Source organism: Squalius cephalus (assembly GCF_949319135.1).
Source record: "Squalius cephalus genome assembly, chromosome: 21".
In the NCBI taxonomy this organism is placed as follows: domain Eukaryota; kingdom Metazoa; phylum Chordata; class Actinopteri; order Cypriniformes; family Leuciscidae; genus Squalius; species Squalius cephalus.
In genome coordinates, this window is record NC_137142.1 from 5,541,809 (window position 1) to 5,602,756 (window position 60,948).

At 39.7% G+C, this 60,948-nt stretch overlaps 4 protein-coding genes across 11 annotated transcripts; 2 read left to right on the top strand and 2 right to left on the bottom strand.

Moving 5' to 3' along the window:
• Positions 1-10,568: 10,568 nt before the first annotated feature.
• On the bottom strand, positions 10,569-18,095 carry LOC307149507 (uncharacterized protein). Of its 2 annotated transcripts, none has more exons than XM_079855844.1 (2): positions 17,999-18,095; positions 10,569-13,560 (listed from the first exon to the last, which is right to left on the bottom strand). In XM_079855844.1, exon 2 carries the CDS (start codon positions 13,474-13,476, stop codon positions 12,067-12,069), a length of 1,410 nt encoding a protein of 469 aa, XP_079711970.1. In that variant the 5' UTR covers positions 13,477-13,560; positions 17,999-18,095; the 3' UTR covers positions 10,569-12,066. The 2 variants fall into 2 exon arrangements, with proteins under 2 accessions (XP_079711970.1, XP_079711971.1); XM_079855845.1 differs by lacking the exon at positions 17,999-18,095 and adding an exon at positions 17,074-17,191.
• A 925-nt stretch (positions 18,096-19,020) lies between these two features.
• Positions 19,021-31,435, top strand: timm23b (translocase of inner mitochondrial membrane 23 homolog b (yeast)). 5 transcript variants are annotated; one of them, XM_079856216.1, is made up of 8 exons: positions 19,021-19,071; positions 19,497-19,640; positions 19,707-19,765; positions 19,850-19,943; positions 20,217-20,301; positions 24,852-24,910; positions 26,667-26,777; positions 30,247-31,435. In XM_079856216.1, the coding sequence occupies exons 2-8, from the start codon at positions 19,526-19,528 to the stop codon at positions 30,357-30,359; spliced, it is 636 nt and encodes a 211-aa protein (XP_079712342.1). In that variant the 5' UTR covers positions 19,021-19,071; positions 19,497-19,525; the 3' UTR covers positions 30,360-31,435. The 5 variants fall into 5 exon arrangements, with proteins under 5 accessions (XP_079712342.1, XP_079712343.1, XP_079712340.1 ...); XM_079856217.1 differs by having other exon boundaries at positions 19,029-19,048; XM_079856214.1 differs by having other exon boundaries at positions 19,034-19,361.
• On the bottom strand, positions 31,199-42,063 carry ncoa4 (nuclear receptor coactivator 4). 3 transcript variants are annotated; one of them, XM_079856212.1, is made up of 10 exons: positions 41,926-42,063; positions 37,066-37,192; positions 36,276-36,416; positions 35,514-35,602; positions 35,072-35,180; positions 34,560-34,631; positions 34,344-34,475; positions 33,136-34,101; positions 32,465-32,557; positions 31,199-32,364 (listed from the first exon to the last, which is right to left on the bottom strand). In XM_079856212.1, the coding sequence occupies exons 2-10, from the start codon at positions 37,189-37,191 to the stop codon at positions 32,359-32,361; spliced, it is 1,734 nt and encodes a 577-aa protein (XP_079712338.1). In that variant the 5' UTR covers position 37,192; positions 41,926-42,063; the 3' UTR covers positions 31,199-32,358. The 3 variants fall into 3 exon arrangements, with proteins under 3 accessions (XP_079712338.1, XP_079712337.1, XP_079712339.1); XM_079856211.1 differs by lacking the exon at positions 41,926-42,063 and adding an exon at positions 40,347-40,789; XM_079856213.1 differs by lacking the exon at positions 41,926-42,063 and adding an exon at positions 40,497-40,646.
• Positions 42,064-55,251: 13,188 nt separating this feature from the next.
• On the top strand, positions 55,252-60,726 carry LOC307149512 (serine/threonine-protein kinase pim-3-like). Its single transcript, XM_079855852.1, has 13 exons — positions 55,252-55,509; positions 55,615-55,734; positions 55,848-56,183; positions 56,930-57,115; positions 57,298-57,392; positions 57,566-57,616; positions 57,837-58,218; positions 58,321-58,500; positions 59,134-59,278; positions 59,507-59,580; positions 59,688-59,742; positions 59,972-60,048; positions 60,326-60,726. Exons 1-9 carry the CDS (start codon positions 55,344-55,346, stop codon positions 59,235-59,237), a joined length of 1,620 nt encoding a protein of 539 aa, XP_079711978.1. The 5' UTR covers positions 55,252-55,343; the 3' UTR covers positions 59,238-59,278; positions 59,507-59,580; positions 59,688-59,742; positions 59,972-60,048; positions 60,326-60,726.
• The last annotated feature ends 222 nt before the right edge of the window (positions 60,727-60,948 follow it).

A 60,948-nucleotide genomic window follows, 5' to 3' on the forward strand; every position in this document is an offset into this window, starting at 1 on the left:
GAGACACGCCGTTCAAACACTTCACCGCTAAATCACTCAGTGGGTGTATTTGCAGCAGAGACCTGAAAATGAGGACATTTATTCCCTCGCTCTTTTCCCGGGAAAGAATGTTTCCGAGTATGTTTATTTCATATGCTAATTCTCCCCGTGAGAACACAGTGAATGAGTTGGGTCCTAAATGCTTATTTTGGCCATTTAGCATCCGACAAAAAAGCCCCACGGTGGCGCGGAGAGCTGGCCTGAAGTGACCCAGGCAGGTAGCCAAACCAGCCGGAGAAGAGTCTTTACAAAGCATCGTGAGAACTTCTCCCAGCTCACAATGCTTTTCACCCTCTCAAAGACTTAAGCGTGTTTCCGCTCATTGGAGATGAGTTTGCTCCAAAGAAAGACATTTTTGCAAAACGGATTCACTCTAATGGGCGAATCTCACCAAAACATGTCAGGCTCACATTTCACCGTAAAACCAAAATAAACACCTATTTTTCCTAAAACTACTTTTTCCTGCAAAAATGATTTGAAGCCTGTTTGTTTGTAAGATGTTTTTCATTATGACATTACTTACATGACCATTAAAGGGGCAATGTGTAGTTTTTTTAGGTATTTTATTATCTAAAATCAATATTTTTATTCATAAACATGTCCTCAATGGTGTACAAATACCTCTGCCAATGATCTGACTTATCCTCGTAAACGAAGAATTTATTATCTGGGACGGGTAGGTCCACGGAGGCTTCCATGTAGTTCCGCCATCTTGAAACACTATAATAGCAGAGAGGGACAAAAAGTACCAGGCCAACGCGTTTTCGTTCAGAGCCAGTGTCACGTGACTGAAGCCAGCAGAAATGGAGGAGCAGAGCAGTGAGAGGCGCTTGCCACTGCCCCGGCAAGTTTAAAAGGCTGCACTGCACGGTTATTTATAATGGAGGAGTCCATACATATGCTGAGTCACAGGATAAGGAGTCCTCGTCGTTGAAAAAAGTCCAAAATAGACCGTAAAAGGAAACGTGACCGGAGATTACAAAAAACAAGGGTTAATGTCGGGATAGCTTTTTCCAGGTGTTAAGAGTTAATGCAGGAGAAAGCTTTCAAAAGAGACGCCGAAGTTGCCTGCTTTCTTCTCGACAGGTAAGTCAATGTGACTGTGTTGAAATAACAAACCTGTTCACCCGAAGGAAAACTCGATGAAGTGCTATTAGAAGACATCCTGTCATAGCTTTTTGGTACATAACGTCTACCGTAGATGCAACACGCATTTGTAAAAGCGAGGCGCTGGAGAGCACTATTCGTTTGAATGCAAAATACAATTTCACCACTAGATGGGAGAAATTCTTACACAATGTCCCTTTAAGCACCTCCCCCTACTGACCCTTCGAACAAGCTCCGCTTCTTTACAAAACATCCCATATGAAAGAACTGTTGGCCTACATTTCTTTAAGCATGACCTTTTCTTTCTTTTTGCAGTTTCATGATTAAAAACAGCAGAATTGAACTGTGCCGCTGTTACTGTTACTAAAGGGTTAGTTCACCCAAAAATTTAAATTCTGTCAGTAATTACTCACCCTCATGTTGTTTCAACCCCGTAAGACTTTCATTCATCTTCAGAACACAAATTAACATATTTTTGATGAAATCTGAGAGCCGTCTCACTCCTCCATAGGCTGCTAGGTAATCGATATCTGCCATCCCAGAAAAGTTAGTTAAGACATTGTTAAAATAGTAAGTTTATATAAGTTCATCAAGCGACGAGAATACTTTTTGTGAGCAAAAAACAAACAAAAATAACAACTTTATTCAACTATTCATTTTCTTCAGTGTGTGCCTCTGAGTGAGTTCACGTAGTGTAACAGCGCAGCGCTTCTGGGTTGTACGTCAGAACGTAGGCTCACTATTGGCCGACGCTGGTCATGTGTGTGATGCTGGCCAATAGTGAGCCTGCGTTCTGACCTACAACCCAGAAGCGCTGCGCTGTTACACTACGTGAAGTCTTACGGGTTTGGAACAACATGAGGGAGAGTAATTACTGAGAGAATTTTCATTTTGGGGTGAACTAACCCTTTAATAACGCCTTTACTACGTGAATCAATATGAAATATGATCAATATGTTAGCAGATCTTCTGCACTGGTTGTTCTCAACAGGGGTCTGATCAAACTTACACTTTTCTCTCAAAAATGTTTAAATTTACTTTTTCAAAAGGTTTATCTTTATTTCCATGCATTTGTAAACTATTTTCTTAGATTTTGTCATTCCAAACATCTAGTGTTTTAAAGACTTGGCACAAGGACTGCTGCTACTGTTGACTCCACATGATTTATCACTTGTCTTTGAATTTTTCCTCATTTCTAAGTCACCTTGAAAAGTGTATGCTAAATAAATGAATCTCAATGTGTTCAAAACATTTTGTACTTTTACTACTTGTCAAAGGCAGCTTTTTTGTCATTTTTCACATTGTAGAGTGATGGTGAAAAGTAAATCTGATATTTAAAAATATAATCTCCTTCTCCGAGCCTTTGGGGTTGTTTTTCCTTTTTCCTTTATTCTTGATGCTTCAGGAGTGAAGTAGAATCATGTCACGCACCTCTGTTTTTAACAAAAAAATTCATGTGAATCATGTCTATCAACATTGGCCAAAAAAAGTGATATTTCTTTTTAATGACCCTATAAGTGTCATGAACTATCGGAGACGCAAGGGTTGAGGATCCAAATGCAGTAGTTTATTAAAAGGTAATCCAAAGACGTAATCCAAACAACAGCCAAAGGTAAAAGCACAGGCAAACAGTCCAAACAATAACAGAGTCCAGTGTAAAGGCAAAACAGAGACATCCAAAGGAACTGGGCAGAAAGTCAAAAACCATGAACATGAGAAACCAAAGATAGAGCGCTCGGAAATACAGTGCTGACACATACAAGACTTCGCAGAGAGAGACTGAGAGATGCATGACTTTAAAAGGCCTAATGTAATTTTACAGAATTCATTAACATTTTGAATGACCTTTATTTTTTCAGTTTTTGTTTTCATTTTGTTACGTTATTATTATGTTATGTATATTTTTTTATATTTCTGTTAGCTTTAATTTATTTTTATTTCAGTTTCAGTTGTGGTAATTTTCTAATGTTCATATCTGAAGTTGTTTTTCCATCCAATATTTATATTTTATTTCACTTTTATTTCAGTTACTGAAATTTTTTTTTAATAGTTTTAGTTTTAGCTTTAGTTACCAATAACAACACTGAGGCACAAAGGGCCAAATTAAATTAGAAAAGAGTAAGTGCTTGGCTTCACATACGTCCCTAATATACAGGTGCTGGTCATATAATTAGAATATCATCAAAAAGTTGATTTATTTCAGTAATTCCGTTAAAAAAGTGAAACTTGTATATTATATAGACTCATTACATGCAAAGTGAGATATCTCAAGTCTTTATTTGTTATAATTTTGATGATTATGGCTTACAGCTTGTGAAAACCACAAAATCAAAATCCCAGAAAATTAGAATATTACATGAAATCACACAGTAATTACACAGTGATACCATGGTCATTGAAGCAGGTTTTGGTTCTTTTGGCAGTGTGGGCAGGTGCAAATCCTGCTGGAAAATGAAGGAAGCATGAAGTGCTCTGGAAATGTCCTGGTAGACGGCTGCGTTGACTCTGGATTTAATAAAGCACAGTGGACCAAAGTCCTCTTTTCTGATGAGAGTAAATTTTGCATCTCATTTGGAAACCAAGGTCCCAGAGTCTGGAGGAAGAATGGAGAGGCACACAATCCAAGATGCTTGAAGTCCAGTGTGAAGTTTCCACAGTCTGTGTTGGTTTGGGGAGCCATGTCATCGGCTGGTGTTGGTCCACTGTGCTGTCCACTCAACACAGCCGTCTACCAGGACATTTCCAGAGCACTTCATGCTTCCTTCAGCAGACAAGCTTTATGGAGATGCTGACTTCATTCTCCAGCAGGATTTGCAACTGTCCACACTGCCAAAAGAACCAAGACCTGCTTCAATGACCATGGTATCACTGTGTAATTACTGTGTGATTTCATGTAATATTCTAATTTTCTGAGATTTTGATTTTGTGGTTTCACAAGCTGTAAGCCATAATCATCTAAATTATAACAAATAAAGGCTTGAAATATCTCACTTTGCATGTAATGAGTCTATATAATATACAAGTTTCACTTTTTGAATGGAATAACTGAAATAAATCAACTTTTTGATGATATTCTAATTATATGACCAGCACCTGTAGTAGGTGAAAAAATGTATGTGACAAAAGACGTATGTCTGAATTCACAGTCCTCATAAAAGAGTCTGCAAAAAGAACCTGGATGACCCGCTGAAGTGTGCATACAGTGGACACTTTACTATCCCATGAGGCCACGGGAGAGGATTGGCAGTGAAGCAACACAACTGACACTGGAAAGTCACATGATAATGACAACATGGCGAATGCAGTACGTCCAGATTACATTCATACTTATATAGGACATACTTTTTAGCGGTTAATAATTACTTATTCAAAGTAAGCACTTACTCAAGAGAGTATTTCAGACGCAGCCATAGTCTGTCAGAAAGCTTTGATTGGTCGGTCACTTTTTAAGGTGGGGATTAGCAAAGGGTTATTTTTGTTTTATTTAGTTTTGTTACATTTTCTTTTATGCGAAACAAATGTATTATTTTCTTTTGTTTTTGAATTGAAATACCCTACAGATTTCCCTGGGATCCATAGTGCTGAAATAAATTACTCATGAATGGCTTCTTTACTCTTTATCATTTTGACTTCATTCGGCACATGGATTATAAAGTTCAGTAGATACAGGACACTGTGAGATCACAAAACTCAATTGAACGTTCAGACTCTTTGTCTGGGTGAGCGGCTGGACCATGAAGAATTGGAGATTTGTTTCTGAGGTGTAATTCTTGTGGGTCTCTCTCTCTCTCTCTCTCTCTCTCTCTCTCTCTCTCTCTCTCTCTCTCTCTCTCTCTCTCTCTCTCTCTCTCTCTCACTGACCGATTTCAAAGAGGAACACCCCCTCCCCTCCCATTCGCTGTTCTGTTTCCACGTTTCCATAGCAGCCGAGCTTCGCTGTGTTTTCGCCCCCTTTTTTGTTTTGCACGGAGAGGCATCTCATAATGGGGGTCTAAAGGGAACAGGAAGGGAACACTAGCGGGGAAGGGGGAGACTGCGGGCTGAAGCTGTGAAAAAGCAACAAAAACAGTAAGAAATGCATTGATAATGACATCACCAGCATTTCCCACAGTGGCCAGTGTCTTAATGGAGCTGGAGCTTCATTCATCGGCCCCGGGTTTGGCTTTCCGAGAGCCTGGGGAGGCCAGCGCTCCCTTCATCTCAATGGGCTTTTTGTTGAGGAACAGAGGAGCTGTTCTAGGCTTGGAGAAAAGCTCAGCTAATTCACTTTAGGGTTACCAGGAAGCCTGAGCCCGCAAGGTTGGCAACAATGGCAAACTTGATTGCCTCACTTCGATGGCCCAAGAACTCCCAGCTGGAGCACCAGAATTCAAATGGGAACTTGTTTTCTCTGTTCTGTATGTTTCTTTCTCTCGCAGCCCCGCCTCTCTGTGTTCACACACATTTATTTCTTCATCTCTTCCTCTGATGGGATCTCATGGCCGCCTGACCGACCCCGACATATTTCAGGGAGGGACAGTAAGAGTCTTTCTCAGATCTGTGCCTGATGTTAGAGCGCCCCCTGTCGGTTGTGGAGTGCAAGGTCAGAGAAGAAGTCATTTTTACACCTAAATCCATCCATCCATCTTCCATTAGCGTTATTCCCGCTCATTTTTACAGGATCCGCTTCACACACACATTCACTCACACACACTCCCACAACAATTTGGCATATTTAGTCCACCTAACCTGCATGTCCTTGGACTGTGGATGAAACCGGAGGAAACCCACACTGACACGGGGAGAACATGCAGACTGACTCCACACAGAAAGGATTCCTGGCTCCGCCGGGACTCGAACCGGGGACCTTCTTGCTGTGAGGCGACAGTGTTACCCAATGAGCACCCTAATTAAAAAGGGGAAGGTGAGCCACCCTTTTTAAAAGTGAATAGGGAGGTATGGTGGCTCAGTGGGTCACACTGAAGAAGGTTTGAGTCCTAAAGTGGCCCGGTTTCACATCAGGATTCGGCATTGGTTCAGTTTGGACATGGTAACACTTTACAATAAGGTTTCATTTGTTAACATTAGTTAATTACATTAGTTAACTTGAAGTAAAAATGAACTGCACTTCTACAGCATATATTAGTTTTAGTTTATGTTAGTTTCAACATTAACTAATAAATTATTAAAATCAAAAGTATTTTGTATTTGTTAACATTATTTACATAATTTACATCTTTTTCCTGATTGCTTAAACACCATAACCAGGCTTTTGAACTAAAATTTCAAAAGCATAATGCCATTTATCATAAAGCACACCCATTTCCCTAAACTATAAACACTATTCCTCTGTTTTGACACATGAGTCAGATTTGTTGAACTGTCACTGCAAAACTCTACACACAAATCCCTTCGTTTCTCATTGCCTACACCATGCTGTCATTTAGAAAGCATTAGCATTCAATATTGTTCACTCAAGTCAGCCCAGCTTCAGCTCAGTGAGACACAATTACCCAAGTGGAAACATTAAGAGTCAAAATTGATCACACACCAATCTGAAACTTCAATAGATAGATAAAAGGGCCAGACTCAGTTCAGTGGGTTTTGGAACAATGGATCCAGAAAGACATGAAGGAGGAGGTCGAGGACACTGGAGTGGAGGAGGACGAGGAGGAGGAGGACGAGAAGGAGGAGGACAAGGAGGAGGAGTTGGAGGAGGAGTTGGAGGAGGAGTTGGAGGAGGTGGAGGAGGAGGACGAGGAGGAGGACGAGGAGGAGTTGGAGGAGGAGGACGTGGAGGAGGACGAGGAGGACGAGGAGGAGAAGGAGGAGGAGTTGGAGGAGGAGGACATGGAGGAGGAGGAGGAGGAGGAGGAGGAGTTGGAGGAGGAGGACGAGGACGAGGAGGAGGAGGTGGAGGAGGAGGACGTGGAGGAGGAGGACGAGGAGGAGGAGGACGAGGAGGAAGTCGAGGAGGAGGAGGACGACGAGGAGTTGGAGGAGGTCGAGGAGGAGGTCGAGGAGTTGGAGGAGGTCGAGGAGGAGGAGGAGGAGGATGTGGAGGAAGAGGACGAGGAGGAGGAGGTGGAGGTGGAGGAGGAGGTGGAGGAGGTGGAGGAGGAGGAGGAGGTCGAGGAGGAGGATGTGGAGGAAGAGGACGAGGAGGAGGAGGTCGAGGAGGAGGTCGAGGAGGAGGACGAGGAGGAGGAGGAGGAGGAGGATGAGGAGGAGGAGGAGGAGGAGGAGGAGGTTGAGGAGGAGGAGGAGGAGGAGGTCGAGGAGGAGGAGGTCGAGGAGGAGGTCGAGGACGAGGAGGAGGAGGACGTGGGCGAGGAGGAGGATGAGGAGGACAAGGAGGAGGATGAGGACGAGGAGGAGGTGGAGGAGGACAAGGAGGACGAGGAGGAGGTGGAGGAGGACAAGGAGGAGGAGGTTGAGGAGGAAGAGGAGGAGGTTGAGGAGGAGGAGGAGGAGGAGGAGGAGGAGGTTGAGGAGGAGGAGGAGGAGGTTGAGGAGGAAGGAGGAGATGGAGGAGGACAAGGAGGAGGAGGAGGAGGAGGAGGACAAGGAGGAGGAGGAGGAGGAGGAGGAGGGTGGGCTACAAGTACAGCCAAACTTGAGTCGCTTCACCGTCGCCTCGATCATAAGAACCTTCAGGGAGAAAAACAGGTACAGTAGATGTCCTTCAGACTGCTCTCTACTGTAACTGTTGAGTTCAGTACACTGTGCTGTGACAACATGAACTGTAGCTGTTGCCCTAAACTACTGTAAAAAGAAATGCATCAAATTGCCTCACATACAGATAGAGTTTTCTGAATGCTTCCATTTTGTAAAAAGGATGTGTTTTACTTACAGTAATCAGTACTATCAGTACTTGCCAAATATTTCAGTTGATGCGTGCGAGCGGGGAACAGGCATGCTAGAAGATTTTACCCCTCTGCCTGGCTAGGGCCAACCTGTGATGTGGACGAGATTCCCCAGACCAAAGACGGGATGCTGGGGCAGAGTTTTTTTTTTTTTTATTATTATTTTTTATTGGTGTATTGCACTGTACAGTACATTAAGGAATAAAAAATGTGCCAATGTATCCATTGGTTGTCTTTTGTGTTCATCGTGTGAAAAGGTTTGTGAGTGGGGGGGACCACAAGCAACATAACTTACCAGTTTTGGAAACGTTGTTTTGAATTTATTGCACCAGTGTGTAAGACTATGTTGTAGCGTTTGTGTTTGTGAATGGCTTGTGTGTGTGTCTGAGGGCAAAGTTTGGTTTTTCAGCAAGAGTGAATGGTTTTGAGTGTAGAGCTTCATTTTGACCTGAAAATAGGATGTTTGTGGAACTGGGTGAGACGTTATGGATTTGTGTTTACTGTTTTGAGAATACGAGGCATAGTTTCAAGAAATGTGTTTAAGCAATCGAGAAAAACTGTAAATTAGTTCATTTCATCTATAAAGCAGTCCTGCAGAAAACAGTGATGTCATCGTCCAGCTCAGTTCAGTTCTCATTCAACAGCGTCAGTTCAGGCAGATCAATGACATGTTGAATATTAAGAGTCCCCAACTAAGCAAGCCAGAGGCGACAGGAACCCAAACTCCATCAGGGACAGAATGGAGAAAAACCTTTGGGAGAACCCAGGCTCAGTCAGGCCAGTTCTCCTCTGGGCATGTGTATATATATACTCATCTTCCCTTGCTGCGACATCTCTTCTGTGAGGCCGGGACAACCTGTCACTCACAAATCTATTGGTGGTAGACATGGTACAGTTTTTAATTATATGTGTCTACTTCCTCATGTAAACAATGCATTTTACATTAATAAAAGACAGAAGTATAAAATTTCAACATCATTTACTGACATCAGTATTGCCGAATTAGTAGTTTATGACTGTACTATGAACAAAGGCACACTTTAGGCATCATAGTCAGATATTCATTCATTGTAAATAGTCATTTAGTTTTATGTTTAACATTAGTGGGTTTTTTGTTTGTTTCATTGTTTTTTGGTTATTTTACAGAATGTACTTGCCTAAGACAGTATAGGGTAATGGTAACTGGTTAAGGTTAGGTTTAGGGGTAGTACCTAGTTATTACACAGTTATTGTAATTACTATAATAGATACATATGTACATGGTGAACAGGACTGTACAATAAAGTTCTACCATTTTTTTATTTTGTTTTTCAGGCTGTGCATTACAATGATCTTACCATGCTTCAAGAAAGACCCAATACAATGGTTTGTTGATTGTGATTTTCTTTCCTGGACTTCCAGGAAAACGCTTTAGAAATAGGAAGATACATTTCTATATTTCAGTGGTCCACTTTAGACCTTCTACTAACTATAAGTAACTTTGCAACTATGTCAACTAACTCTCATTAGAGTATTAGTATCTGCTAACATTTTACTTTGATACTCCTCAACAGATATGCGTACCTAACAGTCTACTAATACTCTAATGAGGGTTAGTTGACATGTAGTTAGTTGACAAGTTACTTATTGTTAGTAGAATGTCTAAAAAGTAATTTCTGTATAGCTATTAAAATTACATTTTGGTCACCACTGAATTGGGTAATACATTGACTTAGGCTGTAGACATAGTCAACATTGAAAAAAATATAGATAGGTTTAGTAATTTGTGTGTGGTTTTATATTGTCTTGTAGAAACACAATGTCATACAGTTTTTGCTGGAGTGTTTTTTGTGGGTATGCTACCTTTCCACATTAGTCTAGTCTTGTGGTGACATCTTTTGGCCGATGACAGAACTACAGGACAGAACAACATTTACACCGAGGACTTGTTTTAACCAGCACACCCAGAGGCCAGTTGCGTAAACATAGCCAGTGTGTTAAGAACTAGTCGTAATCTAGTCTTACTTTTCGGTATCAAATTAGACCATTCTAAGTTTTTATGTAACTGACTTAAAAAAGTTATTAAGTCTTATGAAGAAAAAAAAAAAAGATGACTAACTTGTAAGACTAGTCTTAGTAACGCCCCCTGCTGGTTTCAGTTACTGAGACAATGAGATGGGCACAAGTGTAGTATACATCAGTAAACTGATTCATCAAACTGGACTAGTCTCTTATGTGGACTTAATTACTGAATACAGACTGATACAGATAGACTGCTGATTCATGAACCAATTATTTATTACAAAAAATGCAAGACAGAACTCTTAAACTATAATCTAATGGCAAACACAATACAAAAACATACATCTTTTATATAAGATGTAGGTCTGCTGCATTGAGAGATGAAATAGCTACAGCAATTGAAAACAAAGAAAATGACAAACATAAATCAAACCGTGAGGAGTGTGGACAGGAGAGCGGATGAAACCTTATATTATTGGAAAGAATTGAAAACAATGGCAAGAACTAAGGAAATATATTAAAACTACCAACAACTACAGAGAGTACCAAGAGCGTTTTCTTTTTTTGATAACATCATTCCGGGTGCAAAAGTGTCATCATCGTCTGTGCTTCACACACGCATCTCAACTCTGCTCAAAGTCTCATTTTTCAACACCATAAATGGGTTAGTAATTGCTAATCAATTTCAATTCAGACAGTAAATGGTGAGTGAAAGTCCAGGCGCGTATGATCATCGAACAGGAGACCGATCAAACTTTGATGAGCTGAACCGCACGTCTTCTGTGGTGCATCGGAGAGCTTTGGTCTTACAAAGAGTAGCTGAGGGCACTTGATCGATTTTTAAAAATGCATGGAAGATATTTCCGTGCCTCGCTCATTTAAGGTCTTGACCGGGAGATCCAAAGTCGCGTTCCAATTTCCTAAATATGTAGTGCTTCTGTCTATAAATACAATAGTGCAATGCTTGTTAAAATATGAAATCCCTTGGCTATTCCATAACTTATGAAGATACAGAAAAATAAATCAGATAGAACATCTTCTTTTTTTTTTTTTGCAACTGCAACTTTTTACACATATACAGCAGAAGTAAAAAGCACACACTTTTGCGAGTATATTCATTTCTCGTATTCATCAAGTGCACACAAATCTATATGAACAACATTTTAAGTGCATCTGTACATGTCCATGTCCAATAAGCATAAAATGCACCCTCCATGGACACAATGGATTTCATATTTTGACAAATGAACATCGAACAGGAAAGAAGTACCAAAGACAACATGTTGAGGAAGCTAGTCAAATCCAGAGAGTCAAATCTAGAACAATCCAATCACCCCAAAACACTCCCGTCTGCTCTCATCCTGCAGTTTTGAATTAAACTGTATACACTTCTAATATCCCATAAAACCAAACAGCAAAACCTGTTTTTGTGTGTCCAGACTTCAAGTGAGAAAATTTGTTGGTCTAAGAAATTAGGTCTCATAAATATAATTACAGGGGACATAATTGATTCAAACCGCACACTTAGTGGAACAACGTTCAAGTAAATTGCATATAAAATTTACTTCTTGCATACAAAACTTGCCTTGCCTTTGCCTCTTCTACTCCAACCCACACCTCAATAAGTACTTTATTTTGGGTTCACAGGTTTAGTGCAAGCACGAAAAAATAAATAACACCTGCATTGCCAATGCCATCTGCTTTTCTCTGTTGTTTTTCTTGTGGACACCTAAAAAAAGGGGACATAAATTAATTACACAATTTGGCTTGCAAAGAATTACCTTCCCAGTAAACTGAACGAACAAAAGAAAAGGAAAAGGGAATGTCAATCTAAACAAACAAAATAAAAATTTAATTAACAAAGATTGCTACTATATCCCCAATAATGTGGCCGAAAAGGGCTATGATAATTACAAGACTATTAGAAAGAAGCCACACAGGCAGGGATGCCGTGAAATAAGAATGAGGGGTAAACCAAAAAAACAGCAAAAACACAACAACACTCCCCCCGCCCCTCCCATCTGTGGAGCCTCAACAGTTCCAGAACATCGCAATTAAACTATCTCAATCCTTCTCAGTCCGACTCGTATTCCAGCGGGGCCACCTCGTCGATGACCAGCTCCTCTTCGCACTTAATGTCTTCCAGTGTCGGCGACAGCTTCATTCCCGCGTGGACCTTCTTATGGCGCGAGAAGCTCGAGGAGTGAACGAAAGTCTTCCCACACTGCGGGCATTCGTAGAGCTTTCCCGACGCGTGCGTTTGCTGGTGCTGCTTGAGGTTGGACAGGCGGATGAAGGTCTTCTTGCACACGTTGCAGGTGTAGCACTTGTCGCTGGCGTGCGTGTGCTCGTGTCGGGACAGGCTGGTGGTGTGGCTGAAGCGCTTGTCGCACATGCGGCAGGGGTACGGCCGCTCTTCGTTCGGCAGACACAACCTCTTCTTGCCTCCTTTACTGTGCTTGTTCTTCTTGCACAGGGTGTAGTAGTTGGGCTTGTCGCGGGAGCACAGCTTCAGGCGGATCTTGAGGTCCGAGGACTTGTCGAGCGAGTCTTTGCCGTGCGTGTACGAGTTGAGAAGCTGGCGCACGTGAGCCACCTGGTGTTTGGAGAGGCCGGCGGAGTGGCTGAAGACCCTGTCGCACTGAGCGCACTGGTATTGCTTCTCTCGCTCGCCCGATGAGACCGGCATTCGTTTATTCGAGCCGTGGTTGGATTGGAAACTGTGCTGGGTCATGATGGGCGCCGGGGTTGGCGCTGGGTACAACGGCCTAACGGTTTTATCCAAGCCTTTTTTGTGGATTAACCGATGCCGCGACAGACTGGAGCTGTGATTGAACGTTTTGCCACAGGTGTTGCACGTGTGCAGTCTCTTGGTTTTGTGGCATTTCTTGTGAATGGCCAAAAGCCGCTTGCCGTTGCACCTTACCCCGCACAGATTGCACTGGAGAGACTTTTTGCTGTCGCCTAACTTGCTGAACCCCTTCGAGGAAGCGAGGGCCGATCTGTCCGAGTGAACGTGCAGATGGCGAGCAAGACTGGAGGAATGGCTGTAGATCTTGCCACAGAAGTGGCACTTATAGGTTCTAGTGTGAGACACCTCCTTCTCCCAGGAAATATCGGAAACGTCCTGGGCTTCGCACAGCTGGCTATTCTCCGGTTCCGTGTTGTCGTCCGAGTCGGATTCACTTCCCACCTCCTCCTCGTGCGTCGGGATCAAATTCGGATCTACTTCCTCACATTCTGGGTACACCGATTCGTAAGGGACAAAGAACGTCTCATCCGGTTCCACTTTCACTATCTGATCCGAGGTGAAGCAACCAGCCTCGTCCAAATCCTTTTTGACACAGGCTATAGTGAATTTTGAGCCCACCTCGGCCCACTTGACCACGTATTCGATGGGTTGGGTGTCGAGCTCGACCGTGATGAAGTCTGCTCCTAAAGCGTCCTGCTCGGAGCAGGTCAGCTCTGTTTCTATCTCTTCCATTAGGGCTGATTTTCACGGCCCTTCTGTCGCTTTCTCACTGGGGAGCAGTGCCTATTCCCACCTTAATTTACACCTCAGCAAACTCTAGTAGGAAACAGAAACAAAAAGCGTTTGAGTTCGATTAAACAGTACAAGCAATAATAACACACATCAACCAATATTTGGCTATTTTGAGATTATTGGCTGATAATTTGTCAGCCTGACAGATTATTATCCCCTCCCTCTTGTGTAAATTCTAACAGCTTTGTCAATATATAAATTGTTATATAAATTGTAGTCAAGTCAATTCATCTTCATTTATATAGCGCTTTTAACAATGTAGATTGTTTCGAAGCAGCTTTACAGAGATAAACGTATAATTTAAGGTAACAGAGATTGTTTTGGCTTTATAGCGGTTCTTTAATAAAGTTATTTTCCATCTAAAGTTAGTTTTGATTGATTCACTTCCGTCGCAACGATCATTTGTTATTAAATTAGGGGCCGCTAAGACGACACCATTCTCTCTACACAGACTTTAAACACTATCCTGTGAGAAACGCTGATGGCGTTCACATGCACATTAAGAAGTTCTATTTATGTGCGTTTGAATATATGTGCGCAGGTTTGTAATTCCCTACAGACCAAGCCTAAACAAAGTACTGGTGTTTCCTTTTAGTTTTGATACAGAATTTTATTTTATCACTTCGGGGTAGGTACGCGAAACGAATTTTCCTGACAACGCTTTATCTGTAGAGTGGTAAAGGGATCCTCCATAGGAAGAGACTAGTTGGCACTTCAGCACTGCGTTGTCATCGGGTCCAGGCGGAAAATACAATGTAACTATTTCTGTAGTAGTTCATTTTGAGTTGATATTGACAACCCTCTACAATGCGAGTAAATCACAAGCATATGTGACCAAATTTCACGCTGGGCGACTAAAAAATGACTTTAATTAGCCAATGGCTAGTAAATTGTACGATCTCAGTCGACTGTGATTGAGTTAGAGGAAAAAAGTTTGGCGCTGAGCTTTACGCACCGCCACTTGGCTGAAACGCCCTCTGTCGCTTTCTCTCACACACATGAGAGAAAGAGAGGCTTACACAGGCCACGTAAAGAGAATTGATGCTGTCGCGATCGGGCCAGTGCTACATCGTCATTAAAGTTTATCATTTGCATGTGTTTTTAAGCCTTGCCAATTTAAACATTGAAGTAGTGTTGTCAAAAGTAAAATTTGGTCGCATATGCAAGTGATTTACTTGCATTGTAGAGGGTAGAGTTGTCATAAAGTACCGACTTCGGTACTGAAATTTTAAAAATGTGAAGATTTGAGCTAGGGATGCCGAAAACTAAACATTTTCTTGACCGACCACCGAGCCTCATTAACCGGTTGAAACCAGTTAACCGATTAGTTAAAAATATGCTACGCTATTTGAAATAACAGCCATTTCGAGCCGGGAATTTCAATTTCGCAACTCTGTCGCATCTCTGCCGCTCTGCCTCCCGCTCACACACACACTGCAGCCAATCCCCTACAGCGCGAAACATGAGTCTCGCAAACGCGGCGGACAAATCGGAGGACAAATGGCTCCTTAGTTTCTAAATGGTTTGGGTACAAGGTGATCGCGTTGAAAATAAAGGCGTTTGTCTAGCGTTAGAAGCTCATTTTAAACATTGCCGTGGCTCATTTAAGAAAATGACAGCTCCGAAGAAACGCCGCTTTAGTTTGAGGTAGTGCTAATAATAAAGATGATGATTCCTGTCGTCTGCCCTGGCTCTAACCTCGAGTGTTTTAGCCTGTAGCCTTTACTTTTCGCACACCTTGTGAGCGCGCGAACCCAAACGCTGTGACCTCTCGCCAAATGTTTTTATTGGTTTATTAAGTACAAACAGGCGAGTTATGAAGAATTGAGTGTGAGGAATTTGTTCACTTCACACAAAAAGATCTTGGAATGAGATGGCTAACTGTAGTAGCGTTTAGTCCACTGTCTGTAATAGCCTAATTTAGAGATCACTTTTTTTTTTTTTTTACCGACTACCGACAACTTTGATCGGTTAACGTTGATACGGTCAGAGCGCTGTTGAGCGGAATCGTAAATACCTCTGATTGGCCATTGTGTTCACGCGCTCATCGGATATCTCTGTGATTGGCTACAATTCAACGCAACAGCACTCAAAGCTTCACATTTTTAAAATTTCAAATTACAAAACTTTTTGACACAACTACATTGAAGCGGAAGAAGATGTGAAAATAACTCGCACATCCGAAGCGCATGCCAAGAAAGCGTATGAAACAGTACAGTCGAGAAAGAAAACGCATGTGTAACAGTATCAGTATATTGGATCCTTGCATTCGGTCTTAAAGTGACAGCAGCCTAATATTCCTGCTGCGGTCTATTTTTAACATTAATCAAACAAAAGACTCACTGCTTTTGACTTAATAATTTTATAACTTTAATAAGGATTCATCTATATTTAATTTATACAGTAAAGACTATTCAGTGTTGTTTTACATTTGATTATTCAATTTATGTACTTAATCTGTATAACTACTGTTAGATTTACCTGAAAGGCACTGTTTATTTTATTTATATCTTTGTTCTGTTTTGATTATTTGTGCTATTGCTTGTAGTCTGATTATTTGTTATTTTATTAAGTTTACACTTGTCTTTAATAGTGTTTGAAATTTATATTTTTGTTTTATATTTACGTAGATTTTTTTAATTTGCATTGTTCATATACAAAGTCTTGCAAGTAAAATAAAAAAAATTAGTAGCCAATGGCAACTCGAGCTTCAGTGAGTCTGTAGAAGGTTGAGTAAAATACAGTAGGCAACATTTGAAGTGGATCAAAAAAGTTCATCAAAGTTGTCCTGAGACAAGAACAGGTATTGGTCAAAATCCATGTATAACTTTGATGAAAGGTTTTGATCCACTTCAAATGTTGACTACTGTAGATGTTTTTTTGTTTCGTTTTTTATGGTCATGATATAATATCAGCATTATATCACTCTTAGCCACTGAAGAACCATGCAAGTCTACTGCTAGACAAAAAAGTATAGGCTGCATGGAGACTCCTGATCTATGCAAGATATTGTACTTCCTCTTAGATGTTTTTTACAGTCTGCACCATTAACAGCAGCCAAGCAGAATATTCCTCGACTGTCATTTGAGAGATCCAGAACGATAACGTACATTTGAATAAAGTTCTACACTGACATTTTACAGCATGTTCTGAAGAATCATTCCGACATTTACAGAACACTCTAAAGAATCACTCTGACATTTAAAATAAAGTCATTCTGATATTTAAGAGAACATTCCATGGAATCATTCTGACATTTAAAGAACGTTTAGAACCATGATTTTGACAGAACGTTCTGGAGAATCATTCTGACATTTAGAGACCTTTTAGAAGAATCGATCTGATGTCCTGGAGAATCGTTCTGCAGTTCGTGCGAAACCTGTCAAATCCGTCGGAACGCGTTAACATGTCGATGATCAGTAAAATGAAAGCGGAGGTTCGCGCCAGGGTATTTCCTCATCAGCGGGATGCCGCGAAGCCGCCGCCGATCTCGCGTTTTCGCGTGTTTACGTGAGGCTTATTTATTTATAAACTCACCTTCTCTGATCAGTCGTGGTAAAAGACATGCAAAACAAAGTATTTAAACCAGCGACAAAAAAGAAAAGCTGGCAAACAAAAGCGTTACAACGGTAAACAGGAAACACAACTGTGCATCGACACGGTGCATTGTGGGAAGGGATTAAATGGGGCTGCAACCGAGTGTCCAACTATATTTTTTATTTTAAGAGCATTTAATGTCGCACGGGTCGTGTTCAAGTTGTACACGTCAAGAACGTTTTAAGGTCTCGATACTAAAATGTAGACAAGAACTGTGCCATGATTCACTCTGACCTTGTAATGGCACGGAAGAGGCGTTCGGCAAAGCCTTACTGTACATATATTATAATAATGCCAGGATTCAATCGGCCCGCCATAAAATCGCACATATATCCAGCATTACAGACAGACGATGCAAGCGTATATCTCACACCGAGGCCCAGATACACACTGAAACTGAATACGATGTGTACAAGCTGTACTTTCTGTACTACTGCCAGCTTGTGCTGAAATAACTCGCACTTACGGTTGCTCAAGAATAAATATTATAATCACTGACCATTTCGATATACACATGAGAGAAAACAGATAATCCGTGAGCCCATTCGGTGCTTAACATGCGTTTTGATCGGTTACTCGTAAGAAACGGATGATTCAATTAGATAAATAACAATACAATACGCTTCAGAAAGAGCCAAAGGTATTATAAAGACTCCGAGAATAGTGACATATGGCCGGTGTGACTGTATGATCTGTTGTATTTAGATTCCTCAATACAGTCACTAAGAACCACTGTAATATTATCACAGCGCGTCTTCCTGTCCCCATGGCTGCACTTCATTGTGATTAAATAACCAGAAGCATCCACTGTTCAAACATTTTGCAATCAGCTAAGTCAGTTAAAAATGTATTTTAAAGTAATTACCAAGCATTTAATGTGCAGTTTGGTCGATGGAAATCGGTTCGGTTCTGCCGCACCTCTGTCAGATCATCCCGATGTCGTCACGGATGTCATCTTTTTCTCTCAGCCTCGTCACCGCTGATGTATAAAACACCTGGATCGACTTCCGCATTCCACTGTGAACATGATAAACAGCATTAAATACGGTGTGTTTTATTGTGATATACTCCAAATAATTAAAAGGGACTGCCTGGAAATGACTGAAATTGTTTTTTTATTACGGAATAATATAATATTTCCCTAGTAACAGAAAAAAAACTAAATAATGTGCATTTCCTTTTTGAAATTACATGGACATGACAATAAATATAATTTGTATTCATACATGTATTTAATTGATATGTCTATTTTTTTTATTATGATTATATGCATATAAGAGAATTTCCAAATATAGCATGAACTTTTTTGCAAAGTATAACTGGTTAAATGTATATAATAATAATAATAATAATAAATAAATAAATAAATAAACAATTGCCAGAACAAATAAAAAGAGTGTTTCTTTACATATCATATTTTTTATTATTTTTTTAATAACAACATTACATGCTCTAATAGGCTGTTTCCTTTTATTTGTTTTGCATAATGTGTAAAATGAAGGTGTGTGTGGGGGGGGGGGGAGGGGGGGACATGTATATTTAATGAATCACTGTAAAATGTATATATAAGCCTACTTTTTTTTTTCCAATGACAATTGTATCATTACTACATCACTTCCCAAAGATGTAAAATTATATTTAGTTTCCTCTTTATGACTATTTAAATGCTAGGAATATTTAGCAAGCAAAATAAAAGCAAAAGGCATTTCCTTTAATTACTAACTAAGTACACGAATAATAGGCAATTTATTTTAATGATCCAATAACATGTTCATATTCACACACTGAGAGAGAGAAAGAGAGCATTGTTTTATATGAAACTTTATAATTTTAGTTATTCATATCAGCTGTTCCAAATCGCTTTAGTGTCAGTTATTGATCTGGCCAGAAATCGTTTGCTGTCGCAAAAACCGTCGTGAGTGTGCTTCGATAAGCTTTGCAAGTATCCATTTCATATCCACAGTTTATCCCCATCACCACACCAACTGTGTTTTTTTATATTGTAACATAGTAAAAATGTTTATCGTATGTGTTTAAAGGATGCGAACTGTTTGTTATGGTAGTTAAATGACCGTCCACAGTTTACTTTACGGCAAACAAGGGGAGCGTCAGGTTGAACATTCGCATGCAGTTGAGGCACGAGTTACTGAATACTGAATAATTGAACTATTTGATTGTATTCTGGGGGTAAAAATGACCGATTGCAAATGTAACTTGTCCAAATGAATGTAAGTCTAGACTGAGCCCTTCTCTGAGCTTATTACTGCCTTCTAAGTTAAAGCTCATCGAGGACCAGATTACATTGGCTAACAGTATTTGCGCAAAGCTATTCCTATAAATTAAGCATATCTTCACATGTTTAGCTGAGGTGTACGAACCTCTTAACCTAAAGATGGATAAGGATCCATCAGGATCATCTAGCACTGGCTCCAGAAGTCCAGGAGGCTTCGGTCTGTTTGGATCTGCTGGCCCGCAGTATTCAAACACAGAGCTCTCTGGAGTGCCATGTAAGTCTCGCATAACTATTAATAATCCATATTCAGCATCTTACTAAAGGTCGCTTCTCTGAACAGTGACAGGCATGAGTCCAATCTCTCCATACCTGAACGTGGACCCCAAGTATCTCTTACAGGTGAGATCTGGCCATACGCTGCCTTTGTGTTTACATGTACTATATGAGATGTAATGAATGGCTGTCCTTGTCATGTTCCCACAGGACACAGATGAGTTCATTTTACCCACTGGAGCAAACAAAACAAGAGGACGCTTCGAGCTGGCCTTTTTTACTATAGGAGGATGCTGTATCACAGGTATCTCCATCTCTCCTTCCTCACATGGCAGTTCTTCTGCATGATAATACAGTCTCTTCAATCTTATAGAGACACTTCTGAGTTCACTAGTCAAAATGCTTCCGTTTTTGTTGTCTGATATAATAAAACATGTTTCATTACAAATTAAATTGCCAGAATAAACTGAAAAATATGGCAGGATGTCTTGGTATTTGCTTTTGATAAGTATTGGTTATTATTTTCGATTCATATTTTTAAAATGATTTGCATTACGATGTGTGTATTGGCATACAGGTGCAGTATTTGGGGCTGTGAATGGTCTGAGAATGGGCTTGTCTGACACCAGAAACCTGGCTTGGTCCAAACCTCGCAATGTACAGTGAGTACTGCAGCAGCACCGTACGTACACAGGGAAATTCAGTCCGTTCGGTTTACAACAAAAAAGTATATGCGTTAAAAGACTGCATCTTATGGCACATGAGGAAAAAAAACATGCTTAAGTAAATCATAATTATGATGTAAAAAATTTATCTCCATAATTATGATGTACTGTATCAATTTCAACCTTTTGTCTCTTGATTAGTTTAGTATTTAAGTCAATTATTAGTTAATAACTTAATTATGAGATCAAAGGACAAACTTCAACTTTTTTGTCATAATTTCTTCCTATATCAATTTCGACCTTTTGATAGCTATTATAGCATTTCATAACTTTGACATTGATCTTTTAATAGTTAATAATTAATTATGAGAAAAAAGTTTAGAATTATGAGATACAAAGTCATAATTCAGAGTCTAATTTCTGTCATAATTTTAACATATCTCATAATTATGACTTTATCTAACTAATTATGATTTAGTGTGTCATAATTTAAACTTTTTATCTCATAATTACGATTTACTATTGTTTCGTCTCGACCTTGTCCATAATTTAAAATCAATTATTAGTTAAATTAAGATTCAAATTCAATAATAAAAATATTACTTTTTTTTTTTTGTTGTCATATTGACTTTGATCTCAAAATTATGATTTACCATCCATTTTGACCTTTTGTCTCATGATTAAAAGTCAATTATTAGATTATAATTATTAATTATAAGTTAAGAAATTATGAGATACAAAGTAATACGATGAATTTCTATATCAGTTTTGACATATCTCATAATTATGACTTACCCCCAGTTTCACAGACAGGGCTTAGATTAAGCCAGGATTAGGTCTTAGTTTAGGTCAAATTATGATTTACTAAAGATTAGTGTGGTGGAAAATGGCTTCCATAGCATTTTAAAGACTCTTAAGGATAGGTTAAACAGGACATCTGCAGCATTAATAGTTTGCATTGCTTGAATTCAGTCTATCAACACAGTAACCAGCAGAGGGCAGTGTTTTCCACAGCGTTCACTGGTTACAGGAACCCAAATGGCAGAAGTGTATTTCCTGGTAAAGGTTCAAACGAATTGGCTAAGATCCTTTTTAAAATGTTTCATATCCCCAGTCAAATCTTTATGAAATTAGGAGGCGTCAATCTTTTCCTTAGAGGTGATTATGACCTTAAAAAACTTCCTGTTAAGTTATCAGTGTTTCATCAACAGGTTTTACTTTACTGGAAAATTATTCATAATGAAGCATAATTTCAGTCCTCGCAACATCCGTTTCTTGAATTGTAGATATGTGGTATTTAGGAATAAATCTTTATTTTGCAAAAATTGTTGGGAGAAAGGAATATGGTCTGTGATGCATATATTAGATAATAGCGGAGTCATTATGTCTTTTGAGACTTTCTGTTCTAAATTTAACTTATTCGTCAGAAAACAATATGATAACATTATCAAAGCAATCCCACAATCTATAATTCAGATGTATTTCAACGTATCTCAAAGTAATGTTATCCCTGTCTTCCTAAACTTTTGGGGAATGGAGTTTCTCTCACTATTTACCCAACAATTCGTAAATCCTTTGTTAAGGAATTTGATCCTTTTTCTTCAGATAAAAATTCAATCTTTCAATATTTTTCCAGTGTTGAAGTTAAGATTTTAAGAACAAAATATCTTAAATTTCCAGTTGCACCAAAAGCAAAGGGAGTTAATGGTGTGTAATCCATCTAGAGAGTTTTAAAGATGTTATCAGTGTTGAAACCACAGAACTCTGTTTTATGATTGTAAATGTGCCTGTGCCTTTTGGGAGGATTTGCATTACTGGTTATTTCCTAAATGTGAAGATTTACCTGTATTAACAAAGGAAAATGAAATATTTGGTATGTTTATGAAAGATGAAACGCATAACTTTGCAGTTAACACAATTATTATTTATGCACTCTAAACAATGCTGGGTTGTTTCAACCCAAATTTGGGTCAAATATGGACAAACCCAGCCGTTGGGTTACATTTTTTAATTAAATTTTTTAACCCAACGGTTGGGTTCGTCCATATTTGACCCAAATTTGGGTTAAAACAACCCAGCATTTTTTTAGTGGAATTTCATTTTACACAAGAATAGATTTCCTAATGTTTACGTTTCTCTTAAGGAACTGTGTCATCACTTCTGACGAAAAACGAATGCCTTAATCTTATCTACTTTGATAGAGGATCTTAAACTTGCTGAACTCTTTTATTTATTTATTTAGTTATTATTTACTTGAATGTATTTATTTTATTCTTTTTTTATTTCTTTATCTTATGCTACGATGCTTGTCTGTTGTCTGATTAAGACATTACATGTTTTGTTCCAGGCCATTTATGGTTGTTTAAGTTCTTGAGAAAGGATTTCCTGGTAAAGGTGAGGTCAGGTGTTTGTGATGTTCATGAATCACACATGATCGACCACACTGAGCTCTGCATTGTCAAGTTTCCTTCGGTCTGCGGTGATGCACTGCATTCCACTATAACCACTATAACCAGAGTCACGTGCACTTTTCCTTTCGATTAAACTTGTGGTGCGGGAACTTGGGGAGATTCATAAACACGCTGGGTGTGATGTCACATAATGGAAAAGAAAACCAAACCAATAACAATACGCCCTAGAGAAATCTTCTGATTTATAAAAGCAGCTTTTCTTCTTTAGCAAATCCTAACTGAAAAATGAAGACGGCGGATTGAGACGCACGTTTAATCCTGATATTACAACAGTCGGTTCCCCTTCTGTGTATACACTACCAGTCAAACGTTTTTCATCGCTACCATTTTTTAATGTTTTTAATAGAAGTCTCTTCTGCTCACCAAGGCTGCGTTTATTTGATAAAAAAAAAAAAAACTGTTTTCTATGTGAATATATAGTAAAGTGTAATTTATTCCTGTGATCAATCTGAATTTTCAGCATCATTACTCCAGTCTTCAGTGTCACATGATCCTTCAGAAATCATTCTAATATGATGATTTGATCCTCAAGAAACATTTCTGATTATCAATATTATCAATGTTGAAAACAGTTTTTTACATTTTTATTTCAGGATTCTTTGATGAATAGAAAGCATTTATCTGAAATAGAAAGCTTTTGTAACATTAAACACTACCGTTCAAAAGTTTGGGGTCAGTACGAATTTTTATTATATTTTTTGGGGGGAAATAAATAAAATAAATCAATACTTTTATTCATCAAGGATTAATTAAAGGGATAGTTCACCCAAAAATGAAAATGCTGTCCTCATTTACTCTCCCTCATGTTGTTCCAAACCTGTATGACTTTCTTTCTTCTGCTGAACACAAAAGAAGATATTTTGAAGAAAGTCGGTAACCAAACAGTTGATGGACCCCATTGACTTCCATAGTAGGAAAAAAAAAAGACTATGGATGTCAATGGGGACCAGCAACTGTTTAATTACCAACATTCTTTAAAATATCTTCTTTTGTGTTCAGCAGAAGAAAGAAAATCATACAGGTTTGGAACAACATGAGGGAGAGTAAATGAGGACAGCATTTTCATTTTTGGGTGAACTATCCCTTTAAATTGATCGAAAGTGACAGTAAAGACATTTATAATGTTACAAAAGATTCTATTTAAAATAAATGCTTTTTATTTATCAAAAAATATCCTGAAAAGTTTTTGTACACAACTGTTTTCAACATTGATAATAATAATAAATGTTTCTTGAGAAGCAAATCCACATATTATACTGATTTCTGAAGGATCATGTGACACTGAAGACTGGAGTACTGATGCTGAAAATACAGATTGATCACAGGAATAAATTACATTTTAAAATATATTAAAATTTAAATGAACTTTTTAAAACGTTTTTTTTAAAACATTATAAATCTTACTGATCCAAAACTTTTGACTGGTAGTGTATATTTGTTATCAGGCCTGGATAAATCATTTCAATTTAAAAATATTTTTCTTTCAAAGTACTAAATGCAATCATATAGTGATGCTCTGCTAGACATTGACTTCTTTTTTAAATACGTTATCAGTAACGAAGGCTAGACAGCTGTTTTAAATCAATGTGTGTACACAGCTGTGTGTCCCAAAGCATCATGTGGTCAAACGCTGTTCACATGCAGATCTGTGCAGGGTGTTCAAGAACAGCGGCTCAAAGTCTGCCGCTCGTCCGCTGTTACGTGCGAGACTTCCCCACTGTCAGCAGATTCACCCGGACATCATGTGTTCTCTTAAAGACTCACAGGTCAAGGAAAGTTGTTAGTGAACAATTCAACCCGAATCACCAGTTACTGACTCATGTGTAAAGGACCAAAAATATGTTTATTTGTAGAGGGAAAAGCTATAGAAAGAGCAGCCTTTTTGTTAATATGATATTTTGGAGACTCTGAAGCCGTTTCCCAAGACCTACTTATTTTAATTGTATTGTGCTGTGGGCATACAACAGTTGATCTTCTGTGTATGGCATGATGTTTTAGAACCAAAGTCATTAGTGATTTGGGTCAGTTGTGACTTTTGTTTTAAACTCTTAATCTCTATCCTTCTCTCCGATCCAGAATCCTGAATATGGTGACCCGCCAAGGTGCCACATGGGCGAACACTTTGGGTTCAGTGGGTGAGTGACCCGATTTCAGCCTCCTTCACCCTCAGAACCTTTGTAGTCGACTCATTTTAAACAGAAATGACTTATATTTTCACTTAGAGGTCATATACAGTCATGGTCAAAATTGATGGCACCCCTGGTAAATATGATAAAAAATGGCTGTAAAAAATAAATCTGCATTGTTTATCCTTTTGATCTTTCCTTCAAAAAATTCGCAAAAATCTAACCTTTCATTGAAGTAAAAGAATTGAAATTGGGGGGTAAATCACATTATGAAATAAATGTTTTTCTCCAAAACACGCTGGCCATAATTGTTGGCACCCCTAGAATTTTTTAGGAGAAAAATATCTCTGAAGTATATTCCCATTAATATTTACATTTTTTAGCACACCAGGGTGACTAGGAACATGAAACTGTCCAGCCATGACTTCTTGTTTCACAGGAGTTTAAATATGAGGAAACACAAAGGCCAAATCCCCTGAATCATCAATCACAATGAGGAAAACCAAAGAATATAGTTCTGATGCGCAGCAAAAGATTGTTGAGCATTACAAAATAGAGAGTGGCTGTAAGAAAATATCTAAAGAATTGAAAATCCCCATTTTGACCATCAGGGCAATAATTAAGAAGTCATAATCAACTAAAGATGTTACGAATCTGCCAGGAAGAGGACGTGTGTCTATATTGTATTAATGGACGGTGAGGAGGAAAGTTTGAGTGGCCAAAGACTCTTCAATAATCACAGATGGAGAATTGCAGAGATTACTTGAGTCTTGGGGGTCAGAAAGCCTAAAAAAAATTATCAAACAACCCCTACATCACCACATGTTGTTTGGGAGGGTTTCAAGAAAAATCCTCCTCGCTCCTCCAAAAATAAACTCCAGCATATTCAGTGGTCAGACACGACTGGAACTTCAAAAGGGACCGGATTCTATGGTCAGATGAAACAAAAAAAAGGGCTTTTTGGCAGCAAACCCAGCAGATGTGTTTGGTGCAAACAGGGATGAAGAGTACCCCATGCCTACGGTTAAATACACTGCTGAATCTTATATGTTGTGGGCCTATTTATTTGCAGGAGGTCCTGGACATCTTGTTCAGATACATGGCATTATGGATTCTAGCAAATACCAACAGATAAAAAATCAAAACCTGACGGCCTCTGCTAGAAATCTTATAATGGGCCGTGGTTGGATCTTCCTTCAGGACAACGGTCCAAAACAAACATCAAAATCAACACAAAAATGGGTAACTGAGCACAAAATGAAGCTTCTGCCATGACCGTCCCAGTCCCCTAAACTGAACTATAGAAAATGAGTGGGCTGAACTGAAGAGGAGAAGCGCCAACATGAACTTGTGAATCTGAAGGATCTGGAGAGATTCTGTGGAGGAATGGTCTCTGATCTCTTGTCAGTTATTCTCCAAACTCATCAGGCATTATAGGAGAAGACTCAGAGCAGTTATCTTGGCAAAAGGAGGTTGCAAAAAGTATTTAATAACAGGGTGCCAACAATTATGGCCAGCGTGTTTTGGAGAAAAACATTTATTTTATAATGTGATTTACCCCCCACTTTCAATTCTTTTACTTCAATGAAAGGTTAGATTTTTGTGAATTTTTTTAAGGAAAGATCAAAAGGATAAACAATGCAGATTTATTTTTTACAGCCATTTTTTATCATATTTATCAGGGGTGCCATCAATTTTGACCACCACTGTATTAATGCTGTGTTGCTTGCATGATATATATATATGTATGTATGTATGTGTTTAGCTCTGCTGTACAGTGCATTTGGGGTGATCATAGAGAAAGCCAGAGGGGCAGAGGACGACCTCAACACCATTGTTGCGGGGACCATGACTGGTGTCCTCTATAAATCTCCAGGTAGATCATGAGTAATATGTTTATCACATTACGACTTTTCTCACTGCGCTCGGTCTTGGGGTATCGTCATTCTAAACTCCAACTTTAACCCCGGGTAAAGGAACGATTCACACTTGTGATCTAGACAAAACGTGTCTATTGGAGAGAAGAAGAGTCCATTCAGGATAAACTTCATAGTACATTTGCTGGCAATACATAATATGAGGATGTCCAATGTTAGAGCCTTTATAGGACTTCTCATACTTGAAATACATTGCCCGGCCTAAAAAAATAAGTTGCTGTTCGGATTCAAATATGCAAATTGACTGAAAGTGTTTGGGATGTGCTGGAGGAGGCTTTACAGAGTGCTGGACTCTTGCATTAAGATCTTGAGCAAACATTGATGCACCTCTTGATGGAAATAACATCACAACCTTTATTTCCATCAAAAGGTGCATCAATGTTTGCTCAAGATCTTGTATTGTCAATGCAAGAGTCCAGCACTCTGTAAAGTCTCCTCCAGCACATCCCAAACACTTTCAGTCAATTTAAGCTCTGGACTGGAGAAAATGATTCTTCTTGCTCCTCACAACCGTTCTTTCACAGTTTAAACCTGATGACCATCAGATGTCATCCTGGAATATGGCCATGATGTGTCTTCATACATGAATGTTTAAGAAATGAAAAGCTACACACTTCAATTATGGTTAGAAGAACTGTTGGCAAACATATAACATGCTAGAAACATAATAATCACTGCAATAATCATCCAATCGTAGACTCTTCAGCAATTGCACATTTAAATCCAAACAGCGACTTGGCCAGGCAATGTAGTTAACACTGGCTCATTCTTAACCCTGGGTTATCTTGCTTCACGTGTCACACTGCTCATAATTTAGCCCGGGTTAACAGTCAATCCTGGGTAATCGCACGCAGATGGTTCACACTGTACATTCCTAAACCCTGGGTTAACTTCCTTATGTGCATATTTGTGTTGTCAGTATCATTGATTGTACAAACACCGGGCGCTATAATATGATTACATAAAGTCTCTAGCATTGCACATCCTCTTGATATTATACATTGTGAAATGCAGTGTGAAAAGCCTTTATGTAAAGAACATTAACCCAGGGCTTAAGAATGTACAGTGTGAAATGGTAGCTTATGAATACTCAGGGTTCACTGTTAAATTATGAGCAGTGTGAAATGTGAACTGAGATGACCCAGGGTTTAGAATGACCCAGGGTTAGTTGAAGTGTGAAAAGCCCCCTATAGTGTTGTCTTCAAGAAGCAGAAAAGAAACCGTTTCATCAGCGGACTGAAGAGGAAGGCACCGCAAGGTTGTGTACTTCCTTTTCTGTGGAAGAGTTGTTTGAGGAGAAAAGGGGAATTTGTCTGATGACAACAAAGTCATTGTACGCTAAGATCTGTTACAGAAAACAGACATTCCCTTTTATAAAACTCATTAATAACAGTTACAGACATCACTGCATTATATAATCACAACAATCACATTATATATATAACAGATTAGCTGATGTAAACATTACAGTTTGAAGTTTTGATTCATATATTTTCACATGCACCGCCCCCAAAAGTATTTGGACACTTAAAACATTAAGGATTTTACTCAACAGTGTAGTTTCATGTTCATGAAAAGGGGGAACGGGATGGAAAAGTGCCACGAGAACAAGCGCAATGTGAACCAAACCGACCAAATCATGTATGGATCAAAAACATTGGAATCTGATTTGAAGCACAAAAAAATATATAATTCAGAAAAAAGGGCAAGTTCGTGTTCTTTAGCATCTTTGATGAATGAACTACAATACCATAGAGCATTGAGAGTTATTTATAAACACTGCAAAATATATGAATATTGCTTATATATAAATAATAATAAATTCATATAAAACATAAGACATGATTTGTAGAACTGAACTAAAAACACAATAATTGTGTTGCAAAATATTCATATAGATTCAAATACACTACTGTCACTTTTGATTCATTTTATGTATCCTTGATGAATAAAATTATTCCTTTGAAAACTAATTTAAGAAATAAAGACATTTATAATGTAAGATTTCTATTTCAAATAAATGCAAATCTAGTCATCAAATACATGAAAAACATATTAAGCAGGACAACTGTTTTCAACATAATATAATAATAATCATGTGACACTGAAGACTGGAGTAATGATGCTGAAAATTCAGCTTTGATAAATTACAGGGATAAATTACATTTTAAAACTTATTTAACTGTTTTGGAAGACTCTTATTTATGTCATTGAAGGCCATTCAGTGGTTGTAAACACAAAATGTCATTGTTTCCATGAGGAAGTACCTTGCCGAATTACGCCTCAGGTGTTTTCCTAAAGCTGTGACGGGGAATATTCTGTGTATTTAGAAGAGAAGATTTGTTGTAAAGACAATAGAGGAAAATGCTCGGCTAGAATGCCACAAAATAATTCCCCATCATGCTTTGCTGCACATTTCCTCCTCGGCTGAAAAGGCAGGGTTTAGTGTTGGCCATGAATGCAGTTTGTGTTCCGTGTGTCCCAAGCCTTTCAGACCGTCACAACTTTTGTTCTCTCACATTTCATAGTCATGTGTCACGCAGGATATATTCAAACATATTTACTTTTTAAGTGCACAGGAAGTGTTGATGGATCATAATGCTGCTGTAAAATCATTTACAGTTACAGTATTTTTTACTGCCATGTTTTGGCATTGTGTGTAGTTCTGCATATCTGTGTAATATTAACAGAAAGCAGGACTGCAGACGTGTGGCAGTTGTGGGTGGGCTCAGTTCACTCAGCGGTTATCAAGCCTGGACTCGTGGTGGGTGTGGATCCTCACACTCCTCAAAGCTTTATCGCTCTTCTCCATGTCCTCGAATGATGACGCTCAATGGCTTGATCTGGCCGTATAGTGTGTGTGCTGCTCACCAGGCAATGTAAAAAGCTTTCGTTTTGAGCCAAAAATGTTGTTATAATTTAGGTTTACTATGATGATGCCTAGAATGAAAGTCGTTACACTCATATAATTTAGTTTTGGGCCTTGTGAATTCAGACAACGGCCCTTCCTCTACTATATCCATTGTATATAGCCGTTTTCTGTGAACATGCTAAACTATTTGAGCTACAAACCAGTGTTTTTAATAATTATGACAATACATGAAATAATATGGTGAGCAGCAATACAAGCCAGCTGAAAATAACGAAGCGAATGACACTGGAAGCCAGAAGTTCAATTTACAAATGGCTGTGCCGCTCTTATGTTGAAAATGAGCCGGATAGGACTGTAATGTTTGGATGCTAGTAGGTTTAGTAGACTTTGATAGGAAGTTGCTCGAAAAAACGTTGACCGTTATTGTGCAATTTAGTGAACTTACAGAGGAGAAGTGTTCATCTAGAGATGCATTTAGATGATGCACTGCTGATTCTTGTCTTTCAGTTGTGTGTGTGTGTGTGTGTGTGTTGCAGGAGGTTTGCGGGGGGCAGCGCGGGGTGGGCTGGTTGGGCTGACGCTCTCTGGACTCTATGCTCTCTACAGTAACTGGGACCGTCTGAAGGGAAGCTCTCCTACACGCTACTGAGGCTTCTGTTAAGATACTCTACAAATCAGCCCAAAAATCAGCAATCTTTCAAAATACCAAGAATTGGTATTGCTTTCTTTGCAAATGCAATGTCCATCAACTTTCCTACTAAGATGAGGCGGTCAAGAAACCACACTTGGAGGCTTCAAATCCATGACAATCTCCTAAAGTTTCATAATTTATGATTCGAGGAATGTTTGCAACTAGTTGTTAAAAAATGATTCAGACACTATTTTATTGTGTCTATAATCAGAGTGTGTGTATAAATATATAATTGCAGAAAAACCAAAGTTAAACAAGTTGCTTGTTTTCAATGTTTGTTTGCAATACATTCAGCAGTCTAACACTGGACCAACTGTTATTAATTTTTCAAAACAGATGACAATGTTAAGAACAAAATTAAACCTTGCACTAGAACTGGATAATGAGTGTTTACTAAAAATCAGTAACATTTGGTAATTATGAATGTATGTTATTACATGAAGTGATATTTGGGCACATTGCCGAATTCCATTAGCACTGTTAACGGACACCTGAATGTATTCGTGTAACGAGGTAAATGTCGCTAAAAGACTTGACGTTTGTGTGTTTGGCACGCAGAGGAGTGTTTCGCTGAACTGTAGAGGTTTGTTTGGCCTCAGATGAGTCTCATGTACTAATATTCTTGACATTAAAGAATAGCATTCACATCTCTCTCGTGGTTGTTGTATTATCAGCAGATTCTTATGAGGGATGTGATGAAGACCATTTAAATAAACTTCGTTTCCTTTCTGTTAGCATGACCTGGAGTTTTCTGTGTCAGGAAATAGAAACATGAAATGAGTCACGTTACAACAGGAAACATTTGTCTTTTTATTTATTCAGTTGACAAGGGATCAAAGCATAAGAGATTATGCAAGCAATATTTAGATTAACCTACATATAAGTGTACATGTGTAATTCTGCAGCCCAAACACTGGCACATGCCGACAACGATTTTAGCATTGTTAAGTTTATGTACCAAGTCCTTGGTCCATTACTGAATGATGGATTGGTACATGAGGTGAAATTAAACTTTTCATTTTTGCACCAGCTTTAAATTCACTTGTAGTCTTTGCTCCGTATGTGCAAAGTATAATTCGTGCTTTACATGTGTTTCACAGCATAGACGAAGCATTATCAGTGGTTATTTTGTGATAGATTCAATTTAAAAAGAGCTATAGTTATTCTATGGTAAATATTTACCACAGGTTGAGCTTGAAGACCACAGATCAAACGCTGGCGGCTGCACAAACGGCAAACTACAATGAGATGGACAACACTGCTACACATTCGATGTCAGGCACAAGTTATCAGAGTTGTTTTGAGGTTACAATAACGGAAATCTTGCTATGTTCATCTGGCATACGAGTTTTGTATGCCACAGAGGTGTATAATATAATCATTACAAATAAAAAAGTAATATGAACAGCAACGGATGCTCATTCCATACTTGAGAAAAATAGTAAAATTCTATATAAATATATATTCAAAGAAGTGATGAAGGAAATTATTCTCTGCTTTTAGAGCATGCTTTCCTCCAAATGTGCAGAGAGTTAAAACATGAATTAAAAAAAAAGCTGTAACTAAATGATTAAAATTAATATAGATTTATTTTGTACTTCAGCTCTTCCCAAGACCCCCCCCCCCTCCCCCCTCCCTCCCCCCTCCCACTATGCCCTAATGGGGGAAAAATAAAAAATGTATTTGTTTGTATGCACCAATCTGGTCCATCACATTACTGATTTATAATAAACACATTGGTCTCAACTAGATCACTGGAATTTACCTGTACTAAGCCAATTTTAAAAAGGCAAAATACAGTAATTCCCCAGCATAAACACTCCATCAAGTGATCTTTCAGTCTCTAGAAGATATGAGAGAGAGCGAATCCCTAAAGAGCATGGAAGAAAAATATTGTGCAATAATCAGCGGTTAAATGGTGCTAGAGTAAATCTCAAAAAGCCACTGGATGTTGCCTTCATATCTGAAAAAGAGAAAAGAAAATGGTTTTACTTCCTCTGAAAAGCTTTACTAAAAAAATAAATAAATAAAAAAACTCTCATATTTACATCATTGTTTCTCACCTGTGTAGCGGTGTGCTGAAGCCACTTTTCTTTGTCCCCACTGAGCTTCATACAGGAAAACAGGTCACATACTATGGGTAGGCCAAACCGCTCCTGGACAAACACAGGAAAACATGGTAAGGAATGAATGCATGAATATCACAAAACACTTTAGAGTGACATTCTCAAAGCCTGATACCATGGATGGAAATTGTAAGATGGTTCTTTAAAGGCATTGAAAGCTTATTCCACCAAAACTTTGACTCTTCAAACAGTTCATAGACGATAATCCAATCACACTTCAAGCAACTGCGGTTGAGCTTTCATTTACCATATTTGACGTGCTCTTTTCATATGCGTTAATGCTCATGTGCGAATAAAATCCTAAATTAAATCCGTTTATCAAATAAAGTGATCGTGTCTCTTCAGAAGACTTGATTTTACAATTTGACTACTTTTACAATTTCTTTATGAACTCCTTGAAGCATTAACGTTTTGTTTGCGTAGACATTCAGAAATCTGTCAGTTTCATTAAAAATCTGTTTATTTGTGTTTTGAAGATGAACAAAAGTCTTATAGGTTTGGAATGACATGAGGGTGAGAAAATGACAGTTTTCATTTTTGCGTGAACTATCCCTTTAATACGTTTGTGTTGTAGCATCATTTTTCTGTCATCACTGTATCAGCCTCACCTGTGCACTGGCCCGCTTTCGTAGAAGCCACTTATCCTCCTCGAGGTCTTTTGTGTTCTCGCTCTCTGGCTTGTTTGGCGTCTCAGTGGTACAGCTAATGGACTTCATCGCTGGCAGAAGCCAGTTCTCCGTCTGCAAAGGCTTCTGGATGAAGCTCTCAGAGTCTGAGGATTTGATGTGCGGGGTCACCCAGGCAGAGAGGGGCGACAGGGCCGGGGACTTGGGACTGTTGCTCGGGTGTAGCCAGGCCTCTAGGATGGCCTGGACTTTCTGCTCCTGCTCCTGCTGGTGGCTGGAGGCTTTGCTTGAGGCGTTCTTGCTGACGGGAACCCCGTTCTTATCCCGACCCTCTTTCTTGAGGAGCCAAGAACTAAGAGCCTCTTTCCCACAGTTTTCATCACAGACACATTGAGCGTAGCTGGCACAGGTCTCATTGGCTTTGCAGGTGGTCTCGAGAGGGATGGTCTTGTGAAGCCACATCTCGATGGTATCCGGGTTGGTGTTGGGAGTGCTGGCAGCGGATGAAGGTGGAGTCTTTAGGCACTTGAGCTTTCCGAGGTTCTCGATTTCCACGGCCGTGGTGCGTGTGGCACAGCAAGAGCCGCAGTCAGACTTTGGTAGCCAATCGCTGTAGGAGAAGCTCTCGTAGAAGGGTTTGATGATCAGATTGAAGCGGTCAACATCTGATACTTGGCTGGTCTTCTCTTGCTTGACTGGGCTCGGACTGACAAGCCAATTGCTGAGTTCTTCCTCCTCAAAGGTGTCGTCCACTTTTTCCAGCTGGTCTTCCAATTCCACCTCGTCCAGATTTAAGTCGCTTTCCTCAATCATCTCGATCGAGAAGGTTGAGCTGCCGCTGCAGGTTCGCTCACGAATAGGCAATGTCTCCTTTATGAGCCACGACTCCAGGTCATGAAGCTGACCCCAAGCTTTTTGGAAGTCAAAGGCAGGTAGTTGTTGTTCTTCCTGCATGGTGGAAATAAAATAAGAAAATCCTCAGTGTGCAATTTCCTAAACATCAATTTGACAGAAGTAGCAGAAGTGGTTTGTCACCTGTTTTTAAAATCTAAGCCATGAAAAAATAAAGGCTTTTTATATATTTTTTATATTGTGCCTTGGATTGTTTTTATTTTGACAGAAGTAGCACTTTAGCTAAAGTCAAGTGAATAATTCAGACGCTCTTAAGTTGGTCCTAAGTCTCAGCTCACCTGAGATTCCTTGGAAACAAGCAGCCAGTCCTGGAGGTTTGAGCTAAAGTGGTCTCTTACAGGAGCGCTGCTCACGGCACGGTTCCCTAGAAGCCACTCAGCCAGAGGTGTGGCCCGTTCAGGATCTACTTTCTAAGTAAACAAGATGGGTATTTAACATTGTATGCACATACGAGCAGAAAGTTAGATTAGCCAAGTATAATATCAAAAACAAACCTGTTTCTTGCAAGAAATTGGGCAGTCCTGAAGAAGCCACGGTCTCTCAAAAGAGCGCGAGGTCTCCATTTGCTGCAGCAGAGAAGGGTTATGAATGCATGGGCTTTGTGGAAGGGTACACAAGTCTATTTATAGCAATGGTATGAGCACATAGTATTTTGACACTTTACACTGTGATCCTGTCAACGGTAAGTGGACTTTCAATCATATGTTAATAATTGGACCATATGTTCTATTAGAAAATGTTCACTTCAGTGTCACATCGCAAAAGCTTTAGGCTGTCTACACTGAACTGTATTAAAATTAAATAATGTGTAGATAAATATTTCTGCTTATCACTAAGTATTATGTTTGTGCATATGAATGAAAGTGATTAAACATCATGCTTCATGTTTTCATCTAGTGAAAAAAGTGATATTGGGGGTTCTGAATTCCTCGCCATATATAGCTATTAATCTATATCAACCACAAGCCTTGGTGTCCAAAATGTGCATATCAGCAATTCCACAAACCTGGTTGGAGATGGTCCCAAAGGACGTGATAGCCTGGCGCAAGGTGCGTGCATCTGCTTGGAAACTCATCTCTGGGGTTTCTTCAGGAGTCAGATTGAGCGAAGATAACCTGCAACCACAAAAGATGAGCCACGTTTATCATCTACTTAGGCATTCCTCAGAGATTCACATTGATTGTGGGAGATTTAATCCACTACAGTGTCTCTGTTGACTAGCTTGACATGTGGTAGTAGTAGTATTTGAGTTTATTGCCAATATCAGCATCACCGGCAATTACATGGCAGATATGCATTAAACATTTAACAACATGTAATATTATAAGTATAACATGATTAAAACAAACTTAGACAAACAAAAACAATAAATCTATAAAAGATTCTAGCTTGACATGTAAACAGCATTTTAGCACACTACAGCAGATTTACAACAATCGGTGTCTTACTTCTCCAAGCAGTTGGTGAGCTGGGTAGCAAGATTGTTACTACTGGAATACTCCAGCTGATGAACGAGGATGTCAAACTGGCCTTTGAGCTGTGAGAAACCATGAGAGAACAAATGTCATTTCAGCTTTAAAGTAACTCAACTAGAGCAGAACAGCTTCATTTCTCTTTTTTTAAATGTCAGTTTCAGTATCCAGAGTCAATATTTAGATTTAATTTCTCAGAAATGTTGCTTCGTAATAGAAATCTACCTTCACTTCAGAACCAAATAAAAGAAAACCAACAAAACTATACCAAGTCTTTCCACAATGACTCAATATGCCAGACTGACAGATGGCTGCCCACACAAATGTGACCCTAGACCACAAAACCAGTCACATGGGTCAATTTTTTAGATTTATACATCATCTAAAAGCGGAATAATTAAGCTTTTCATTGATGTGCTGTTTGTTAGGATAGAACAAAAAAAAAAAATCAAAACACTGAGAAAAAGACATTCAAAGTTGTCCATTTATGTTCGTGATTGTGCTGCATTCACTCACAAAACTAAATGTTTTATATCTTTATGGTAGGAAATTTACAAAATATCTTCATGGAACATGATCTTTACTTAATATCCTAATGATTTTTGGCATGAAAGAAAAATCGATAATTTTGACCCATACAATGTATTGTTGGCTATTGCCACAAATATACCCATGCGACATGTGACTGGTTTTGTGATCCAGGGTCACATATGATCAAACTATAGATGTAAAACTCACCAAATGAAGCTGCTGTAGCTGCTGATGTAAAGTTTCTCCTTTGAGCTGCTCCACCAGATCGATCTGCTCCAGCAGCCAGACCTCACGAGAGCGAAGGATCTCCAGATGTCTACTGATACAGCTGTGCAGCTGAGACTTCACCTGGGAAGAATTCACACTTGTGTGAACGCGAGTCTTGACGTGTCTGCCTTTGATTTGAAAGCGCTCAGACACCGAGCAGCTTTTAAAACTCCTGTTGAGGAGGATAAAACGACCCCACCTCCTAAACGCTGAAGGACAGCCTGCAATGATCTGAGGTCTACAATAATGGAAACAAGTTCAAACTAGAAACAGTATTATATTACACTGAACCATGCAGCTGTTTTGAGAGATTATGGAGAAGCCCGATGAGGTTTCTCAACAGAGCTTAGGTGAACGAGCGTAAATCCTACAAACTATTTTTGAGACAATTTCTCAACTGTTGATACTTCTGAACTTGTTTAGCTGTGGCCTAGTAAGCCCTACTCCTTTTAGACTACCTGCATCCAAGTAGTAATTATTAACTCTGTCTGAGGTGACACATTATTATGTCATATGCATGGATGTTTTCTTATGTTTACAAGAAAATAATATCTTATTGTGCACTGAGCTTAAAACGCATTATAAAGCCACAATGTCAGTGTTCACACCCACTCATGGGACACTGAGCCTTTAATAACACAAGCATGATTTAAGTATATAAATAAAAGATTCAAAATAAGCACTTCATCTCTTCTCCTACATGACACTAAAAACAGCGTGTGAGTCTCACCTCTCTGGAGTTGCTCTTGAGCTGAACTTCAGCTTTGATGACCGCAGCGATGGCCTCGTCCAGCTGGGCCCGGGCCTGAACACACTGCCTGAGGGCAGCCGTCTCTCTCTGCCCCACGGCTGACATGCTGCGCACAAGACAAACACGACACATCACATAAACCACATTCTTTTCCATTTCCAAATCACTGCTTAAAGGGACAGTTCACCCGAAAATGAAATTGCTATTTTCATGGTGAGAAAAAATAAATAAAAAATCATATCAGGTTTTTAAAATCTAAAACTACATTTGGTTTAACTATGCTAAAGTGTTAACTGGTCAAATAATAGACAAACATATTTAAAAAATATCTTTAGTCTAGTCAAACAGGTTTGGAACAACAAAATATGCATTTTTGGGTGAATTATGCCTTTTATCTGACCATAAGAAGGTAAAATATGGCATAACAGCATTTCAGTTTTTAGTCTTCAATTTGTTTACATTTTAAAATCGTATATAGTGCCAATATTTGTGAGCTTTAGCAACAAAAACAACCCCTTGAGAAAGAATTACAGATCCATATTGATTTACTTAGAAACACTGATGATCAGTCTGATAAACCTTATTTCATTCAATGTCCATTATTTTGTACACATTTCATTTGCTACAAATAAAATGTTTTATCTAGACTACAAATCAAAAGTTTTGTTTCTCATGACTAAAAACTTATGAGCCTGAGGCTTAGGCTTACATACTTCAACTGTTTTTGCAGCGACATAGCTTTACATTTTGCCTATGTATGAATTTCTTAAATTCCACAGATGAGTTAAAAAGGGATAGAAAAATATTATGCTTAGGCTATAGCATTAAAAACAAAACATCCCACAATGCACCTCATGAAGTATGACTTCACAGTTATTGTCATTTATGTGGAAAAGCTCATTAGGAATAAGTAGGATGGTGCAAACCTTTAACTAATAGTATATTAAAAACTAGGGGTGGGCGATATGACAAAATCTTATTTCATGGTATGAGACATTTTATTTCACGATAACTATATACATCTCGATAAAGCTATTTTGATTTTTATTATTAAAAATAAGAACAAAGCAACAGATTACAAACGGCAGAGACACAAATTAATTAAACCATGAAGAGTTCAGATGCAAAAGCCTCTGAAATTTTTATAAAGCTTGTATATTTAAATTCAGTAATTTCACTTACATGACAATTAATAGGTAATTTGCATGGCCATTTAGGTGAAATGACTGAATTTAAATAAACTAGCTTGATAAAAATTATCATTCTAGAAGAAAATTTCAGATGGCACTTAAGAGGCTTTTGCATCTGAACTCTTCCCATGTTTTTCAGATAGTAGGTTTATTTAACATGCAGTAAGAAACACTACAGAAATTGAATAATCAAGTGTATAACTAAAACACTGAATAGTTTTCACTGTACGAATCAAATATGATCTGACTCTTATTAAAGATAAAAAAGTGATTCAGTCAAGAGCAGTGAGAGATTTTCTCTATCTTTTGTTGTTTGATTAACATTAATGAGACAGACAGCAGTTTATTATGCTGCTGTCCCTTTAAGGCCGAATGCAAGGATTCAGTTTACTGACACACATCCAATCATTCATCTGACCATTCAAGTGCAATAAGAAGAGAAAGAGAACTGAATTCACGATCGCATGCTGTCTGAGAGGCGGCTTTCTGTACACGGGTCATTGACGAATAAGGTTTTTAAAAGTGTAAAAAAATAGAATGGAGATATAACTATATTTGAAACCATTTTTTTAGTTTACCTAGGTGTTAACAATAAGATTTTGTGGTTTGTACAATCAATTAACACTGTTTTTTGTCATTTTTTACAATATAGAAAAAATGTCACCAAAAAAAGTCATTCGGTTTAACCACTGATTTGAAGGTTAAAACTGATTTGACATTGATGTTGAGATAGTATATAGTGTGAACCACAGAAGAAATATTAAAAAATGATCACTGATCTCATAAATGTAATCATTTATTGGACTACTCTAAACACTCCAACATATTCAAGTAAAACATTGCACAGGGAAAGGAGAAAAGGGGAAATGTAAAAAAAGAGCCTTATCTGCTTTATATTTCTATTATTGTAGTTCCTTTAGTTATTAAAAACAATATTATTCCATTTAAATATTTACTATATCGGTTTTACCGAATGACCTTTTGACACTTCAAAATCTTTAAAATACCTTTATATGTAGTAAAATATAATTAAAACCTTTTGGATTCAGTAAAAGAGATCAAGTTGTACTACCTTACATACTTTGGATGTTATATATTTGTTTTTTTATTATTATTAAGGCCTTTGGACAAAAAAAATGCCCCGTCACGTCATTGACCCACACGTGCTTTCGGGTATGTTATCGCACTTATATTTATACATTTACATACCGTGAAATAAACAATAAAGTAAAACCCTAAACGATAAAACCCTCATACTGCCCAGCCCTATTAAAAACCCATATCAGTCGACTTCAGCTGTGGCCTTTTTCCTGTGAACTCAAAGCCTCTGTGACATCCTGCAAATATCTGTGTGTCAAGAGGAATGATAAGCGCCTGCCAAAGTTAGAGCAACACGTGACATGTCAAATAATATTCAGCTGACAGGGTCTGAAGGGCAAGATGCTATGATTCCTGGAGCATTCATGCAAAACTCGGAGGGCGTGGGTGGGGGGCAGTTTATACACCCATAACAATAACAGGAAGTGTAAATCTCCAGACGCATTTCTTATTTTGCAATTTTATATTATTCTGCAACAGTATAAACATTTTATGTAATAAACGCCAATAACACACATCTTTGAGTAGCATTAAAACAGCAACATCTGCACAGCATGAAGCGGCCAGAACAAAAGCCCAGTGTCCCACAGATCTAGAGCTTTCCATTCTGACAGCATGCGTGGATTAGAAACCAGAGGAAAGGGAAACAAGACCATATCTGGACATCCTAATTAAAACAACTTCATTTAACTAATGCACTTTTGCAGGATCTTACATTACACACACACTTAACACTCTCTAGTTTCAATACAACACAATAACGTGCCCTTATACGAGTACTACTGGCACAACCAAAGTGTATTCAGTGTTAGCAGTGGATGGTAATATCATGGTACTGAAATTAGCATATTCACGTACAGTACCATGGTATTTAAGAGAATACCATGGTACTACCATAACACGCCAAAACACAAAGTACTTTATTTTTGGCTAGTGTAAGTAATACTTATTATTAGTAATGCTAATACTTACTTAACCATTCGGATCCTTTATAAATTGACCTTTTGCAATTATTAATACTATTATGGTTATGAAGAGCGGCGTTCACGAGACGTCCTTTACGTTTACAATCTGAAATAGATCGTTTAAAATGTCATGTCCAAGTACCGATTCGGTTCATACCTCTTCTTGTCAATCAAGCGATATACAACGGACGTCAATTTGATCCAAATGTGTAGCTTTGTTTGCGTATTATTGTCAATTGATGAAAGTCCAATTGTTCTCACGGTTTATCTAAGAGAGCCCCTTCCTCGGCCCACACGACGTCATCGCACACGTCATGAGCGCGGCCTCCACACTAGCCGACTGATTCTGCACGTACACGCCACGGGCACGGGGCCCACTCTCGGGGGCGCGCGACTGGCGGCTCGAACAGAGACCAGAAACGACCCCAAAACACACACATCTGAAAAAGCATGGTGCAACTTCTGTCTAAAGAGGAACCAAAAAGTGCAAGGAGGAACTGATACTTCAGTTATAAAGATGCTGACATGTCTTTTCAAAATAATACTGCTGCAAAAATGCTGATATCAGAGCTTACAATATGACCTTTGCACTTCATCTAAGAGCTGACTGATAGACACACTTCACTGGTATCACAGTTCAGAGTGTGAAAATCTCAATGAAAATAATAGGTATATTTAATACACTACTTCTTATCTTACGCGTATCTGTTATTTAACTAGAGATTATGTAATCTTGAAAATGACATTAACATCTAGTGCTCTCGGTACACAAATAAAGCATGTCAGTCCAAATTAAGATAAGCAAAAACATCTGTTCGCCACCAAATAAAAACAATCAAACCAAAACTGAAGCAACTTCATATGTAGGTGAAAGTTTCCTAACCGAATCTGGTAACACTATTTTCCAGTGTTCTTCTTGCACATGTTGTATGTATTTATAATAGAAATAACAGTAAATTATGCATAATAACATGCAACTGACCCTAAATCAAATACTAATTCAATAGTAAGTACAAGTAGTCAATTTATATAATGTACCTAAATGTAAAATTACACCGTAATAAGACCTTAAAATAAAGTTTAACCCCAAATTCTTTATGCTGCTCAATTGCATGCAATTGTGATGATTCATTTATTGCACTTATACACTATTTGCAATGACGAAATCCAGGGAATATTACGCAACATTTGAGCCCGGACCAAGTGTATACTTTACCAAGACATGTGAAATCACTTAAAAGAGCAAAATAAAACAATGACTGAACATCTGAAGCGGACGCTGCAAATATACCCTACAGAGCGCCCGTCTGTAGCCCCTTAATAACTCACATTTATCCGAGGACACACTCAACTCAATCCGTAATTCGTGTAAAAACATACATTTTTTCATTAAAACGATTATCATATTACGTATACACTTGTAAAGATCTTAAACACATCACCAAAACACAAAAGAAGAAAGTGTGAATGGTTACAAAATATGGTGAGCTCGTGCACTCTCCCCCTCTTTAGCCCAGATTAACATTCCGACGCCGTATTAGCTAACAGTTAAACTATTTTTAAAACAAACACATGTTATTACATACCTGCACTACCTGGTACCCTTTTATGGAAATGAAATGTTATTAATATAACAAAGTCTTCGGGAGAAAGCAGCGTCGCGTCCTCTCATGCGTTGGCTATCCGGTATCCGCAAAGCTAATGTCATGTCAAACCAGAATCGGATAATGACGCGAGAGAGCAAGACCTCGCGATATTTGCGTTCTCGAATGTGATGCTGCCATCTAGTGGCCATAGCCCATAGCCAGAAAATTGTACATTTACTAATCATTTTTAACTTCTTTATATACGTTTAGCATTTAAAGCACGATACATCATTCAATATATATATATATTACATGCATGAATGGACGTTTAAGTAAAAAGCAAAACAAAAAATTAAAGTAAAGTGTCTCATAAGTCATTTTATTTATGTTTTTGTTTCTTTTTATATTGTCTAAATTAGTGGCATATTTCTTTTATGAATTGTTTACAATTTTGCTTATCTTAATAATCCCATCTCTTCACATTAATGTGATATGGTGAAATAAAAAAAATACTTTTGGAATCAATGGTCTCTTGTATAATAATAATAATAATAATAATAATAATATTGTTTAATTTGTTTTAATGTTCAAAGCAACCTAGAAGTGAAGTTCAGCAAAAAAAAAACTATTTTCAACTAATAACAAGTAACAACACTCTACAGGTCACACGACTTTTATTTTGACATGATGTACTGGTACCCAGTCTATGACTCGTACTGAAGTACTGTCCGATGTTGACATTAAACGGCGGAGTTTTCTGCTGTTGAACGTATGTAATTATATTTTTATGTAGTTAAATACGAGTTTTTATGGGGTTAAATACACGTTTATATGTAAATCTTTCAAGACTGGTCTTTCTGGTTAAATCCGGAAGTTTATATCTGCGATTAGAGGAAGTAGCGTCACAAATCGCGTCGTCATCACGTCACATTTTTGTCCCAGCATATCCATATAAAGGCCTTTATTATATGATATATATGGTCCCAGCCCTCTGTTCTTTCTGTTTATAGAAACCTGAAACTACTTTACATTTATTTTGGATCTGCTCTCTCACAGTGGCATTTTGGTGTGATTTTATCAAATGTTATGTGAATCCTAACTTTTAATTTACATATAGAAATGTAATTTTGGGTTTTCATTAATGTGAAAAGAAAAGTGATATTTATTTTATAAACCTTATTTTCTGTTAGCTAAATTTCACATTCACAAATGTAAATTTTCTAAATGCAATCCTTTATTTAATTTTTTAAAAAGCTATAAGAACAGTGTCTGTGTTTCAGGACTTGAAAGACTGGAGGAACTTAATATGGACTGAAGGACTCTGGAGTATTGTTGTATTATGTTATGACAATGACAATAATTGTTGTTAATGGTTTTTTTTGGGGGGGGGGTATTTCTTTTTTCTGCTACAACAGTTAATAAATAAATTTAAAAAAAGAGAAATTATTAAACATGCCTAATAATTATGAATACCTGAATACAAGGCGTTTTTCACTTCCAGCTTCTAATGAACAATATATCACTTATAAATGATTCAATACAAAATGAATAGTTATTAAGATTAATGTGGTTTGGAAAAAAAAATATGATCAGAAAATCAACGTGCCTATTTTATTCTGCTGCGTATAGAGCTGGTAAGTCCCGCCCCTTCCGCTAACCCCACTGGACCTCTAGGTTGAAAAATCGTCAATGCAAGTGAATGGGAGAAAATAATTATTTTCTGGTCCCGTTTGAATTGTGCCATGAATGTGAACATGTGTTGTCTGTGAATTTTTTATATAATTTTTCGTGTAAAGAATGCTACAATTTAGCGGGTAGAAGTTTGATACGGTTATTAATACGGACTTTGTGTGAGAGCACTTTGTGGACTACAACTCTTCGCTGCTTTCGACGCGTTTGAAACGTCACCACCACTCGCACACGAACACTAGCTCACGGATCCCGCTAAACATGGCTGTGTCTTTGGTGCACTTCACCGCCTTCTTTCAGGGAGAGGACAAAATCGTTGAGGTTGGCGAAAACCACGGGTAAGTCAACTTTATGGGGTGACGTCACATAGGCGACATGTAGTCTTTCTCGTTATGTCTTTTCCACAACTGCTAGCCGAAGAATCATACCATATACTGTCAAACTCGTAACATGAAAAATTATATTAAAAATTCACAGACAACATATGTTCACATTCATGGCACAATTTAAACGGGACTAGAAAATAATTATTTTCTCCCATTCACTTGCATTGACGATTTTTCAACCTAGAGGTCCAGCGGGGTTTTACGGATGGGCGGGACTTACCAGCTCTATTAATACATGTGACTTGAGGCTGAGCTCTAATTGGTTTGTTTCAGATTTCAGACCCGCCCACGTTTGATTTCAGCGAATCAAAGTTGTTTTTTAATATTTTGGCCGTGTGTGATTGGACCGTTCTCGACTTTCAAGGTAAAGCCAGCTGCAATAGAGTGCCGAAGTTATGACGTCACTTTGTAGGCCAAAACGGGGAAGATGAATTTAAAATCGGTTTTATCTTTACAAAATCCTTTCTCAGGGCGTTCAAACGAAGAAGAAATAAGGATGATGGAGCTTGGACGGAGTTGGCTAGCTGGATGCGATGTAAGTCACGCCTTTATTGTTTTAGCTGTTTGCTGTTTCAAAGTCCTGTCGCGTAAGCGTTGTGGGCAATGACACAGAAGGTCAATGAAACAATGCAGTTTAACTTGAGGCGATCGTCGGTGTTCAAGCACAATGGCTTGTGTTGATGATATATAGTTATACAATGGACATGTCTCTTTTCAAATAAAATATGAGTTTTTAAGTGTCTCTTTATGGAAGTATTAATATATATATGTACTATATAAAAGTAGACAGTTATTATAGTGCCTCTTCTTCAATTGGACATAAATTCTGTCATGTCTGCAACTTGACAAATATGTTGTCAATTGTCACGGTTCATAAATTCATTGTTTCCTTCTTGTCTCGTGTAACTGTTGTTCTGTGTGTGTGTGTGTGTGTGTGAGTGGGCGTGGCACTCATTCCGGATGATCAGCGATCCAGCTGATCTCATTCAACACTCCAGCTGCAGCTCATTCTAACACCTATAAAACCTCACCGCACTTTTCTCTCATTGTCAGATCGTTGGTTGATGTCTCCCGTGCGTTATCCCAGTTTTGTCGACGTTCCTGTTTCGTGTTCCAGTTCCTGTTCCTCGTTCTTCGGATTTCGTCTTCACCTGGGTTTCACGGTTTCAGCACTTCACCACGGACGTCTCGCTGACCATCCAGTCCCTGTGTCACCAGCTACTCACTCATCACCGGACTTTCACTTACATGTATAAGAATAAACTGAGTTACCTGCATTTTTGCTTCTGTCTTTTGTTCACCATGACAGAACGATCTGACCATGCTATGGAAGCAGCAGGTAAACCATCTTCATTCGAGACTTTTGTCAACACCAGTATACAACGTATGGATCATCAGGAGAGGAATATCAACGACTCAGCTCGAGCAGTTCAAGCGCTGGTGACACAGGTGTCCGAGCTCACCCAGCAATTACTACTCCTGCGAAATCCCACTGCGCCACCCACACCGTCCGTTCCCCCCACACCACCGGAGAATGCTTCCCAGTCTGAGCCACGCCTTCCCGTACCTGAGACCTATGCAGGTGAGCCTAGTTTTTGCAGAGCGTTTTTGACTCGCTGTTCGATGCATTTCTCCCTGCAGCCAAGAACATTCTCCAGCGAATCGGCCAAGGTGGCTTTCGCTCTCACGCTCTTGACTGGGAAGGCAGCACTCTGGGGAACGGCGGTGTGGGAGAATCAAGATCCATGCTGCACCTCGTTCCAGACACTCTCCGCCGAAATGAAGAGGGTCTTCGACCGCGCCAGCACCGGGAGAGAGGCGGCCCGCATCCTAGCAGAGCTCAAGCAAGGAGAGAGGTCAGTCTCTGACTATTCGATTGAGTTCAGAACCCTGGCGGTAGAGTGTCATTGGAACGAGGAGGCGCAGTGGGACATGTTCCTGCATGGGCTGGCTGACCGCATCCAGAAGGAAATCTACCCCCTGGACCTGCCCACATCCCTTAATGGACTTATTGAACTGGCACTTCGAGTAGATGCTCGTTTATCCCGTGTTGAACGACGGAGGTTGCCTGGTCGAATGGCGGAAAGAGCCGGGGTTCAACGGTCCAGCGGTGGGGATGCGGTCAGCCCCGTCTACGATCACGAGCCCATGCAGGTTGGGCGGGCTCGGCTTACTCGGGAGGAGAAGGAAAGGCGGAGATCCCAAGGACTCTGCCTGTACTGTGGGGCATCAGGACACTTCGCTTTCGGCTGTCCAGTTAAAGGGGCAGGCCCGGCAGTAATTCTGAGGCGACTGTCGGGTGGGATCTCCGCCGAGAAGACCTCAGCAACATCGACGCTCCTCCCAGTAAGACTGAGATGGTCAGCTCACGAGCACGACGGACAAGCACTGGTGGATTCCGGGGCCGAGGGTAATTTTATGGACTACACGTTTGCACACAGATTTCAAATTCCTCTCTTACCACTCACCCGCAAGATTGAAGTCCGCGCACTCAATGGCCAAGATCTACCTAACATTTCACTCACCACCGGACCCGTCACGCTCATCACATCTGGCAACCACACTGAGACCCTGTCATTTTACATACTGGACTCCCCTCTCGCACCCATAGTCCTAGGACATCCCTGGCTCATCGAACACAACCCCAAAATAGACTGGCAGCAGTGCACGGTGTTTGAATGGAGTACTAAGTGTCATGAGTCCTGTCTTGTCTCTGCCTGTCCGTCTGTTTCTGTCTCTGTGTTTCAGGAGGAGGCAGGGGATTTATCTAACGTGCCCACGGAGTACCTGGACCTGAAGGAAGTGTTCAGTAAGTCTCGGGCTGCTTCTCTTCCTCCGCACCGTCCCTATGACTGTGCAATAGATCTACTGCCAGGTAAATCTCCGCCTAAGGGCAAGTTATATTCGCTTTCTGTTCCAGAGAGGGGGGCCATGGAGAAATATATTTCTGATTCTCTAGCAACGGGGTTCATCCGTCCTTCCTCTTCTCCAGCGGGGGCGGGGTTCTTTTTTGTGGGGAAGAAGGATGGTTCTCTGCGACCTTGCATTGATTACCGAGGGCTGAACAGCATCACGGTAAAGAATACCTATCCTTTACCGTTGATGTCTTCAGCCTTCGAGAGGTTGCAGGGAGCGTCCGTCTTCACTAAATTGGATTTACGTAATGCTTATCATTTGGTCCGCATCAGGAAGGGGGATGAGTGGAAGACTGCTTTTAACACCCCCAGGGGGCACTTTGAATACTTGGTCATGCCCTTCGGGCTGTCCAACTCCCCAGCAGTCTTCCAAGCACTCGTCAATGACGTGCTGCGAGATATGGTCGACCAGTTTCTATATGTCTACCTGGATGACATATTGATTTTTTCATCTTCTCTCCAGGAACACGTGCAGCACGTCCGACGAGTGCTTCAGAGGTTGTTAGAGAATGGGCTTTTTGTCAAGGCGGAGAAATGCGATTTTCATGCACAGTCTGTTTCTTTTCTAGGGTACATTGTGTCGGCTGAGGGAATTCGGATGGATCCGGAGAAGGTTAAGGCTGTGGTGGAATGGCCAACTCCAGATTCCCGTAAGGCCCTACAGCGGTTTCTGGGGTTCGCCAATTTCTACCGGCGGTTCATTCGCAACTTCAGCCAACTAGCCTCGCCTCTGACTGCCTTGACCTCCCCCAGAACTACGTTCAGGTGGTCAGACGCAGCTAAGGCTGCGTTTGCCAAACTCAAGAGTCGCTTTGTTTCGGCTCCCATCTTGATTACCCCTGATCCATCACGTCAGTTCGTGGTGGAGGTTGATGCGTCAGAGGTGGGGGTAGGTGCAGTGATCTCTCAGCGTTCTCCCTCAGACGATAGAATGCACCCATGCGCGTTTTTGTCCCATCGTTTGTCTCCTGCCGAATGCAATTATGACATTGGTAACAGAGAATTGTTGGCGGTCAAGTTAGCATTGGAAGAATGGCGTCACTGGTTAGAAGGGTCGGGGGTACCTTTTATCGTCTGGACAGACCATAAGAATTTGGAATACATTAAGACTGCCAAAAGATTGAACTCCAGGCAGGCTCGGTGGGCACTTTTTTTCGGACGTTTTGATTTTACACTCTCGTACCGCCCGGGTTCCAAAAACATCAAACCCGATTCTTTATCGCGAATTTTTGATCGTTCCGAACGCCCGTCTACTCCCGAGTGCATTTTACCCGAGAATCTATTTGTCTCCACACTCGTATGGGAGGTCGAATCGAAGGTCAAGAGAGCCTTAGAAGGGGTAACGCCCCCGGCCGGTTGCCCACCGAACCGCTTATTTGTACCGGAGGGATTACGGTCCGACGTTATTCAGTGGGGGCATTGTTCCAATGTGGCTTGTCATCCAGGAGTTAATCGTACCAAGTTTTTGGTCAAGCAACGATTCTGGTGGCCACTCATGGCTCGTGATGTTCACAGTTTTGTTTTGGCTTGCTCAGTTTGCGCCACTGGTAAGACTTCCAATCGTTCCCCAGATGGGTTACTCCAACCGCTGCCTGTCCCTTCGAGACCCTGGTCCCATATTTCGCTAGATTTTATCACCGCCCTCCCACCCTCTCGGGGTAACACGGTAGTTTTGACCGTGGTGGACCGGTTCTCGAAGGCGGCCCATTTTATTCCCTTGCCCAAATTACCCACAGCCAAGGAGACAGCGTTGACCGTCGTTAATCACGTCTTTCGCTTACATGGCCTCCCGACAGACGTGGTTTCCGACAGAGGACCTCAATTTGTGTCCAAATTTTGGCGAGAGTTTTGTAGATTATTAGGGGCGACTGTAAGTCTGTCCTCAGGGTTTCATCCCCAGAGCAATGGGCAAACTGAGAGAGCCAACCAAGATCTGGAGAGAACGTTGCGATGTTTGGTTTCCAAGAATCCTTCCTCGTGGAGTCAGCAATTGTCTATGGTGGAGTACGCACACAATACGTTGCCAGTGTCATCTACGGGCCTATCTCCGTTTGAGTGTAGTGTAGGTTACCAGCCACCAATGTTTCCTAGTCTGGAGTCCGAAGTCGCGGTTCCCTCTGCCCACGCATTTGTCCAGAGGTGTCGTCGCACCTGGACTAGAGCCCGCGAGACTCTACTCCAGGTGGGAGCGCGCACCAAGGCCAAAGCCGATCGCCACCGGTCTAGGCCTCCCGTATACGTCGTTGGTCAAAAAGTGTGGCTTTCTACCAAGAACATTCCGCTCCGCTCCGTTTCTAATAAACTTGCTCCTAAATTTATCGGCCCGTTCACTGTCACCAAGATCATTAGTCCGGTGGCAGTCCGCCTCAATCTCCCTCCAGTGTACAGGAGGATTCATCCCGTGTTTCATGTATCCAAAATTAAACCCGTGTTTTATTCCCGTATTAATCCGCCAGCCCCGGTTCCCCCACCGCCGCGTCTCGTAGACGGGGAACCAACCTATTCGGTAAATCGTATTCTGGACATGAGGCGGAGGGGACGCGGAGTCCAGTACTTGGTGGACTGGGAAGGTTACGGTCCGGAGGCGAGAAGTTGGGTACCTGCCAGAGACATTCTGGATCACTCCCTTATTGATGATTACAATCGACAGGTAAGGGAGCCTAGGGACGCCAGGAGGCGTTCCTAGGGGGGGGGGGTACTGTCACGGTTCATAAATTCATTGTTTCCTTCTTGTCTCGTGTAACTGTTGTTCTGTGTGTGTGTGTGTGTGTGTGAGTGGGCGTGGCACTCATTCCGGATGATCAGCGATCCAGCTGATCTCATTCAACACTCCAGCTGCAGCTCATTCTAACACCTATAAAACTTCACCGCACTTTTCTCTCATTGTCAGATCGTTGGTTGATGTCTCCCGTGCGTTATCCCAGTTTTGTCGACGTTCCTGTTTCGTGTTCCAGTTCCTGTTCCTCGTTCTTCGGATTTCGTCTTCACCTGGGTTTCACGGTTTCAGCACTTCACCACGGACGTCTCGCTGACCATCCAGTCCCTGTGTCACCAGCTACTCACTCATCACCGGACTTTCACTTACATGTATAAGAATAAACTGAGTTGTAATGATAGGCATTCTATTGAGTAACCACAAGGTGGCAGTATAGGTTTTCCCTATAGTGTAATGCTATATGTGGTGAATAGCAGAACAAGCGGATGACGTTGCTACTGACCATGTGTGTGACGTTAGAAAAATAAAGAGAGAGCTTGCAGCTCACACAGAAGCTTGCAGCACAAATGTTTATGTGTGACTTCTTGAATAATAGAAGACTAAACATTACATGGTACCAGGACTGGGGTTTAAGAAAATAACAGATGCAAGATGGACGCAGTAAAACCACCAACTCCGCTGAAAATGACGGGGAATGTGGACGCGAACTGGCGATCCTTCAAGCAAAAACTTCAGCTATACTTGGCCGCGGTTGGAGTTGATCGTCGGGCGGAAGAAAGAAAAATAGCCCTTTTGCTAACCATTGCCGGAGCGGAGGCTATTGAGGTATATAACACCTTTGTATTTGAAGTACCAGACGACAAAGACAAGTTTGATGAGGTCCTAAAAAAATTTGATGAACACTGTCTTTCAAAGAAAAATGAAACTTACGAAAGATATGTATTCCGTTCTCGTCTCCAACAGCCTGGTGAGTCGTTTGATAATTATCTTACCGATCTCAAAATAAAAGCTCAGTCCTGCAATTTTGGAGATCTTAAAAACTCAATGATAAGGGATCAAATTGTGTTTGGGACAAATGAAAAGAAGCTAAGAGAAAAGCTGTTGAGGGAAGCGGATCTAACACTGGAAAGTGCAATAAAAGTATGTCAAGCTAACGAACTAGCAAAGCAGCATGCTCTTACTTTTCAACCAACGCCATTAGATCAAGAAAACGAGTCTGTGAACGCAGTGAAAATGAAAGGAAAATCACGGTTCAAGTCCAAACAAAAAGACAAAAACAGAGAAAGTGATCAAACACAGTTTGACTGTAAGAAGTGTGGTGAAATGCACGGACCAAGACAATGCCCTGCATTTGGAAAAATTTGTGCAAAGTGTAAAAAGCTAAATCATTATGCGAAAATGTGTCATACCAGAAAAAAGGTATACACAGTGCAGGAAGACACAGATGACAGTGATGATTTGAGCGAGACATTTTTCATCAAAATGGTGTCGTGTGAGAAAAATGATGTGCAGCCGCAAAGTGCAAGTGACACAGAGCATGCTGTACGTGCCGTAAAAGATGACAAATGGACTGCACCTCTGTTTGTCAATGGGACACTAGTAACTTTCAAAATTGACACCGGAGCTAAAGCTAACTTGATCAATGAAAATGATCTGAAAGCTCTTGCAGAGAAACCAAAAAGAGTTGCAGACAAAGCAATGTCATTAAAAGCATACAACAATCAGCCAATTAAAACCATGGGTGGTTGTAGGCTCAAAGTGACCGCAAAAGGCAAACAACACAATTTGATGTTTACAATTGTGCCAAGTGGACACGAGTCAATTCTTGGAGACAAAGCATCTGAAGATCTTGGATTAGTCAAGAGGATCTATCAGATCAACAGTGACAACATAGAAACAGACAATAAAAGCGAAAGGCAGTCACAAAGCGAAGGTAGTAAAAGTATTGTAAACAAATACGCGACTGTCTTTAAAGGACATGGTACACTACCTTACACTTACAAAATACAGCTCAAGGAAGATGCCATACCTGTAGTGCATGCCCCAAGGAGAGTGCCAGAAGGAGAGTGCCAGCACCTCTGAAAGCAGGACTTAAAAAAGAACTGAACAGAATGACACAGATGGGAGTAATAGAGCGAGTGGAAGAGCCCACTGACTGGGTTAATTCCATCACATGTGTTAAAAAGAAAAATTCCTCTGAGTTACGTGTCTGCCTAGATCCTAAGGATTTGAATGAGAACATTAAAAGAGAACATTATCAAATCCCCAAGCGAGAAGAAATCCTGAGTGACATGGCTGGTGCCAAATTCTTCAGCAAATTAGATGCCTCGCATGGATTTTGGCAGCTGAAACTGGACCCAGAAAGCAGCAAGTACACGACCTTTAACACACCATTTGGGCGTTACTGTTTTCTGAGGCTTCCATTCGGCATCAAGTCAGCACCAGAGATCTTTCACAGAGCTATGGAGTCAATCATAGAGGGTCTGGAAGGAACACGAGTGTACATTGATGATTTAGTTGTCTGGGGAAACACAAAACAACAACATGATGAGAGACTGGAGAAGCTGTTACAGAGAGTGAAAAAGTTCGGATTAAAATTAAAAAGAGAGAAATGTCTTGTAGGAGTGACAGAAATGACATTCTTAGGAGACAAGCTCACAGCAAACGGTGTGCTCCCAGACAAAACAAAAGTGCAAGCCATACTGAATATGCCGGCCCCAACTGATAAAAAAGGAGTTTTGCGAGCAATGGGGATGGTTAACTTTTTGGGTAAGTTCATTCCCAACCTTTCCTCAAAAACGACATGCCTCAGAGAATTGCTGCATCACAACGTTGCATTTGAGTGGACATCAAAACATGAAAAAGAATGGAAAGAACTGAAGAGAACAGTGACTGCTGAACCAGTTTTAACATACTTTGACCCAACGAAACCAACCAAAATCTCAACTGATGCATCAAAAGACGGACTAGGAGCTGTACTGCTACAAATGAATGACGAAAAATGGCAACCTGTAGCATATGCATCAAGAACAATGACAGAGACTGAAAAACGCTATGCTCAGATCGAGAAGGAGACGCTGGGCCTAGTGTTTGGGTGTGGGAAATTTCACACTTATGTTTATGGACTGCCCACATTCACAGCAGAAACCGATCATAAACCACTAATATCCATCCGTAAGAAGAATCTCAATGACATGTCGCCCAGAATCCAACGCATGATGATGACATTGCAGCGCTATGACTTTGACCTAATATACACGCCAGGTAAATACATAGTGCTTGCTGACACACTTTCTAGAGCACCAGAACGCAACAGTGGCACAGCTGAGAACACCGCAACAGAAGATGCTGAAACACACATCAGCATGGTCACTGCCTCACTGCCTGTATCTGACACTATGCTGCAGCAGATTGTTACAGAGACAGAAAAAGACCCTACGCTTCACAAAGTGTCTCACTGTGTAAAGTACGGCTGGTCGAAAGGAGTTAGCCCACAGTTTTTCCCGGTGCGGGCGGAGCTGTGTATGTCAAAAGGACTTCTGCTGAGAAAAAACAGGATTGTTATCCCACAGACCATGCGGAAAGACATGCTTCAGCGTCTTCATGAAGGACACCTGGGAGTGGAAAAGTGTAAGAGAAGAGCACGTGAATCCATCTACTGGCCAGGAATCAACAAAGACATAGAGGAGATGATTGAGAAATGTGACATCTGCCTCAGACACCACTACAAACAAGTCAAAGAGCCAATGCTGGTGGCCGACCTGCCCACTGCTCCTTGGCAGAAGGTGGGCACAGATTTATTTCATCTGTATGGCAAGGACTATCTTCTTGTTATAGACTATTACTCAAACTACCCTGAGATTGCGCAACTCTCCAGCACCACTGCAGAGTCTGTTATAGCGCACATGAAAGGGTTCTTTTCCAGACACGGAATCCCGCAATGTGTTGTAAGTGACAACGGTCCGCAGTATGACTGTAGAGAGTTTAAAGAGTTTGCAAAGCACTATGGTTTCAAACATGTTACCTCAAGTCCATTGTACCCACAAGCCAATGGTCAGGCGGAAAAAGGAGTACAAATTGTTAAGAGACTTCTGAAGAAAGCCAAGGACGGTAAGACTGATCCTCACCTTGCTTTACTTAGCTACAGAGCTGCACCTCTGGAGTGTGGAGCATCCCCTGCTGAGCTACTGATGTGTCGTAAGCTCCGCACCACACTACCGCAATTGCAATCTGGACTGGACAATGACAACTGGAGCAACAAGAAAAAGAGACTCAAAATCAGACAAAAAATTATTAAATGAAAACGAAAAGAGTTAGTATGGTGTTTTATAACATATTTCGTTGCCATAGACTGTAAAAAATAGTTCGTTGCCTGAAATATACACTGAGATAACCGGAGTAGCAGGCAGGCGAGCTGAGTGACGCGCGCTGCGTTAGAAGGTGGGCGGGGTTAGGATTTCCCAAGATTTTCCAAGATGGCGCCGCCCATACCCCCCATAAACGGCTTCAAACCCGTTCTTCAGAAAGTCTATGGGTGACGTCACAGACGCTTTGTCCATATTTTTTACAGTCTATGGTTGCTACTGACCATGTGTGTGACGTTAGAAAAATAAAGAGAGAGCTTGCAGCTCACACAGAAGCTTGCAGCACAAATGTTTATGTGTGACTTCTTGAATAATAGAAGACTAAACATTACATGAGTTACCTGCATTTTTGCTTCTGTCTTTTGTTCACCATGACAGTCAATATCATTAAAATTAAAATAAAAAAATTCATGGTCTGTAAGTTTTTGCAAACTCATTATTGGCCTTTATTTAACTTTATGAAACTATAATGAATGTATATGCTATTTTGACTACAAGTTATTGAACAATTATCATAGTCTTTTAACTTGCTATTCTGTGGCTCCCTCTGGTGGACAACATTAGTATTCGTCTCTGAATCGCATTGACATAAATGTCTAATACTATTTTGAACGATTATACATTTTTTATATATAATTTTATTACTGATATAATAATATACCCACATCAGACTCAAATTCACTGATTTGTGGTACCTTATTTCATGCTTTAACATATCAAATTTTTAGCTAACGTTAAGCAGTTATGATACATTATTATATCACTTGTTAAATGGTTATTTAACAATAACATTCAGTCCTGATTCAGTTTGTTTCCAGATGCGATGTGCGCTCACGCGCTCTGCTCACGCGCGCGACTTCATGTATTTCGAATGCTTCGAATTTTTGTTGCTATAGCGACGCGTGTTATGAATTCGTTATTGCGACGCGTGTTATGAATTCGTTATTGCGACGCGTGTTATGAATTCTGTCTGCAAATATCAACAGGCTAGATCGCTTTCTGTTGGTTGAGGCGAGGCGAATTCAGAGATTTCTGCTGAATATTTTCTGTGCTGATCTTGCGATTTTGAAGCTGTTTGGAGGATTTCAGAGAGGAGACTTTTATTCTAGAAGGAGATCGGAGGATATACTCATTTACATAGTTTTATTTATAGTTTTATCATATAATTTCTGAGGACACTTCTATTTGATTGTTCTTTTCTAATTTTAAAGGGAGTTTGGAGTTTTATTTTATTATTTATTTTATTTTATTTTTTTGGGAGGGGTTTTTCTGAGGAGAATTGTATTTTATTGTATTATTTTGTATTTTGTATTGTATTTGTATTGTTTTTATTGCAGTTTGAAGGAGGATGCCAGGCCCGAGCCAGGCACAGAGCCAGGAGCTTATTCCTGGACATTTAACACCTCTGTCTTGTGAGTTTGTTTCTGTGTCCACAGGTCCGGCTCAGAGGAAGAGAGAGTTGCAGAGGCCAGATGATGGACGTCCGTCCACTTCATCCAAACGCTCTCGCAGAGGTCAGAATAGGCTTTTATTAAAGTTCATAAATTATTTGTCATTGAAAATAGAAAGTTGCATTTTTTGGGGGTGTGACCACTGACATTGATTATTAATATTATTAGAAATGTTCCAAGAGTGGATGTGTCCTCCACTGCCTGGTCAAGTTCCCGTCGAGCCAATGAAGACTTCAAACGTCCCGACTGCGCCGGGTGCCATGGAGGATGAGAACAAGAGCTCCACAGGTGAGACTGAAATAAGGCAGAATGATGACTGCTTAAAGTAGAAAGTTGCATTTTTTTGGTGTGACCAGTGACATTGATTATTAATATTATTAAAAATGTCTGGAATATTCCAGCCTCAGGCAGATCCAGTGGAGCTGCTTCCACAGATTCTCCACTGGGCATCATGTCCACACCATCTTTGTCCCGCTCTGTGGGGAATGTGAAGAGGTGGTTATGTGGGTTGTCGTCGAGCTTGAGCAGCACAGGCACGTACATCGTCGAGAAGAGGAGCAGTAACAACAGATCTGAGAGCCAACATGAACAGGGCAGTGGCGGAAACAGAAGTTTGTCCAGATCCGACAGCTTCCAAGAGTGGATGTGTCCTCCACAGCCTGGTCAAGTTCCCGTCGAGACTTCAGACGTCCCGACTGCTCACGGTGCCATGGAGGATGAGAACAAGAGCTCGACAGGTGAGACTGAAATAAGGCAGAATGGTGACTGCTTAAAATGTTTGACAAGTTAAGGTCTGGTCACATTCACTGTTTCTTAGCGAAATTCTTCTGAAATATTTTAGTTGGACAAAACGTTCTTAGAATATATTTTTGTTAAGCCAATTAGCCATGAACTCACTTGCGCTGTCTGACACACACCCGAAAACACACACACGATCCTGAATAGAGTTCTGTATTGCGTTTGTATGGTCAAAAACTGACAAAATTGTGTCAAAATGGCTGTTGTGACCAGTATTCATGTAAACAGAGTCGGTTAAGTTATGTCTTTAATAAGACATTGCTGTATTTAATCAAATCAATGTTTATTTAAATATATTTCATAAAAAATAAATGTGAAATATATTTTAAGACATGATGGCTCATATGACCTTTACCATTGCCAGAACTGTGCCAAATGAGGCCTGGAAATGTATGCTCTCTTTTTAATAAAAGATCAAATAAAATAACAAAAAAAATAACTATCATTATCGTGAAATAAAATGATTATTACTTAATATTGTGAAAAATGTTGGTCAGCGCTAAGGGACGTTTATGCAGGTATTAAGCAGAAACAGGGCGTCGTCAGGCGGATAGCTTGGAAATATTTGCATTACTTTGGATTTGTGACATTAAAGATAAGAATTTAACAGTAAAATGGAAGTTATATCATTGTTAAATGTGAGGTCAGAGATGTTTTTAATTATTTATTTATTTTTTTTTTTCAGAAAAACCTACAAAACAAAAGAAGATGGACAGGATTTGTTGGTTCATCAGGAACTTGTGGACGAGTCTGTCCCGCTGCTGTTCTGACAGTAAAGCTGTGGATGTTGTGGAGCCTTTCGTTCCTCCACTAGATCTGGACTCAGAGCCAGATTCTGATCCAGATCACTCCGGCGTCGAGCCAGATCATGGTAAATCTGCAGTCATTATTGTTTTAAACAGTATTATCCTCTTGTTTTCCACTAAAGATATCTTGAGGCTTGTTTTCAGAGAATATTAATATTATTTTTTCGACCTGCACTGATATTTTTAATATAAAACAAAGGATCTAGCAAGCTCATATATTTCTCATATTTTCCTGTTTGTTTTTCAGACTCCTTTGAGTCTCTCTATAATGCGGGAGAGATGATTGGATCCGGAGGATTCGGAAGAGTGTTCGAGGGAACACGCAAATTTGACGGCAAAAAGGTTTTTGCTGATTTTGCTGAATTGTATAAACATTTTGCTCTTGCACGCATCAAAACATATTTAATACACATGGTTTAATACTTAGATGCTCAAATCGTAAATGTTATGTGCAAGGTCAGGCGCTTGAATGCTGTTACTGTTATTGAATAGTGTTTCTTTTTTCATTTTTGCAGGTTGCCATCAAGCGGATGCGCAAGACTTGCAACGATCTTTATCTTGCTATTGTAAGTTGGCCAAAAGCTGAATGTGTATTTAGTTGTTTAAGTGCTGATTACTGTAGTCAGTACACCTGTAGGAAGCTTTAGGTGTAAATGTAATAGACAAATAAGCCTGGAAAGGCTCTGTTGATCGGATCTACAAAGATCAAAGAAAAGTACCTTTAAAAATGAAGTTTTCTTCAGATTTTTACCCAGCTAATCTTCTGTCTTCTTCTCTTTTCTCTAGCCTGGGCGTCCCGAACCTCTCATTACAGAAGTGGCTCTGCTGCTAATGATGAGGCAAGAACCCATAAGCCCCTACGTCATACAACTACACGATTGGTTTGAGCACCCTCGAAAATACACCCTGGTGATGGAGTATCCCGAACCCTGCGAGAGCGTGCTGGACTTTATCATTCGTAATCCTCAACTGGACGAAACGACCGCACGGGTCATCATGCGACAGGCTGTGCTGGCAGTGCAACACTGCATTGATCATGACGTTTTTCACAATGATGTTCATGCGCACAATTTCCTGTTGAAGAAAGACACGTTAGAGCTCAAGCTGATAGACTTTGGCTCTGGTCAGCTGCTTAGTAGTGATGGCTACGACAGCGACATTTACATTGGTGAGCATTTTGGGAGTGTGTGGAAACCTGGATGTAATGACTTGCTGATTATTTGACACTTTGAAAGAATTGCTCAACAACACACAAATGTCTTGCTTACAGGAGTCCTGGATTACTGCCCTCCTGAAGTCTTCACAGAACCTCGATTTCACGCCGTCCCAGCAAATGTCTGGGCTCTAGGAGTGTTGCTGTACGAGATGGTGAACGCATGTCCTCCTTTTCACAATCCAACGGAAACCAAAGAAGCCAAAGTTACATTTCAGAACACCAGCTTATCCAACGGTGAGTGAATAATATTGATAACATTAATAAACACACACATACATAAAGCAAAAGGCTCAGTACAGACACAGTTAAAGGTGAAGTGTGTAAAAAAATTGATATATAGTTAAATACTATAAGAAATGTAGCTTTAGTCACAGAAGTGAAAGCCAAAATTCACTGCATTTCTACTTTCGGAGATTAAACAGGTCATGAACTCGTCAAAGTGAACAGATCATTGTGATGCTACACGCTATAAAGCATGCTTTAATTACCATACAGCATCATCATGCATCCGTTCAGAAAGACCAATGTTCATAAAGACAAATGTTCAGAAAGACAAATGCAACACAGCTAAAAGTATTCCTAATATGTTGGACCTGAAACATGCCTTCACAAGAACCAGTAAGAGCTGCGTTTGTGATGTTTGAGTTGGGGATGACGTGATGATGTAGGTTTTTTAAATTATGCTTTATTTTGTAATTTCGCAATGTGCCACTAGTGCAGAAGAAAATACATACTTCACCTTTAAAGTAAAGATGAAGAACACTTGACCTTATATTAATCATGTTTCAGATGCTGTTTTCATAGATGCCAACATTAGTGTCACATGGTCTTGACTAACCAGCTCTCTCCTTGATAAAATGTGTACAGAATGCAGTGATCTGATTAGCCAGTGCCTAACCCTGGATCCAACTAAACGCCCGACGTTAGAGCAGATCTTACAACATAAGTGGATTAGAAATGATCTACTGTAGGATGGAGAACCTCAGGAGATTCACTCGATCAGAGATTTCAGGTGTGAGGAAGTGGAACAGAGAGAGTAGATTATTAGCATTTGTCTTCAATTCTGGATTATTTGTAGTGAGGTTTTCAAATTTTTGCTCATTGTAATGTTCTTTTTATAGTCAAGTCACCTTCATTTATATATATATATATATATATATATATATATATATATATATATATATATATATATTATTTTCACCAATTGTGTCACTTAATGATTTTTTTTTTAATTCAGTAGTTTCTGACTCTAAACACGCTGAAGAAGAGAAGGCTGAGTTCAGAAGCTCCAGACCTGGTTTCCTGGCATTGAAGGTAAGAACATCAGCCAGCGCCACAACAACAAAATATACTGTTTTCTCTTAGATTATTAATATTATTTCCACCAATTGTATCTTAATTATTATTTTTCATTTCACCAGTATCTGAATCTAAACCAGTGAAGAAGAGAAGGCTGCCGTTTTATAATCCTCGAAGGTGAGAGGCTTTCTAAGCGAAACCCCATTCGTCGTCACAACGTAACGTCTCTGTTCCCTACTCAGGGAACGAGGGTTACATACATAACCGAGACGATTTCTCTTAAACATTTAGGATACTCGTTCATTTGTTTTTCCCCCAGAAATAAATTCTTGAACGTAAAAATTTGTTCTCTCTTAATATTAATTATTTCCATCAATTGTGTCTTAATGATTTTTTATTCCTCCAGTATCTGACTCTAAACCAGTGAAGAAGAGAAAGCTGAATTGAAGAGAAAACGCAAGACTTGGTTTCCTGACCTCCAAGGTAAAAACTTCAGCTAAGGCTGCAACCACCATAGACATTGAGAGGGACCCACATTTCCCCCAGATATTCAGAGTAATTGTCGAAAATGATCTCTTATTATGATAAATTATTTTCAGATTTATTCAAAACAAACACGGTCTTCAACTAAGCTACTTTGTTTGTTATCCTCAATTTAGAGTCAAATTCATAGACCCCTCGTGGTAAAACAAGTTAAGTGATGTGTCTTTTTTACCTCCTTCCAGCTTATTAAACCTGATTATGTCTATTTCCTCAAAAGGAAAATGTAGGTGCAAGTCAGCGAAGTCCATGTAAAAAGCGGAGCATGCCTAAGGATACCAGCGAATGAACAAGGGAACGAAGCATCACCAACATTTGTACTTTGTAAAATGAACTGAATAAAAAAATGAAATATTTATTTATTAGGACGATACACATGAATTAACAATGGTGTTTACATTTAAAGCCAAAATAGCTAATTTTCATGTATAAATATACTATATTCTCTGTATTATAAATATACATTGAAGATAAACAGAGTATGCATGTATTTCCCGATTCAGTTTTATTTGATTTATATCATATTTTGTTTAAATATAAATATGCATAAAGTGAAGATAATCATAGCATGCACGTGTTGCCTGAACATCATATTAAAGTCACCATGAAATGGACAATTGGACAATTCTTGTTTTTATTGAATATTGCAATAAAGAAATAATAATTTATTATAAATGATTTATCCATGCACATCATATATATATATATATATATATATATATATAAATTAACGCCCTCGCCCCAAGGACTCAATTCTGAGAACCGCTTAGAGAAAACTGCATTATATATACACACATAGGAACACTCCCACCATCACAATGCAATGGACATTGTGCAGGGATG

Bases quoted from the DNA above. Each gene is read 5' to 3' on its own strand.
- LOC307149507 (XM_079855844.1), bottom strand. From the start codon at position 13,476: ATGGAAGAGATAGAAACAGAGCTGACCTGCTCCGAGCAGGACGCTTTA.
- timm23b (XM_079856216.1), top strand. From the start codon at position 19,526: ATGGATAAGGATCCATCAGGATCATCTAGCACTGGCTCCAGAAGTCCA. The intron at 19,944-20,216 runs GTATCTCCATCT...ATTGGCATACAG, and splicing joins AGGAGGATGCTGTATCACAG to GTGCAGTATTTGGGGCTGTG. The intron at 20,302-24,851 runs GTGAGTACTGCA...TCTCCGATCCAG, and splicing joins TCCAAACCTCGCAATGTACA to AATCCTGAATATGGTGACCC.
- ncoa4 (XM_079856211.1), bottom strand. The intron at 35,603-36,275 runs GTGAGTTTTACA...GGTTTCTCACAG, and splicing joins AGCTACAGCAGCTTCATTTG to CTCAAAGGCCAGTTTGACAT. The intron at 32,558-33,135 runs GTGAGGCTGATA...GTGTTTGTCCAG, and splicing joins GAAAGCGGGCCAGTGCACAG to GAGCGGTTTGGCCTACCCAT.
- LOC307149512 (XM_079855852.1), top strand. From the start codon at position 55,344: ATGCCAGGCCCGAGCCAGGCACAGAGCCAGGAGCTTATTCCTGGACAT. The intron at 55,735-55,847 runs GTGAGACTGAAA...GGAATATTCCAG, and splicing joins TGAGAACAAGAGCTCCACAG to CCTCAGGCAGATCCAGTGGA. The intron at 56,184-56,929 runs GTGAGACTGAAA...TTTTTTTTTCAG, and splicing joins TGAGAACAAGAGCTCGACAG to AAAAACCTACAAAACAAAAG.